General features: G+C 46.7%; 3 protein-coding genes and 3 pseudogenes across 3 annotated transcripts; all 6 read left to right on the forward strand.

The window, feature by feature from the left end:
• Nucleotides 1–28,760: 28,760 nt before the first annotated feature.
• On the forward strand, nucleotides 28,761–32,384 carry LOC109768700 (uncharacterized). The gene is made up of 4 exons (XM_040388344.1): nucleotides 28,761–28,836; nucleotides 28,963–30,114; nucleotides 31,122–31,204; nucleotides 31,568–32,384. Exons 1-4 carry the CDS (start codon nucleotides 28,761–28,763, stop codon nucleotides 31,595–31,597), a joined length of 1,341 nt encoding a protein of 446 aa, XP_040244278.1. The 3' UTR covers nucleotides 31,598–32,384.
• A 1,638-nt stretch (nucleotides 32,385–34,022) lies between these two features.
• On the forward strand, nucleotides 34,023–36,260 carry LOC109768699 (DEAD-box ATP-dependent RNA helicase 27-like; annotated as a pseudogene).
• An 8,312-nt stretch (nucleotides 36,261–44,572) lies between these two features.
• Nucleotides 44,573–47,417, forward strand: LOC109768698 (eukaryotic translation initiation factor 3 subunit A-like; annotated as a pseudogene).
• A 3,367-nt stretch (nucleotides 47,418–50,784) lies between these two features.
• On the forward strand, nucleotides 50,785–53,305 carry LOC109768696 (eukaryotic translation initiation factor 3 subunit A-like). The gene is made up of 4 exons (XM_073498806.1): nucleotides 50,785–50,836; nucleotides 51,020–51,411; nucleotides 51,508–51,765; nucleotides 51,875–53,305. The coding sequence occupies exons 1-4, from the start codon at nucleotides 50,785–50,787 to the stop codon at nucleotides 53,063–53,065; spliced, it is 1,893 nt and encodes a 630-aa protein (XP_073354907.1). The 3' UTR covers nucleotides 53,066–53,305.
• Nucleotides 53,306–53,975: 670 nt separating this feature from the next.
• Nucleotides 53,976–59,166, forward strand: LOC141022548 (eukaryotic translation initiation factor 3 subunit A-like; annotated as a pseudogene).
• Nucleotides 59,167–67,608: 8,442 nt separating this feature from the next.
• On the forward strand, nucleotides 67,609–69,086 carry LOC109768701 (uncharacterized). Its single transcript, XM_020327440.4, has one exon. The coding sequence runs from the start codon at nucleotides 67,709–67,711 to the stop codon at nucleotides 68,864–68,866; it is 1,158 nt and encodes a 385-aa protein (XP_020183029.1). The 5' UTR covers nucleotides 67,609–67,708; the 3' UTR covers nucleotides 68,867–69,086.
• The last annotated feature ends 2,579 nt before the right edge of the window (nucleotides 69,087–71,665 follow it).

A 71,665-nucleotide genomic window follows, 5' to 3' on the forward strand; every position in this document is an offset into this window, starting at 1 on the left:
CTATATTACGGCTCAACAGGCAACCCAAGTTTTCTATCTACCGTGGGCCTATCAAAGTGATCCAAATCTCAGTGGTTGGGATGTCGTTTATGAAGTGCCGCCACGTGTTAGACCACCTCCCCCCAATGAAGAGGATTATGAACCTCACATTAACCAAGACACATATGACGAAGGAGAATTCTTCCAAGAAACACGTCTTTCCAAAAAAATGTTTCAAGAACCGCTCTACTCCACCCCAGAACATTGAAGTAGACAACGATAGTGAATCTGACTTCACCCCTGAGCCGGAACAAGAAGAGCCGGAACGAGAAGAAGTTACTGCTGCAGAAGACCTGTCAATGCTTGAATGATTACGTAAAGGAGGCCTTCCACATGTCGATGCATTTATTGATGATGATGATGATGATGAGCACGTCACTGATAGTGATGATGATGATGCATTTGATGATCCTGGAGCATATATAGACGATTCAGAGTAATATTAGTAATGTGAGGTATTCGGTTTTTTATTCTGTTCATGATGATGATACACTTAAATAATATACATATTATTCATGTCAGGTATTCAAAATTTTTATGTTGTACTAATTCCATTTACTTTTTGTCATTGCAGGTGTTGACAGGATGGTGGGCAAGGGTCCAGAGCGCGCCGAGCCTCCTGGGAGCGCTACTTGGAGGGGTGGTTCCATTATTCCAGCCCAGCCCCTCCGGAGAGCGCTGCTAGACAGTATGCAGACAGCTGCGGCGGGCTCTTCTTCTTCGGCTGGGAGAGGTCGGGGGAGGACGAAGAAGGCTGCTAGAGGTGGACGTGGCAGCGGGAGAGGTAGGAAGGCTGCTACGCCTTCCTCGTCGCCACCCTTAGCTGATTCACTCGACCACAGGACTGCTCCGTCTGACGTGGACCCGTCTCGGACTCCGGTCCAGGAGCCTCCGGTCGCCGATCCTTCGCCCCACCAGACTCGGGTCGCCGATCCTTCTCCCCACGTGAGTCCGGTCCCAAAGTCTTCGTCCCAGAAGACTCCGGTCCTGGAGTCTTCGTCCCAGAAGACTCTGATCCCGGAGTCTTCTTCCCACAAGACTCTGGAGGCTAGTGGCCCTACTGATGCTAGCGAGGACACCTTTTCTGATGATAGCTACAGCAACGACGAGCTAGTTGAGAAGGGCAAGAAGGTCTAGAAACATGGATGTACAAAGCTCCCGCCCGTGCCGACGACCCCCAGCCAGAGGTGGTTGATTGCGCCTAATGGGTTGAAGTAAGTGCATTTACTATTTTTTAACCTTTTGCCTTCATGTTCCTTCAAATTAATATCTAATGCGTTGGCCTTGTCATACTGCAGGGGCTGGGTACACCCTCGTGGTGTCCACAGGCCCAACCAGGTCCTTGGTGTGGTTTGCCGGCGGCACTTCCCTGGGTGGGTCACGTTGCCCGGTGAGGGTCAGGTTCCACAGCTAGCACTGAGCTGGGAGCTGTACCCGGTTGCCTCGGCCCCGCTGGAGGAGATGGTCGCCGGTGTCTTGTGCGAGATGGTGGCCGACATTGTGTTCCGTTGGTTTAGGGTAATTTCTCCTTTACAGAATTAAAAATCAACACTACCTAGTGATTGTACTAATCAGTGTTGTCTTTTTTGATTGCAGACCTTCTACAGGGTTTCAGAGGGAGAGCAGGAGGCCGTGTCTATGGTTGTTGAAACCAAGTGCAAGCGCCTACTTCAGAACTTATGGCACGAGGCTCAGGTGCAGGCCGTTCGAGACTACTACGCCTCGAAGGGTATTAGGAGGGCCAAGAAGAAGTGTCGCAGAAAGTTTCTGAGTAAGGAGAAGTACATGCAGGTAATTACCTATTCTTAAGGCCTTGAACTTAGTTTTCTTGATTTGATTCGTAGGCGTAGCGCTGAAATTTCTCTTGACTAACTTAGGTGCCCCCGACATGGTGTGTGGGTAAGATGGATTGTTGGGAGGCGTTGGTGGATGTGTGGTGCTCTCCCCAATGGCTAGTCGAACACCATAGGGCCAAGGATAAGCGCGACCAAATGGAAGGTGTGCCACACCATCAAGGGAGCTCCAACTTGTTTGAGTATGGGGAGAACTGGGTATGTGGTTTGCTACATGATTCATGCAATTTCATTCTTCATGCTAGCATTTATCCCTTCCAAAATGACTTAATATGCTTAGTTAGTTAAAAAATGGCATAACTACCTTGGATAGTTCATTTATGACATAATTAGCTCTAAAATGACATAATAACCTTAGATAGCTCTATAAAATAACTAAATATGCTTTAGTTAGTTAAAAATGGCATAACCACCTAGGATAGCTAAATAATGACCTAAACTAATCTTAGCTAGTTCATTTATGACATATTTAGCTCTAAAATGACATAATAACCTTAGATAGCTCTATAAAATGACTTAATATGCTTCACTTAGTTAAAAATGGCATAACTACCTTCGATAGCTCAATAACGACCTAAACTAATCTTAGCTAGTTCATTCATGACATAATTAGCTCTAAAATGACATAATAACCTTAGATAGCTCTATAGAATGCCTAAATATGCTTTAGTTAGCTTAAAATGGCATAACTACCTTGGATAGCTCAATAATGACATAATTAGCATACTTTGGTCAAAATGGCATAATAATCTTGGTTACTTCCAAATGACCTAAACTTAGCTTATTTTCCTCGAAAATGACATAATAACCTTACTTAGCTCCAAAATGACCTATTTACATAGCAATATCATTCTTCATGCTAGCTTGAGCCCTTAACAAATATTTTGTTCCTCTCTCTCAGGCAGTCAGGCGCACCACAACAAGCCTGTGCCAAATCTGTTCGACCTCTATGGCATGGCCCATACTGCCCCGTACAAGAAGGCCAAGCCATTCACGGAGTCTGACCTAGATCATCCAGAGAGCTTCACCAACATCTCCTCCCACCACAAGCTCATGAAGTACAGAGACGAGGGGAAGGCGAGGAAAGGGGAGGACTTTAACCCGAGCCAGGATCCTTTTGATACAGAGCTGGTGATGATATCTGGTGGCGGGAGGTCCCATGGCTCCATAGCCATTGGTGATGGACTGATATGTTGTCCTAGGACTCTCCTGCAGATCAAGAAGCGCCAGAGTAGCTCTGATCCTGAGATAACGCCTCGTGCACAGCCCGCGGAGCTCGCCATGGCGGTTAGTTATACGGACTCTCTCACCTTTCCTCCATTACATTGTGTGTGCGTCCGTCGATGATTACAATGCTAACGAGGAGTGGTGTGTTGTAGGCCATGGTTGAGAAAGAGAGATTGAACACCCAGGCGCTTTTGGAGGAGGCAAAAAGGGAGGCGGTGGAGAGGGAGAGGGAGCTGGAGGAGAGGACGGCTAAGCTGTTGGAGGAGGAGAGGAACCGGAACGAGGCGTCCAACCGGGCCCTGTACGAGCTCATCGTGGTACGTTTCTCGTGCATATTAGCCCAATCATGCACGTAATGTTCGCATTACTAACTAATATGACTGACTCGTGAGAACCAAATGTGCAGACCATGTGCGAGAAAAACGGTCAGCCCCCTCCGCCGATGCCCCAGATTGCTCCGACGACCACGGTGAGTTTGATTTGAATGGTCATTAGTTACTAGTATTCACATTTCAGTTTGCATCATGCTAACGAGACATTATTGGAAATGATCTTTGGTGCAGCATGGCTGCCGACAAGCATCGACTAATCCTTCTGCATCTCGCAATGGTGGAACCCCGACCGGTCCTTCACCTCCGTCTGCCACTAGCGCTGCCCCGACCATTCCTACACCTCCGTGATGACGGTATTTTTCTTGTTATTTAGCCTGTTTAGTCCATTTTTGACATAATTTAGCCTATTTAGTCCACAAATGACATAATAAGATGAAGAAAATCAAGGAAGAGGAAGGAAAGAAGGAATAGGAAGAAAAGAAGAAGAAGAAGAAGAAGAAGAAGAAGAAGAAGTCTTATTCTTCTTCTTCTTCTTCTTTTCCTCCTCTTACTTGTTTTTATTCGTAAATGGCATAATAACCTTCCTAACCTCATAAATTTCATATACTTAGCTTGTTGTCCTCTAAAATGACACAATAAGCTTAGTTAGGTCAAAAATGGCATAATTAGCTAGGTTAGCTCAAAAATGACCAAATTTAGCTAGGTTAGCTCCAATATGATCCATTTAACCTATGTTAGCTCCAAAATGACCTATTTACCTAGCTTAGCTCTAAATTGACCTACATACTTAGCATTTTTACCTACCTTAGCCCAAAAATGGCATTTTTGCCTACATTAGTTAGAAAAGAAGAAGATAAATAATAGGAGAGGAGAGAAAAAAAGAGAAGATAAATTCTTCTTCTTCTTTTCCTCCTCTTCCTTTTCTTCTAGCTAGTCTTCTTCTTCTAACTTTCATCTTCCCAATTTGCAGATTTGCTTTACATGAGGAAGCTTGGATTCGTGGAGTGTACTATTCTTTTGGTGCTTCCTTGTTGTTTATGAAAACTTGTTTGGATATGTATGTCTATATGGATATGTTGTTGGAAACTTGTTTCTGGTTATGTATGTATATATGCATATGTTGGACTTTGTTGAACTATGTTGTTGGATATATATGTTGGATTTGATGAAATATGTTGTTGGACATGCTGTTATATATTGTTGGATATGTTGGATATGTATGCATGTATATCTGTGTGAAATCCTGTCAAATTAAATGGATTCAAATAAAAACAGGGGATATATAGCCTCTTTGCCGTCTGCTAGTGGACGGCAAAGAGGACACGTGGCAGTTACCAGTAGAAACTGGGAACACTGGCTGCCTATTTGGTCACTTTGCCGTCTGCCAGCGGACGACAAAGAGGTTTGAATCTTTGTCGTCTGCTAGCGGACGGCAAAGTGACCAAATAGGACTGGCAAACAGGGCCAGCTATGTCGATTCAAACCTCTTTGCCGTCAGCCGGCGGATGACATAGCTGGCCATGTGGCAGCTTCTCAGTGCTGGCCGAGCTGAGTTCTTTGCCGTTCGTCAGCAGACGGCAAAGAGCTTTGCCCCTTTGTCGTCCGCTGGCGGACGGCAAAGAGCGCCGTTAACCCCCTAACGGCTCTCACCCCACCCCACTGCTGTCCATGATCTTTGTCGTCTGCTGGCCTTGGACGGCGGATGGCACAATCCTTTGCCGTCCATTTCTAAGAAGCAGAAGGCAAAGAAGGCCTTTGCCGACACTCGTTCAGACGGACAATTTGCCGTCCGCTGGCTGACGGCAAAGGCTTTTGCCGTCCACCATGGCAGACGGCAAAGAAGCTGATTCCAGTAGTGTCATGGCAAAACTGGTTTAAGGGATGTTTGGAAGCACAAGTAGTATTTCTACTTGGTGCAAAGAATTTGGCTAGCATGAGAGGGAAAGGCAAGCTCAACATGTTGGATGATCCAAGACAATATAACGTTTCGGATATAGGAAAACGTAACCCATTAAGTTGTCTTCCTTGTCCAACATCAACTTTTTAGCATGTCATATTTTAATGAGTGCTCACAATTACAAAAGATGTCCAAGATAGTATATTCATATGTGAAATCTCTCTTCCTTCAATATTCTTTCATGAATTGTTCAAGTGACCAATTCTGCATTTGCTAACTTTCAATAAGTTTAATACCTATACTTATTATGTGTGAAGTCATTACTCCCCATGTTTTAAGCATATGAAACGTATAAAAATTCAGATTTATGATATTTTCAACTCATTCAACCATTTACTCATAGGATATACGTGAAGCACGTGAATAAATGACAAACTACTCCAAAAAGATATAAGTGAAGAACACTGAGTAGTCAAATATTAACTAGCCATGGGAGGATTCTTTTTCATTCAAGATTTCAGATCCAATGATTTTATTCAAACTTCAACTAAAATTTAAAATACGCTCCAAGCAAAACACATATCATGTGACGAATAAAAATATAGCTCTGAGTAAGGTATAACGATAGTTTAGAAGACGAAAGAGGGGATGCCTTCAAGGGCATCCCCAAGCTTAGGCGCTTGAGTCTTCCTTAAATATTACCTTTGGGTGCCTTGGGCATCCCCAAGCTTAGGGTCTTTCCACTTCTTATTCTCCTCATATCGATATCTCACCCAAAGCTTGAAAACTTCAATCACACAAAACTTAACGGAACTTCGTGACATAGGTTAGTATGATAAAGAGTAAACCATTCACTTTGTTACTGTCAAATACAAGGTTCATAATTGATCTCACACAATGCCTACTGTACCATATCATTCTACAATTTATACTGAAAAATATAAGCCACAGAAACTAGAAAACAAGCAAACTACGCAATGAAAACAGAATCTGTCAGAAACAGAACAGTCTGTAATGATATGAACAGAAACCATACTTCTGCTACCCCAAAAATTATGAAATAAATTGGTGGACGTGAGGAACTTTTCTATTAATCTTTTTCAAAAAGAATCAACTCAAAAGCCCGTGATTACTAAAGTCTAATCCCGTGACAGCTAATCCCGTGAGCGCAAAGTTTCTGTTTTTTACAGCAAGATCACATTAACTTTCACCCAAGTCTTCCCAATGGTCTTACTTGGCACATTATTGAAACAAAAGCTACAAAACGTGATTACTAAAGTAGCTTAATCATGTAAACACACAAAAACAGTAATGGTAAATATTGGGTTGTCTCCCAACAAGCGTTTTTCTTTAATGCATTTTAGTTAGGCATGATGATTTCGATGATACGCACATAAAAGGTAAGAATTGAAACATAAAGAGGGCATCATGAATAATATGACTAGCACATTTAAATCTAACCCACTTCCTATGCCTAGGAATTTTGTGAGCACATAATTTATAGGAACAAGAATCAACTAGCATAGGAAGGCAAAACAAGTATAACTTCAAAACTTTAAGCACATAGAGAGGAAACTTGATATTATTGCAACTCCTACAAGCATGTATTCCTCACTCATAATAATTTTCAGTAGCATCATGAATGAGTTCAACAATATAACCATCACATAAAGCATACTTTTTATGATCTACAAGCATAGAAATTTTACTACTCTCCACATAAGCAAATTCTTCTCATTTGGAATAGTGGGAGCAAACTCAACAAAATAACTGTCATGTGAGGCATAATCCAATTGAAAATTAAAATCATGATGACAAGTTTCATGGTTAACATTATTCTTTATAGCATACATGTCATCACAATAATCATCACAGATAGCAACTTTGTTCTCATAATCAATTGGAACCTCTTCCGAAATAGTGGAATCATTACTAACTAAAGTTGACACTCTTCCAAATCCACTTTCATAAATATCACACTAAGATTCAACACCCTCCAAAATAGTGGGATCACTAATTCCTAAAGTTGACACTCTTCCAACCCCACTTTAGATTATAGTATTATTCATACTCCAAAATATATAAGTGAAGTTCATGGAGAATTCTACAATTAATATAGACTAACCAATATCCAAGCTCAAAATATATAAGTGAAGCACACGAAGCATTCTATAAAACCATACTCAAAAGATTGAAGTGAAGCACAAAGAGCATTCTATAAGGTCATACTCAAAAGATATAAGTGAAGCACACGAATCATTCTATAAATCGATGAAGGGATATCTCATACTAGCATGGTTCTTAAAGGAAAAACAAAAACACAGAGGACACAAATCATGTGAACAAAACAAAAACCGAGGTATACCGATAATTATTGAAGAAGAAAGATTGGATGCCAACCGGGGCATCCCCAAGCTTAGATGCTTGAGTGTCCTTGAAATATTTACTTGGGCTGCCTTGGGCATCCCCAAGCTTTAACTCTTGCCTCTCTTTATTCTTCTCATATTAATAGCTCCTCGATCTTCGAACACTTCATCCACACAAAACTTTAACAAAAACTTTGTGAGATCCGTTAGTATAATAAAGCAAATCACTACCTTAAGGTACTGTTGCAAACTCATTCCAATTTCATATTAGCACTTTATCTACTGTATTCCAACTTCACCATGGTTCATACCCCCCGATACTACCCATAGATTCATCAAAATAAGCGAACAACACATAGAAAACTGAATCTGTCAAAAACAGGACAGTCTGTAGTAATCTGGAAGTTTAGTAAACTTCTGTAACTCCAACAAATTCTAAAAAATTATGACAATTTAAACAATTTGTACAGAAGTAATGTGCAAAAAGTTTCAGACCCATGTGACTTTCCAGTAAAAAAATGTAAATCCACGCGCTACAGCCAAAGTTTCTGTTTTTGTACTGCACAAAGTAAACAAGCAATCAAATCATCCTAAAACCAAAGCTTGGCACATTATTTTTATAATACAAGGGGATAATAATTTTCAGAGAAACTTCCATGAAATTTTTTACATTGTTTCCATGAGCATGAACACAAGTGTTCAAGGTCGACCCTCACTTCTCCAATGCATAACCTTCCAATCACTTCTCTTATTGAAAAACATTTTAGGCATGAGAGGCAAGTAATTTTTAATTTTTTTGTATGTTTCACCCACAACTAAACAGAAACAAAAAGTAAAAACAAAATCTACTTAGTGAAGAAAGCAAACAAGCACACACGAGAATATTAACCCTACGCTATTGCTCCCCGGCAACGGCGCCAGAAAAGGGCTTGATAATCCCCAAGTGCAGGGAATCATCGTAGCAATTCCTAAAGGTGGAAGTGATAAGTATGGAGTGTCGAACCCACAAGGAGCTAAAGGTAAGATCAATATTCTCTCAAGTCCTATCTGCCACTAATACGACTCTACGTACACCAAACATTTGCTTCCAACTAGAAACGAGAAATAAAACTACGTTGTGGGTATGAAGAGGATAACTTTCATGGTATCGGAGAGCTAAAACATAAAAGTAGGTGCTGTTATCATAAAGTTAGAATATATTACTAAATATTATAAATAGCGAGTGTGAAATAATGATGGGTCGGTGTGCGGAATTATCCTAGGAAATTGTTAACAAGACCGGTAGTCGTAATTGCAATTTCATATGAGGGAGAGGCATAAGCTAACATACTTTCTCTTCTTGGATCATATGCACTTATGATTGGAACTCTAGGAAGCATCCGCAGCTACTAAAGATCATTAAGATAAAACCCAACCATAGCATTAACATATCAAGTCCCCTTTATCCCATACGCAACAACCCCCTTACTCAGGTTTATGCTTCTGTCACTCAAGCAACCCACTATAAGCGAATCATGAACGTATTGCAACACCCTACAGTGGGAATCCCTCACGCTTGCGCGACACGGAGGGCACAATAGGACAACACCAAAATAAAACATACAACTCATACCAATCTAGATCATCAATCAACCCAAAGATAAAGGATATCTACTCAAAACATCATAGGATGGCAACACATCATTGGATCATAATATGTGTCATAAAGCCCCATGTTCAAGTAGGGATTACAGTGGGGTGCAGGAGAGTGGACCGCGTAAAAAAGATGAGGATGGTGATGTTGATGAAGACGATCACTTCGGCGATGATTCCCCTCCCGATGGCACTCCGGCGCCACCGAGAGAGAGAAGGAGAGGTTCTCCCCTTGTGCTTCCTCCTCCATGGCCTCCCCCCTAGATGGGGAGAGGATCTTCCTCTGGTCCTTGGCCTTCATGGCGATGATGGACCCTCCGGGATCTTCCTCCATGGCCTTCGGTGATGATGCCCCCCTCCGGCAGGGTGCCAGAGAGGGCCTAGATTGATTTCTTGTGGCTACAGAGGCTTGTGGCGGCAGAACATTTGATCTAGGTTATTTTCTGGAGGTTTGGGTATTTATAGAAGAGGTTGGCGTCGAGAACAAGTCAGGGGGCCCCATGGGAAGTCCACGAGGCACAGGGGCACGCCCTAGGGGGGTGGGCGCGCCCTCCACCCTCGTGGGGCCCACGGGCCTCCTCTTCGGTAACTCTTCATTCTAGTATTTTTTATATTTTCCAGAAAAATTCTCCATTGATTTTCATCGCATTCCGAGAACTTTTATTTTTGCACAAAAACAACACCACGGTAGTTCTGCTGAAAACAGCGTCAGTCTGAGTTAGTTCTAATCAAATCATACCAAAATCATATAAAATTATTCTAAACATGGCATGAATACTTCATAAATTATAGATACGTTGGAGACGTATCAGTGGATGACTACATCAACCGCGTTGAGCAGTTGCTTGCTGGAGACAAGTACAAGGTGGTCGGCATTGACCTCCAATACACCGCCGGCCGTCGCCTAATTGTGCATGCACCATCATGTCCTCATCTACCACTACTGCATGGCCATAGAGCCTTGTTACCGTTTCAACAGGTTTGTCAACAGCACCGACTACAAGTTCGCCATGGTGGAAACCACCAACGATGTAAAAGCACTCGGTGTTACGGGCTTGGCCTACAAGAACCTTGTCGAAATCCATGACCACTACAAGGTCTGGGGCAACACGAAGAAGGACTCCCTGGTCGAACTCGCCTCGGCCATCATCGACCCCTACTACAAAAAGATGAAGCAGGATGCCCAGAGAACAAGCCCCCTATCCTGGCACAGGGCCTGGATGCGGCAACTGGATGAACCTCACCTCAAGTTCACGGCCAAGAGCGTGTACACATGCTACGAGATGCACAGGCGGATCGTTGACATGACGAAGTGCCTCCTTACCCAAATCGACGAGCCCGGATCGAGCCACAAGCAGAGCAAGCGTCACAAGATGTAGATGATGATCAGATGATCGTTTATGCTAGTTAATCATGCATGTAATATATAGTTTAATTTATTGGTGTCTGGAAATTTCATGTGTGTAGTAGCCACCTATGTAATTATGCATGTAATAGTTTACTTTGGTGTGTGCAAATGCCATGGTTGTAGTAGCCACCTATGTAAGTGGATGTTTAATTTAGTTATGCAAGCATGTCCTTATAAGTGTGTGTGTGTGTGTGTGTGTGTGTGTGTGTGTGTGTGTATAGATGTTGTTGTTCTGTATGCAATCCCATCGCACAACACACACGTCTTGTTAACTTGAACCGTTTCTGTTCTCTTGTCTCAACGCAAATAGTTCATCCGAGTGAACTGCATGCCGTATATCGCACACACCTTCATCTGGCTGACCGTTTCTTTTGTGTTGCCTAATCACGAACAGTTCATCCGAGTGAACCGTATGTTGTACATCACACACACCTTCATCTGGCTGCCCGTTTCTTTTGTTCCTCCTCATCGAAAACGGTTAATTGAACTGAACCGTATGCCCTGAATCACACACGCAACTAAAATTTGAACCGTGTTTGATGCATCCTCCATCGCAAACGTTTTGCACCTTTTTGACGGTTTTTTTTACACCACCATTTGCGATTATGGCATCGCACACAGTTTCATTGAAGGGTCTCTAATCGTAGTGTCGCATTAGCAGCAACCTGCAGTAGTGAGTGCTAGTGATTTTAGTTGCAAAAATTAGATGGTGCTAGTGATTTTTAGCTGCATATTTTGACAAATCGCAGTGTTACAAGGTTGACAAATGGCAATGTTACTAGATAAACAAATGTTAATTTTTCCAGTTTGACAAATGGCAACATACCCAAAATGACAGATATGCAAATCTTACCCAATTGTTTGTATGTGGTTACACACGGGTCATGCAAAACAACCGTTTGCGTTGAAGGGATGCAGAAATCCTGCTCGGCACATTTTCCCTTGGCTTCCTGGGGAAGCTGTCGGTTTGCATACGGGTGTTCTAACTAAAATGTTTGCGATGAGTGTTTTACATTTAAAAACCATTGACCTTTTTTTAAAGTAAATCGTTTGACAAGTCTGTACATTAAGATAGAAAAATGCAAGTTCGTTCAAACCATATCTTTCATTCAGTCACACTGTGAATTTATATTCATATGATCGAGAATTCGAGATACGGTATTAAATCCCAAAAAACTATTTCCGGCGGCGGCGGAGGCGGCGTGCCGCGCCGTCATTGTCGTTGTCGTCCTCCGGGACGCCGTTGTTGAAGTCTTCAAGGCAGCACAAAATGTTCTTCACCTGTAAATCAAATATCATGTCGTCGCGCGATCAATGGGCGGGGCGCGGGAGGACGGCAACTGGCGCCGCTGAGAGGTAGCGGTCGACGGTAGCATCCCATGCCGCTGAGGGGGGGCGCGTGCGCAGGCACGGGCGCGGCCGGTGCAGCCAAACGCTCGGGGACCGGCGCCGCGGTGGGTGGAGGGGCGCGCACGGGCAGGGGCACGGGTGCGGCGGGTGCAGCCAAATGCACGGGGGCCGGTGCCACAGTGGGTGGAGGGGCGCGCACGGGCATGGGCACGGGCGCTGGCGCTTGCATGTACATGAGCTCGTGCGGGTCCGCGGAGACCTCGCTGACGCCCGCGGCTTCCAGCTCTGCGATAGTGCTCGGCGGCCAGTGAGGAAGTCCTGGGTTAAGGGGTCCTCGGGCGTCTGACCTGTTAGACATGGGCCGGACTGATGGGCTGTGAAGATACGAAGACCGAAGGCTTTCTCTCGTGTCCGGATGGGACTCTCCTTGGCGTGGAAGGCAAGCTTGGCGACCAAATATGAAGATTCCTTTCTCTGTAACCGACTTTCTGTAACCCTAGATCCCTCCGGTGTCTATATAAACCGGAGGGTCAGGCCCATAGGGCCGAAGACGGATAATCATAGTCGGACAGACTACACTTCTAGGGTTTTAGCCATTACGATCTCGTGGTAGATCAACTCTTGTAACACTCATATTCATCAAGATCAATCGAGCAGGAAGTAGGGTATTACCTCCATAGAGAGGGCCCGAACCTGGGTAAACACTATGTCCCCTGTCTCCTGTTACCATCGACCTTAGACGCACAGTTCGGGACTGTTGGAAATATGCCCTAGAGGCAATAATAAAATGGTTATTATTATATTTCCTTGATCATGATAATTGTCTATTGTTCATGCTATAATTGTGTTATCCGGAAATCGTAATACATGTGTGAACACATAGACCATAACATGTCCCTAGTGAGCCTCTAGTTGACTAGCTCGTTGATCAATAGATGGTTACGGTTTCCTAACCATGGACATTGGATGTCATTGCTAACGGGATCACATCATTAGGAGAATGATGTGATGGACAAGACCCAATCCTAAGCATAGCACTAGATCGTGTAGTTCGTTTGCTAAAACTTTTCTAATGTCAAATATCATTTCCTTAGACCATGAGATCGTGCAACTACCGGGTACCGTAGGAATGCTTTGGGAGTACCATACGTCACAACGTAACTGGGTGGCTATAAATGTGCACTACAGGTATCTCCGAAAGTGTCTGTTGGGTTGGCACGGATCGAGACTGGGATTTGTCACTCCGTATGACGGAGAGGTATCTCTGGACCACTCGGTAATGCATCATCATAATGAGCTCAGTATGTGACTAAGTAGTTAGTCACGGGATCATGCATTACGGAACGAGTAAAGCGACTTGCCGGTAACGAGATTGAACGAGGTATTGGGATACCGACGATCGAATCTCGGGCAAGTAACGTACCGATTGACAAAGGGAATTGTATACGGGATTGCTTGAATCCTCGACATCGTGGTTCATCTGATGAGATCATCGTGGAACATGTGGGAGCCAACATGGGTATCCAGATCCCGCTGTTGGTTATTGGCTAGAGAGCTGTCTCGGTCTGCATGATTCCCGAACCCGTAGGGTCTACACACTTAAGGTTCAATGACGCTAGGGTTATAAGGAAGATTTGTATGTGATTACCGAATGTTGTTCGGAGTCCCGAATGAGATCCCGGGCGTCACGAGGAGTTCCGGAATGGTCCGGAGATGAAGATTTATATATGGGAAGTCATCATACGGTCACCGGAAATATTCGGGGGTATACCGGTATTGTACCGGGACCACCGGAGGGGTTTCGGGGGTCCATCGGGAGGGTCCACCTGCCCCGGAGGGCCTTATGGGCTGTAGGTGGAAGGGAACCAGCCCCTAAGTGGGCTGGGCGCCATCCCCCCTAGGGCCCATGCGCCTAGGGTTGGGGGGGAACCCTAAAGGGGGCGCCCCCCTTGCTTGGGGGGCAAGCCCCCTCCCCCTTGGCCGCCGCCCCCCTCTAGATCTCATCTAGAGGGGCTGGCCCCCTTTCCCCTTCTCCCTATAAATAGAAGGGTGGAGGGAGGGCTGCAGGACCACATCCAAGGCGCAGCCCCTCCCCTCCCCAACACCTCTCCTCCTCCGAGTGAGCTTGGCGAAGCCCTGCCGGAGAACTGCCACTCCACCACCACCACGCCGTCGTGCTGCTGTTGGATCCCTCTTCCTCAACCTCTCCCTCCTCCTTGCTGGATCAAGGTGCGGGAGACATCACTGGGCTGCACGTGTGTTGAACGCGGAGGTGCCGTTGTTCGGCGCTAGGATCGGAATCCACCGTGATCTGAATCGCTACGAGTACGACTCCCTCATCCGCGTTCTTGCAATGCTTCCGTCTCGCGATCTTCAACGGTATGAAGATGCACTCCCCTCTCTCTCGTTGCTAGTTACTCCATAGATTGATCTTGGTGATGCGTAGAAATTTTTTAATTTCTGCAATGATCCCCAACAATGGCATCATGAGCTAGGTCTATGCGTAGTTTCTATGCACGAGTAGAACACAAGTTGTTGTGGGCGTCAATTTTGTCAATTTACTTGCCGTTACTAGTCTTATCTTGATTCGGCGGCATCATGGGATGAAGCGGCCCGGACCGACCTTACACGTACGCTTAAATGAGACAAGTTCCACCGACTGACATGCACTAGTTGCATAAGGTGGCTAGCGGGTGTCTGTCTCTCCCACTTTAGTCGGATCAGATTTGATGAAAAGGGTCCTTATGAAGGGTAAATAGAAATTGGCATATCACGTTGTGGTTTTGGCGTAGGTAAGAAACGTTCTTGCTAGAAACCTATAGCAGCCACGTAAAAATTTGCAACAACAATTAGAGGACGTCTAACTTGTTTTTGCAACATGTGTCATGTGATGTGATATGGCCAGAAGAATGTGATGAATGATATATGTGATGTATGAGATTGATCATGTTCTTGTAATAGGAATCACGACTTGCATGTCGATGAGTATGACAACCGGCAGGAGCCATAGGAGTTGTCTTAATTTATTTATGACCTGCGTGTCAACTGAAACTTCATGTAATTACTTTACTTTATTGCTAACCGTTAGCCATAGTAGTAGAAGTAATAGTTGGCGAGACAACTTCATGAAGACTCGATGATGGAGATCATGATGATGGAGATCATGGTGTCATGCCAGTGACGATGATGATCATGGCGCCCCGAAGATGGAGATCAAAAGGAGCAAAATGATATTGGCCATATCATGTCACTATTTGATTGCATGTGAGGTTTATCATGTTTTACATCTTATTTGCTTAGAACGACGGTAGCCTAAATAAGATGATCTCTCACTAAAATTTCAAGAATTGTGTTCCCCCTAACTGTGCACCATTGCTAAAGTCCGTTGTTCCGAAGCACCACGTGATGATCGGGTGTGATAGGTCCTAACGTTCACATACAACGGGTGTAAGCCAGATTTACACACGCAATACACTTAGGTTGACTTGACGAGCCTAGCATGTACAGAAATGGCCTCGGAACACGGAAGACCGAGGGTGGCCGGCGCCTCTAGCTGGACAGAGGTCGCCGATGGGATAGGTGCACCTACTTCTTTCGAAGGAGGCTTCCCGCCGGATTCCGGAGCCGTATAGGTCTCCAGGACTGTATTCGGCTGGGGGACGAACTGAATCTGGCCCCCATCGCCAGTCTCCATGGGGATTTGCTCCCCATGTGTCCGGCGGCCGAGGTTTCACCCTCTGTCGCCGCCCTGGTGGCCTCCTGCATCTCTCCCTGGCCTGGGATCCTGCGGGACAACACCTCGGTGTCATCCATGGCCCTGGGAGAGGAGGCCGCCGGAAGGGACCCATTGTCCATTACCTTCGGGTCCAGCGAATTCCTCGAAGATGAGGGTCGCTCGAGGTCGGAACGAGCCGAACTGCAATTATATGGGCGCATCCGGGTTTTTTAGTACTCACAATTCGGCCAGGGGCTTGTTTCGGGGGCGCGGTTCTGGGCTGTTGTCGATGTCCCACGCGGAGTTATCCGCGGGGGAGCCCTTCCCCCTCTTGGACGCCTCTGCCTCCAGATTTGTGGAGGCCGCCCTCTTCTTCCTTCCCCCCTCAGGGGGGAGTTGCTTTCTTCCTCCTCCTCGTCGTCGTCTTCGGTGATGGAGGAGTGAGTCTCGTTGTCTTCGGACGTCACGTCCGAAGTGCCCTTGCGGCGGGGGGCACTTCTTGCCCCCATTGGCCTTCTTCTCCGGCGCCTGGTAGGGCACCGGAACCAGCATCTTCGTCAGAAGCGGGATGGCTGGTTCCTCGGGCAGCGGAGACGGACACTTAATCCGCTCCGCCTTCTTTGTCCAGCCCTGGAAAAATAAATAGTGAGGTTTGGGTATCTTCTCTGAATAAGCAGGTAAAGGATACACCTTGAAATGCGAAAGACTTACCGCGCTGGTGGGATGGGCCAGGGCATGCCCACGGTCCTCGGTTGTCTCCGGCGGCGTCTCGTTGCCCTTGAAGAGCACCTTCTAGATATCTTCGTGCGTAGTTCCGAAGAACTGTAGCAAGGTTTGGTGCTCGGCCGGATTGAATTCCCATAAATGGCAGGTCCGGCTCTGGCATGGAAGGATCCGGCGAACTAGCATCACCTGGATCACATTGACGAGCTTGATATTCTTGTCCACCATGCTCTGGATGCGCGTTTGTAGCGCTGCCAGCTCGTCCGATGAAGACCAATTCAGGCCCTTCTCTAGCCAGGAGGTGAGCCGCATTGGGGCTCCGGATTTGAATTCAGGGCCGCGGCCCAGGTGGCGTCGCGGGGCTCTGTGATATAGAACCACAGTTTCTACCACTCTTTGACGGTCTCCACAAAGGTACCTTTGGGCCATGTGACATTGGGCATCTTGCTCACCATGGCCCCTCCGCACTCTGCATGTTGGCCATCCACCACCTTCGGCTTCACGTTGAAGATTTTAAGCCACAGTCCGAAGTGGGGTGGAATGCGGAGGAAGGCCTCGCACACGACAATGAATGCCGAGATGTTGAGGAAAGAGTTTGGGGCTAGATCATGGAAATCTAGCCCGTAATAGAACATGAGTCCGCGGATGAAAGGGTGGAGAGGAAACCCTAACCCGCGGACGAAGTGGGGGATTAACACCACCCTCTCATTGGGCTTCGGGGTGGGGACGATCTTCCCCTTGGCCGGAAGCCGGTGGGCGATTTCTTTCGCCAGGTACCCGGCCTCGCGAAGCTTGGTGATGTCCTTCTCCTTGACGGAGGAGGCCATCCACTTGCCTTGCGCTCTAGATCCGGACATGGTCGAGTGCTTTCTTGAGGCGGAAAAGATGAGGACTTGGGTGCTGGAGCTCGAGAATGGGAAGGCATAGAGAGAGATGGCATGGGTGAAGAAAATGAATCCTTATCTCCTTATAAGGGCAGTGAATATCAAGTGCCTCCCCACTCGCCTTAAAACTCGCATGTTCCCAAGGGCTGTGCAGACGGCACGGTTGGATTACCCACGCCCGTATTGATGAGAATCCTGTAATAAGGGGACAAGATCTCTGTTGCGACAAGACGTGCCAATAGAAACCGCATCTTGAAATGTGAAGCGGCAGGCAGAAAAACGGTTCGAAATAATAACCGGGCAGAGATGTGATGTCACGCTACAAAAAGTTGTCAGCAGATTGGACTCGTGAAATATTATACTCTCTATGGTTGTGTGTGGTACTTGTTTTGCAGAGGCGGACACGTTCGTTGCGTTCGAAGACCGTGTTGGAGTATTCGGAGAAGGAACCCGCCTTGCAATGCTGAAGACAATTTGCACGTCGGACTCATCGTCATTGAAGCCTGGTTCAGGGGCTACTGAGGGAGTCCTGGATTAAGGGGTCCTCGGGCGTCCGGACTATGTAACGTGGTCCGGACTGATGGGCTGTGAAGATACAAGACCGAAGACTCTCTCCCGTGTCCGGATGGGACTCTCCTTGGCGTGGAAGGCAAGCTTGGTGCCCGGATATGAAGATTCCTTTCTCTGTAACCAACTTTGTACAACCCTAGTCCCCTCCGGTGTCTATATAAACCGGAGGGCTTAGTCCATAGAGGCAATCATAATCATAATCATACAGGCTAGACTTCTAGGGTTTTAGCCATTCCGATCTCGTGGTAGATCAACTCTTGTAATACTCATATTCGTCAAGATCAATCAAGCAGGAAGTAGGGTATTACCTCCATAGAGAGGGCCCGAACCTGGGTAAACATTGTGTCCCCCGTATCCTGTTACCATCAACCTTGGACGCACAGTTCGGGACCCCCTACCCGAGATCCGCCAGTTTTGACACCGACACTCTCCCCCTCTCGTTGCTATGCATCTCCTAGATAGATCTTGCGTGAGCATAGAATTTTTTGGAATTGCATGCTACGTTTCCCAACAGTTGCTGCTCTCGAGGTGCCGGAGAACGGGGTGGAGCGTGCGGCCGGGGGCGCCCTACCATAGGCGGCACCCCTCACTATTCTTGGTGGCCCGCACCACCGGCACCCCGTTGGTGGAGGACAGCCGTTGCGCCTGCCAGTGCTGGAAGTACGCCGCCCACGCCTCGTGGTTGCCGGCGGCGTACTGCAGGAGTGCCCGCTGCTCCTCCGTCAGCAACGCCCACACGCGGTCGACCTCGTCGGCGAAGTAGTCGGGGTGCACAGCGACGTCAGGTAGCAGGGGGATGGGGACGCCACCGGCGCTGAGCTTCCACCGCCCTGGCGCGCGCATGTCGGGAGGTGCCGGGATGTTCGCCTCGAACATCAAGTGGGCTTCCCACTCGTGCAACGAGCGGCGGCCGAAACCATTGGCCGCCGCGCCATCACCGGGGAAACGCTCTCCCATCGTCGCGGCTTGGCCCGGGGAGAGAGGGGAGGAACGTCAGCGGCGGCTGCGCACGGGGAGAGAGAGGCAGAGCTCGGCGGCTGTGGGCGGTTTGTGGTCACAGGCGAGGGGGAGGTGTTGCTTTATAGCGGCCTAGGGGTGGGCACCGTGTGTACCCGTGGCGGGAGGGGGGCGTCGCCGCGCCGCCCGTGAGGAATCAATGGAAGGCTGACCGGCGGCAGCCTTGGCATTGATTCCCCGCAGGAAACCAAGGCGTGGTGAGGACGACGAGGGCGAGTGTCGCTGACTCGGCGGGCCCGCAGTTCTTTCACACCAAAATAGCTTGCCCTGGCGCCCTCGGGCGCCCCCCAGCGCGTCGGGTTTGGCCTGGGTCCGCCGACGCCAGTTTCGGCCCAAACCGGCGAAAAACAAGCTCCTGGGGCGCGACTGGGCTGATTTTTGGGGGCCGACGCTAAAAAATCGCCTGGGGGGCTGTTGGGGCGCGGCTGGAGATGCTCTAAACCCATATCCTCTTTTTTTCTTTTTTTAAGAGATAAAAACATACAAAAAATGTTCATAATACATGGTTACTTTTTACAACAAAAAATTATACATGGTAGTTTTTTTATCACACACAAATGGTCACATAGCATGGCAATTTGTAAGTCATGGAGCATGGCTTTTCTTCTTCTTCTTCAATTTATCATAATAAGCATGGAAATTGTAGGTTACAAAGCATGGCATGTTTTCTTCAATTTATCATAATAAGCATCACAATTATAGGTTATAAAGCATGGAATTTTTTTTGCAACATGGTAAAAAATTTATTTTTAAGGGAGCATGGCAAATGTATTTTTTTGAACATGGCAAATGAAGTTACGTAGCATGGCAAATGTTTCTTTCTGACATGGCATTTGTAGTATATATTGCATGTGCGGTGCCCCCGATACAAGCCGGGGACTCGCGGTAAGGATATCACAGCACAACTCTAAAATTAAAATAACACAAGCTTTATATTACAAGCCAGGGGCCACAAGGGCTCGAATACAACAGCTTGAGGTTCACAAGTCAGCGGAAACAATAGTATCTGAGTACAGACACAAATAAACATGATTGCCTTAAGAAGGCTAGCACAAATAACAACATCGATCAAAAAGGCGCATGCCTCGTGCCTGGGAACCTCCGGACTACTCCTGGTCGACAGGGATCTTCACATGGTAGTAGTCTCCTGGAATCTCCTGCTCCTGGACTCCATCGTCTGGTCACGGAAAACGGATGGGGGAAAAGAGGTGAAAGCAACCGTGAGTACTCATCCAAAGTACTCGCAAGACTTACACTCTACTACCCTAAATATGCATGAGTCTCAAAGGAATGGGGCTATATATGTGGACTGAACTACAGAAATGCCAGAGTAGAGGAAAGGACTAACCTATCGAAGGCTAGCAGCTTGTCGCATTCTTGCAGCAGTAGAAGAGTATAGCCATAGCTGTATACAATATCATATTTATAATGGTTATAATAATGATAATAGCATATCATAACCAGCCCCGAGATCCTTTCTCGACAACCCAGCGAGAAAGCAATCCCGGGAACAATTATAACAGTTATAGTATAGTAGTCTTATTCATAGTTTGTATTGGATCCGGATACAACACCAAGGGTCCTGTTACCGTGGACACAGCTATTCGAATAGATTTACTCCCTGCAGGGGTGCGCTACTGTTACCATATACGCTTGAATACCTCCGCTTGGCCACACTTTTCTGGGGAATGCCCGGTCGGAAGCATTCGACACGACGTAGTCCTACCTAGGCTCATCATAGAGGTCCATGTCAGTCAACTCCTAAGCGCTCGGGGGTCTTGGGCCATTGCCCCTCGCACTCCGTGTCATTGTGGGTAGTGTCAATCCAGGCAACTCTACATGGATGCCGATCAGACGCGGCCACAATGCTGAATTGGACGTCTTTCAGAGCTTTCGGGAGATTGTACGCCGCGGAGGAGCCCATACTCATTATCCCACATGGAGGTAATGCGTATAGGCAAGCAGCCAACTCAGATTCTGACACCCGATCCATTAGGCGTTTTATTATTATCTCGCGGAGATGACCGTTATCGTCGCTCCGACTGGGTAACTCACGGACAACAAAACAGGAGCCAGGCCCACCTCCCATAACAAGAGCAGGTAGTATCCGCTTGCCCTGTCGTCCCACCGCAACATATCTCGCGGGTACCCTTAGGGGCGGCCCGTCTCCTTACCTTATCTCGCGAGCGCTCTTGGAGTCACCCGACTTTCGTGATTCAAAGGGTAACTCTCGCGGACAACGATCAAGGTCCAGGCACACCGAACACCGGTAGTACCCTCCTACCCTGTCGCCCCGTCGCAATACCTCTTGTGGGCACCGTTGGGTCACCCGACTCCTTATCTTGTCTCGCGTAACGTTTGAAGTTACAGTAATGTAAATATCTCGTGTCACTCTCCTGAGTGATCATGGCCCGATAACTAAGCATAGCAGACGGACAAGGCATAGGGCCAACTGATGAATATTTATTACCAGGCAGCAGAGGATAAGTTAGGGTACAACAATAAGGGGCGACAAAAATAGGATATGCAGCAGAATAGGAATTATCGAACAACAGTAGCAGCAATGCCTAATGCAAGAATAAGGGAGATTGAATAGGCGATATTTGGAGGATAGAAGGGTTGCTTGCCTCGAAGCTCAACAGTAGGGGCCTGGTCGTCGACGTAGTAGTCGTATCCGGCAGCGTCGTCGGCGGTAGCCGCGGGGTCTACCCGAAGGAAGGGGGAGAAACAGTAAATATAATGCAAACATATGCAAACACAGATGCATGACATGCCGGTATCTAGGCTAAGGGAGTTTTGACGCAGTGCTAGGCACGTTGCTCGGAGCGTGAATCATCCGGAGACAATTTACCGGCTTCAGGTGTTTACCGGACAGGCAATCCGGAGGGGAAATGTCCCGTGTTCGGTATGTTACAGGGGGGTATACGGGTAGCGTATTCGTATTCATTGTATTTTTCTGAGCAACTTTGATGTATAAAATATTTTCGTCTGACTTACGGATTAAAAGATATGAATTTGTATAGTTTTAATCAATTTTTAGAATTTCTTTTATTAAACAATTGCAACATTATCCAAAACAGTGCTGTTGACTGGTCAACTTGACATGTGAGGCCTACATGTCATAGGCTGGGGCCTTTGACTTGGTCAACTGACCAGTAGGTCCCACATGTCATACACAGTGACAAAAATAAATCATTTTATTTATTTAATAGCACGTGGGCCCACATGTCATACACTACTTATTTATAATCTATTTTATTTAATTTAAATAGGCAGTGGGGCCCAGCTGTCATTGAGTCAGAGACAAGTAACCAGTTATTTAATTTAACTAATGGCTAAGGCCCACCTGTCATAATAACAGTGACTTAACTAACGGTTTAAGTTAACCAGGGGACAACTGTGCATAGGGGCCCACATGTATGTCTCAGTGGGGCAGCTTAATTAGTGATAATTAACATTCTGACGCGGGGGCCCTACATGTCAGCCACCCATGCCGTCGTCGGCGACGGCAGAGCTGGCCGGACTTGACTGTTCGCTCGTTTTCGAGCACCATTCGGGGCAGGGTTTCTTGCTACAGGTTCCTGGGAGTGAGCCGCTTCAAGTGGGGGTGGTGGTTTGTGCTGGGAGTGGACGGGGCATCGACGATGACGAGGTTTGGCAGCCGGCACAAAACTAGTTCGACGGTGACGTTGTTTTGGCGCGTTATTTCGGCCGTTCTTTCGTTCGTTCGGTTCCTGGGAGCGTGTGGAGTACAACGGCATGCTTGGCGGCCATGCGCGTGCTATGTGGCCATGGCACGGTCGACGGCCGCGGCGACGGAGCACGGCATCCATGGCGGTGAATGCTACGGCGAGAAGGAGACAGAGGAGAGGGTTGGCGACGGTGGCCGCACTAACAGTGATCCTGCAGGTGTGCTCAGACTGCGCAGGGGGAGGCTCGAGGCGGCGCGAATTCGTCGGCGATCGGCATTGGGTGCAGAAGGGGAACGGCGACCGTGTGCTCGCAGGAGGGGCTCCCGGCTCGATTCCTCTTACGTGCGGACGTAAACGATGACGACGGGGCTCGGGGAGGTCAGTGGCTACGCGGGTGCGCGGCCATGGCGACGGCGGCTACTGGACGAGTTGGGGACGACGATGGCGAGGTGAGGAAGGGGGGAAATGGATCTAGGGTTTGTCTACAGGCGCGTGGGGGCGTTCGTATCCCCGAGATTAATCTCCAGGGCACCGCGGATGAACGACACGACGGCAATCGGCGTCGAACACCATCTGACATGGCGACACGAGGGCTCGGGTGAGTAGCGCGAAGGGGAAGACCCCAGGTGGGCTGGGCTGGCTGGTGGGCTGCTACTGTGCACTTGCAGGACCAGGCTGGCGGGTTGGTTTCCTTTTTCTCCTTTTCTTTCTTTTTGTTCCACATTTCTTTTCTGTTTTTATATTGCTTGGCTATCACTTGATTTTTGCAAAAGGTGAAAGTAGTCCTATTATTTGTGTTGCACTTTACTGTAATGCTACAAAAAGTTTGAGCCTCAATAAAATTCATTTGTATTTTACTTAACTTTTAAATGACTAATTGGGGTTGTTTTGCTACTGTTTTTATTTATTTATGTTACTTAAACATTCACAAAATGTTGGTTGCTATTATACCATGGTCTAATGATTATTTTAAAGTTTTAGAATATTTTTACACAATTTTTGGTGCAACTTTATTTTCCACTTTTGTTTGAAATTTTTTTTTTTGGGTTGGAATTTGAATGAGCTATGATCAAGGGTGACTTGGCATTATCAACAGTTGATTACTGTTACATGACACAGGGGATGTTACAGCATGGCAAATGAAGTTATGTAGCATGGCAAATGTTTCTTTTCGGTGTGACAAATGAAGTTTATGCAGCAAGTCAAATGTATGTTGTAGGACATGGCAAATGAAGTTTTTGCAGCATGACAAATGAAGTTAGGTAGCATGGCGAATGTTTTTTATTCGACATGGCATTTGTAGCATATATAACATGGCAAATGAAGTTATGTCGCATGATAAATGTTTCTTTTCGACATGGCAAATGAAGTTTATGCAGCATGGCAAATGTATGTTTTAAAACATGGCAAACAAATTTTATGCGGCATGGAATATGACGTTACGTAGCATGAAAAATGTTTCTTTCTGACATGGCATTTGTACTATATATAGCATGGCAAATGTTTATTTTCGACATGGCAAATGAAGTTTATGCAGCATGGCAAATGTATGTTTTAAAACATGGCACACAAATTTTATGCGGCATGGCAAATGACGTTACGTAGCATGGCAAATGTTTCTTTCTGACATGGCATTTGTAGCATATATAGCATGGAAAATGAAGTTATGTCGCATGGTAAATGTTTCTTTTCGACATGGCAAATGAAGTTTATGCAGCATCTCAAATGTATGTTTTAAAACATGGCAAACAAATTGTATGCGGCATGGCAAATGACGTTACGTAGCATGGCAAATGTTTCTTTGTGACATGGCATTTGTAGTATATATAGCATGGCAAATGAAGTTATGTAGCATGGAAAATGTTTCTTTTCGACATGGCAAATGAAGTTTATGCAGCATGGCAAATGTATGTTTTAGAACATGGCAAATAAATTTTATGCGGCATGGAAAATGTATGTTTTAGGACATGGCAAATGTTTCGTTTTAACATGGCATTTGTAGTATATATAACATATCATTTTTTAGTCACGTAGCATGGTAAATATAGTTTTTGAACATGACATTTTGTAGTATATATAACATGACAAAATTGATTTTTTAGACATGGAAATTTCAGTTCATGCGGCATGGCAAATGTATTTTTTTTAGATATGACAATTGTTGGTCATGAAGCATATCATTTTTTTGGTACATGGCAATTGTCATACTAAGCATGGTAAGGTGTAGATCATGAATGGCAATTGATAGTTTTTTATTTTCAGATCACGACAATTGTTGATTATGGAGCATGTCACTTTTCTTTTCTTTGCCCACATGGCAATTGTCATACTAAGCATGGCAAGGTGTAGATCATGGGCGGCAATTTGATAGTTTACTTCTGCCATCAAATGAAAAAAGGGAAAATCATTCTAAATTATCATGTATCTAAAATTATTATTTTAAGAATTTAAGAATTTATTGTACATATTTTCGCTATATAAAAAAACTAAAAAATGAGGAGTTTGGGATTTGAACCTAGGTCTCCCTAGACCAAAGCAAATGGTCACAACCATTACACTAGCACTACATAGCTGTGATTAACTAGGATATAAGTGAAGAACGACGCACAGAAGACTGCACAAAATCGTTCGTTCACTCGGGTGCGACCTGCAGCTCCAGCTCGCTACGTTTGTTTTTAGGGAAAGGCTATCATGGCTAGCTTTATTAACTTAGTCAATTATTACATCATTCACAAGGTGGCTGATTAAGAAACCCGGGGGTTCATCAGACCAACTTCTATCGTACTTATTACAAAAACTGAATTTTGCTAGCTCATGAGCGACACAATTTGCATCACGAAAAATATGCTTAAAGATGACCTTTCCTACTAATGTAGCCGAGTCTATGCACTCCGCAAAAATCGTTGTTGCCGCATCCCACCATTTCTCTTGGCCTTGACAATAATTCACCATGTTCAGAGAATCGGACTCCGCTTCAACTCTGTTAAACCCCATCGCATTCACCATGTTTAAGCCATCTTAAATGGGCCAGGGGTCGCACTAAAGGCCTGGTGGAGCGAACCTTTTGAGTCGCTCGATCGATCGAGCTGGAGCGAACGATACGATCGTTCCACATGTCCACATCATTTTCTGTGTTTTTAAATATACAACAAATATGTAATACTCCCTATGTTCACTTTTAGATGTCATTCTAGCTCTGGGCATGGGAATTAAGGAGAGGTGAAAAAGGTAGGTGCACAGAATAAAAGGAGAGAGATATAGATAGAGATGGACAGTAAGAATGAAACACGGCTAAATGGGAGCTGGAGCAGCAGCTCAGCCAGCTACGCGACTGAGTCACGCCACGGTATCTGGCGTGAATCGTTCTTGAGTCACACCAAGCCGCCTGGCGCCACTCCGTCCGCCACGTCTCCAATGCATCTATTCAAATAACTGGATCCTCGGTAACGGACGCTTGGAGTTGTATCCCGATCGATACAATTAGAACTGGATACTTGAGATGAGATATGGATATGATGGCCCTGGGATTGCTTTCTCGCAGGGAGTCAAGAAAGGATCTCTGGGGCGATATTGATGATTACTACTACTACTACTACTAATACTACTACTACTACTACTTTATATTATGTTGTTCTGAACTCTTCTAAATGCTGCAAGGCCGCTGAAGATGCTAGTCTTCGATAGGACTAGGCCTTCTCTCTATTCTGGCATTTCTACAGTCCAGTCCACATGTACAGCCTTCCTTTGAGAATATTGCATTCTTAGAATAGATCTGATGTAAGTCTTGCTGAGTATTTTGGATGCATACTCACGGTTGCTTTGCTTCCTCTTTTTCCCATACCCGAATGATGCGACCAGACGACGGAGCCCCGGAGTCAGCTGCCCCCGTCGACGACTACTACTATGACCCCGAGGGTGGCTACTACTACGAGATAGCCGACGACCAAGAGTAGGTTCGGAGGGTCCCATGCAGGAGGCCTGCGCCTTTTCGATCATAGTCTTTGTTTTGTCCCGCCTTTTAAAGGCCTATCTGTTTTATCTTTTATATCTATACTCAGATATCTGATGCTTCCGCTGACGCTTGTAAGCAAGCTTATGTATTCGAGCCCTCGAGGCCCCTGGCATGTAATATAAAGCTTGTATGACTTTTATTTGTGTTTAGAGATGTGTTGTGATATCTTCCAGGGAGTCCTTATGCTTGATCGTGTGCATTTGCGTGTATGGTTAGTGCACGATTAAGTTGGAGGCGTCACATGTCGATCACTCAGAATGTTATGGAAGAGACCAAGTCTTCAATCACCAACCCGGCTTCAACTTCCATATGAACAAAAGCAACCACCATAATATCTTAGATCAGCTAGTAGACTTACTACTTCGTGCCATTTGTCCCTGGAAAAGAACTCATGTGTTTCAGCAATCTAAGAAGCATAATTTGTTCAAATTTCTGAGTTATCGTTGAGTCCAAAGATCTAATAATAGTACAAGATGTACTGTAATGGACTGGCTTGCTCAACACACACTTGAGGCCTCTTAAATTATGCATCTCTCCCACAATGTAAAATTAACCATAATATTAGAAGTAGTAGTTTTCAGAGGATCAAAACATGTGTCATATTTGTTTGTAGAAGACCATTTGAGCATACACATGCAAGTCTCGTGATAAAATTCAACCAAGAATGGAGGCACCTTTTCTGAAGTTTGTTACAGAGTGGTTTTGTTTCTAGCATACATCAATTGCTTTGTCAACTACTTTCCGGACTCCTCGCAAAAAAAAACTACTTTCCGGAAGAAGGGCATACTTGCAAGACAAATAAACACTGTCAAATATAAGTATGTTTTTTCTTGACTAAAAGATGTGAAATATAAAACAAGTGCCTCAGAAGTCCGAATTCATTCCCGCCACCCGAAGGTGTCATACTGCCACCCACCTCGCCTCCTCGTCATCTCATGCATGTGCGACCCACGACTCTATCCACCTTGCCGGTGGGCCCAAAGTACACAACCGAGAAGAAGAAAATTGCATTGGGGGGGGGGGGGGGGGGCTACACACGCCTGACAATGTAGCATGAAGACGTCGGCGATCATACCGAGTTGCAGCGGCGATATCGGGCTATGGGACGAGAGATATATAACGAAGGAGGAGGGGTGGATTGTGAAAAACCATAGGCACCGGATGAGGTTTTGGGTGGGTCCATAATGTCGAAGTCCTACACAACGAACGCCCTGACTCCCCTCGACCATTTTCGATTTGAAATCGGGATGGGGGATTTTGGACGTCTGAATCAATCGAGCGCAATAAGGGCATCTGCGTTGGAGGGCTAAAAATGTCCAAACCGACGAATCCGGACATATAAAAGAGAAATGAGCGTCTGCTAGAGATGCCCTAAGTAATTAGATACCGTAGATGTATTTTACTCAGATGATACAAATAATAAATTTGGAAAATACGAAACGGCTTCGGCGACCCAACTTGTCGGTGGTGCCAAAGTACACGGGCGAGTATAAGAAAATTGTAGAGGGGCGCTACGCATCCACGCCAATGTTGCACAAGGCGTTGGCGATCCAACCGAGTTGTGGTGAAGCCATCAAGCTATGGAGCGGAAGACAGATAACGGAGGAGAAGGGACGGGTTGTGAAAAATCATGACCACTGGATGGGGTTTTCGGTGGGTCCAAAATGTCGGAGTTCTACATGACGGACGTCCGGATCCCTACACACTCTGGATTTAAAACCGGACTGGAGGATTCTAGACGTCTGAACCAGTTGAGCCCAATATATACGATCTGGGTTGGAGGTTTAAAAATGTTGAGCCGACGTAAGAGATGCCCTGAGTATAGATACTGTAGATGTATTTTACTCAGATGATAGTACCAACAATAATTTTGGAAAATACCAAACAGCTTTGGATTCAAATTTACACGCCGACGCCTGGTCAAAAAGAAAAAGACCACCTGCAGCCGAGAGGCTAGATAGCCAATGCCCACGCAACCTCTACAGTCTACAGACGACAGGCGCTCCGGCACTACCGTCCAACCAACCACACCAACCCACCGCCATGTCACTCCAGCGCCTGCTAGGCTTCTCCGCCACCGTCTCCGGCCGCCTCCCCCTCCGCCGCTGCCTCTCCACCGCCGCCGCACCGCACCCACCATTGCCCTGCTCCCCCTCCACCGCCGCCTCCGCCTCGAACCCGTCGCGCCGCCACTCCCTTCCCGCCGCCGCCGCTTCGCACCCACCATGGGGCCGCCCCCTCTCCACCGCCGCCCCCAAGCACCCTCCATGGGCCATGATTGACTACAACTCCCTCGTCGACGAATCGTTGGCGGCGCCGGGCGCGTGCTTCGGCCCCGTCGAGCCTCCGCTCGTCTCCCGCATCACCGCCCCGGCGCACCTCCTCAACCCCAGGGAGCGCCCCGCCGCCGACAGCAGCGTCGTCCAACTCGCCACCGGCCACGTCAACGCCGCCAGCGGCGACGGCCACCTCCTCCTCACCTGCTACGACATCCTAGGGGAGGGTCCCCGCGAATCCTGGAACGGAAACGCCGACGTCGAGGCCGAGCGCCGCACCTGCAACCCTATCAGCGGCGAGGTGCTCCGCCTCCCGTACCCCGGCGGTCCCGCCGGGTCCAGGAAGAACCTGGGCCACCGCCACATGGGCCTCCTCACCCAAGTCGGCGGCGGTTGCGGGCACGGCCCCCCTGACAGGTTCGCCGTCGCCGACATCGTCAGCCAGCTGGACCGCATCGTCGATCGGTTCCTCCCGGAGGTAGGCAGGTGGGATCTGCTTCTTGGCGTACCATGCCAGCCGCCGCTTGCGTGGGAGATGGAGATGGACCAAGAGACGGTGGCCTTCGCTGGCCGCCTCTGGTGGGTCGACCTGACCTGCGGCGCCGTCTCCATGGACCCGTTCAGCAACCAGCCGGAACTCCGCTTCGTCCCGCTGCCGAATGGCACCTCGCTCACCTTCATTCTCATGGAACACAAAGACTCGAGCGCGGAGCATCTTGCCCAGTTCAGGCGGGAGGTGGCCAAGTACCGGCGCATCGGCGTCAGCGAGGGGAGGCTGCGCTTCCTTGACGCGTCCATTCACGACCCGTTCCTCCTCAGCTCCTATGTGCTCGACGACGAGGGCAGGAGCTGGACGCTGGAGCACCAGGTGGAGCTCAGGAAGGTCTTGGAGGATGGAGGCCACCCGTGGGAACAGGGGAAGAGGCCGCCGCAGATCGCCATCATCGACCCGCTCAACGCCGACATCATCTACATCACCGTCGGCGAGCAGAAGCACATCGTCGCCGTGGACATTTACCAGGAGAAGGTGATTGGGAGCTCTCCGCTTCAAAACCAATACCATTCGCTTGTACCATGCGTTCTTCCACCCTGGCTTGGATCAAGCCAGATCCCTACGGCAGGTAATGGATCACCTTCTTTGTTACGTTTCACTTTTGCAACATCTTCTTGGAGATGTTGTGCTGTTGTGGATAGCATTTCTTTGCAAGTGTCACAATAGTTGTCTACCTGTGCGGAATTCTTGATTTTCTGTTCTATGTTTCTGCTTGTTGTCACAATTGTTATCAGCAAAGTCATACTGTATCTAAACTGTGAAGATTTGATGTTTGGCTTATTGGCTCTTCTCTCTAGTAAGGAAGGAGATCTGAAATAAAATATTTAATCTCACTTCGACAAAAAAAATGTAAATCATGTTAATGGTATGGTAGTGGTAGCAACATATTTAGTTCCAAGTTAACTGATCCCTACGGCAGATAATCGATCACCTTCTTGTTATTGATCTGCTTACACCGTCTTACTGTATATTGAAACATCTCTTTTTGGTAGTATGTTCATAGAACAACATATATATATATATATATATATATATATATATATATATATATATATATATATATATATATATATATATATATATATATATATATGTTATTTCAATCATGCTGTGAGTGGAGCCTTCCATATTCGGGCAAGTAGCAGCAGTCCCTTTCGTGACTTGCTGCAAGTGAGGAGGACCATCTAGTGTAAAAGCAGATTACTATGGTTATTTGTTGTTTGTGAATTTCTAATCTGCAGTGTTCTGCATTATATATTCATGAATCCATCTCTCATTAATTGATCTGAAATTATTGATTGACAATGTACATTGTATTTAAAGACAGACATTCTCTAGAGAAATTGAGCTTCTTGAATATTTTGATGTTGCTGTATGGTGTGTGGTCTAGACATATGCCATCCGTACCGTTTCTGCAGTTTGTTAATAAAGAAATAATCAGTCTAAGGCAGCACACCAATGCTTCTTTTTGCTAACTATGTTCAACAGAACAGAGTTGCAGCTTAGGCACTGGTAATGCATGTTATTTATCCCTTTGCCCACTTAAAGTCAGATTGGTCTTTCCTCTCAATGTAGGAACTGTCTCCATGCCTTCAGAATGGCCGCTAGGCTATAATCAGCGTCGTCCTAGCAACGATTCTTCTGAGAAAGTACTGAAGGTATTTCTTATCAGAGTGGATTTTCTTTTTCAATGCTATATTTTGTGAAGAAGAATCAGTGGCCCAATTCCTACTATTTCCTCATAGTGAATAAGTGTATAGCTACTTAGTTAGACATGTTTAAGTAATTAGAAGGGTGCAAGGGTGGGCATGGTAACCATAGTGCAGCTAAAGTGATTGTTAAGAATGTTTTTTTCCGTAAAATTTACCCATAGTTTTATGAATTAATGGCGACAGATTAAGTAGATCAATAAGGTTTCTCCACAAATCCTAATTACCATGGTGTATATGAGATCACTTCTAACATTGTTTAATAGATACTTCTGATATAACACAAGAGGCTAACATTGAACCATTGTACAGGTTGCAGACAGAAGGTTGGTGCTTTCTTGAAGGATGTGGAAGAATCATCTAAAGGTTTGCTCATTTTACCAGTTTTAGATTTAATTCAAGTGTGCTCATTGTTTAGTTGTGTTCTGCTGCAAAGGCAAGTGAGGCCACATACCATGTTCACACTAGAAGCTGAGAAACTCTGATAAAAACAGAGCAGAGATGGATTCTTATTAATCCTTTTGGTGAACGCAAATTAGAATTTTTTTACTTTACGCATGTTGAATACTCGTTACCTTCTTTAAAATTATAGTTCTTGTAGTTTAAATTTTTTAGTTGAAAGCTGGAAGGCACTCCCAGAAACCTTACCACTACTTTTCTTTGGTTGAGAGTGTTTGATTATTGTTGTTGACTATGATTTTTGTTCATTGTGTACTGCAACCCTCGTATATTTACGAAGCTGTTGTTTTACAATTGATTGATGTTACTCGCAAATGCTTTTGAAATGGATGCAGTTTAGTCTATTAGGCATAGACCCGTCGAGTAGGCTGCAGGTCTGGTTCGAGCCATTGTTACACTCCAAATGCCACCAGTGTCTAGTTGGCTACTCAAATAGGGCTGTGTTTTGTCAACTTAACCTCGAAATAAATTGATTCAGGAAATGAACCTTTGAACCTTTTGGAGTGGCCTAGTAGCATTGGAGATCTCATGTTCCTTTTGTACCCATTTCTAAGACCTCTCGATCTGCTGTTATCCACTTGAAAATTCAGGTAAAGGTGAGTAAAGCAAGAGAAGAAATCTTCGAGTGCCCAAGGATTGAATTCTTTCATTCACATATTATACCACCTAGAAAAGCAAAAAGAAAAAAAATCACTTAGAGCAACTCTAGCAGAGTCACCATATTGGCAACCTCCATAACGCGTATGGAGCGCACTCCATATTATTATGGAGGCTGGCAAGGCAAAGCGCAAACTTGTAGTCGCCATATTGGCAGCCTCCCATATTTTTTCTTTTCTTTTCTTCGTTTTTTGGGTTGCATCAACTCAATAGTCACACACTCAATTCGAGGGATTAAAAAAATCTAATGTGTGCAAACATGCATTACGAAGTTCCTACATAGGGGGAAAAGTCGATGAGCGTCATTTTCATATCATAGGTTAAAAAATTGTCGATTTTGAGCGACTCTAGCATGATTTTGAGCCCACCATGTCGATGGTGAGTGCTATGCATGGTGCACATGCATATGTGGCGAGTCGACTTGTCCTCTAGGCGCGGCAGTGTGATGGTCCGATGACCTTGTCTTCGTACCATTCCTGCCAGCGGTCGTCGATGTCGGGGACGGCTTTATCAAGGGGGCCAAGGCTCGATATCACGTGGTTCATCTTGGTGAATGTCACCATCTCCATGTTAAATTTGCGCCATCTAAGGCGGTAGGGAGAGCTGCGTGGGTGGGGCCTCTCCTGCCCATACGGGATCTGCACGCGGTGCTCGATATCCCAAACAATGGTGTGTGTTCTGGGATCTCAATCCAGCCACTCATTGAGGGCGGGATCCTCCGGTGCGCCATGATGATCCCACTCCTCAGTAATGAGGGCGGTCGTGTCATGCGCTTCCTCATCTAGGATCTACTCCTCCTCCGAGAGTAGCACCCAATCTGGCCCCGGGGGAAGCAACTTGGCGAGGACCGGGGGAGGGCAGGAGTGGAGGCTTTGGGCGGCAAGGAAGGAAGTGCAGGTTGTGGGCGGCAAGGAAGGAAGTGAAGGTTGTGGGCGGCAGAGATATGAGCTAGGCCGGACACACTGATGGGTTTTTATAGCCGCGTGTGGCGGGTGACTGAAAAAAGTGGCGGCAAATGTGGCGGAGCAGTTCCCTCCACGGCCACTAATTGACCCACTTTCGGTGCCATGGGCATCTGTGCCATTGGCAGGGAAAGGAGATGGGCCGCACGGGAGGGTGAGGAGGGAGGTGAAACTTCCCTCCCGCGTGAGCAGTTGGCGGATGGAGTGCCCTCCAAACCAATGCCCTAGAACATCCAAAATGGAGGCGCGCGGGCTCAATTTGGAGAGCCATCCATAACCTATGGCGATCCGGGGCATACAAGCGGTTATTATCCTGATTAGGCCGATATGACCACTCTGCTAGAGTTGCTCTTATATATTTGAAACATCTTGGAATATTCATTCAGAACTACGGATTTGTTAAACGTCAATTGCCGTGAAGTCATGGGGAGTCGACGATAGAGGAAGGGGAAGACGGTGCCAGCGGAATCGGGCAACGTAAAAAAAATCACGCAAGTGCGGTTTAGCGAGGTTTAGTCAGTCCTTTTGAGAATATATATCTTTTTTTTTGAATGATTTGAACATTGCTCACCACGCCTGCTGTGCGGTATGTATATCATTTATTTGTCTGGCTAGATGATCCTCCCCCCTCTATTGTACCTCTGATGGTGATTGGTGAAGCAGAATAAAGAGGTACTTTTGAGTTTTTTTTTTAAAGGAGTCCCAGCCCAACCCGGTGAAGATGGATTGCTCTATCGCTAATCTGATGTTTCGTAACCCCTTTTCCTTTTTCTTTTCTTTGAGAAAATTGTAACCTATTTGGAGTCCTAGCTAAACCGAGGCGCCGCCGCCGCCGTTCTCATCATCCTGTGCCCGATCCTAAGACTCGAAGCAAGGCATCTGCCGGCGCCGCCATGTACCTGAGCCCATGTAACCTCTCGTCTGAGCCGTCGGAGAACCCCGTCGCTCTGCCGGAGTCGATCCACCACGCTGTCTGCGATGAGGAGGAAGGTATCCAGGGGATAGAGGAGGGGAGGAGGGAAGAGGAAGAGATGGAGGAGATCGGGAAGGTGGGGAAGCGTAAGCGGAAGGAGGAGAAGGGGAAGAAGGAGAAGAAAAGGCACAAGGGCAAGGCAGGCGGGATTCTGACAAACAAGCTCTTCTCAGAGCTCGCCATCTCTGAGCTCACTGCCAAGGCCGTCAGAGAGATGAACTACACCCACCTCACCCAGATTCAAGCCAGATCAATACCGCACCTGATGCTAGGGAGCGATGTGCTGGGCTCAGCCAGGACTGGCTCAGGGAAGACGCTTGCTTTCCTTATACCCGCGGTCGAACTGCTACACAAGGCGCGCTTCGCACCGAGGAATGGTACCGGAGTTGTTGCGGTTTGCCCGACAAGGGAGCTCGCTATGCAGACGCACAATGTCGCCAAGGAGCTAATGAAGTATCACTCGCAAACTCTTGGATATGTGATTGGTGGCACTAACATGAGAAGCGAGGCCACCCAGCTCGTCGAAGGGGTCAATCTGTTAGTCGCGACGCCGGGTAGGCTTTTGGACCATCTAAGAAGTACCAGTGGTTTCAATTACAAAGGGCTACAATGCCTTATAATCGATGAAGCTGATCACATACTTGAGCAGAATTTTGAGGAGGACATGAAACAAATATTCAAACGCCTCCCTCGGGACAGGCAAACTGTTCTCTTTTCTGCCACACAGACTAAAAGGGTTGAAGATTTTGCAAATCTTACGTTTGGGAAAAATGAGGAAAGGCAACGAAAGCTTGTTTATGTTGGAGTTGATGATTCTGAATTTAAGCCTACCGTTGAGGGCTTGCAGCAGGGCTACTGTGTCATCCCAAGCGAGGAAAGGTTTCTGGTCCTGTATGCTTTCCTGAGAAAGATGCAGCTGAAGCAGAAGGTGAAGGTCATGGTGTTCTTTTCATCGTGTAGCTCAGTCAAATTCCACGCAGAATTGCTGAATTTCCTTGGGATAGAGTGTTACGATATCCATGGGCAACTGAAGCAGCAGAAACGCACCACTACATTCTTCCGATTTTCCAAGGAGGAAAAGGGCATCTTGTTATGCACTAACGTGGCAGCACGTGGGCTTGATATTCCTGATGTGGACTACATTGTGCAATTCGATCCTCCAGATGACCCAAAGGACTACATTCACAAGAGTCGGTCGTACTGCCCGAGGTGATAAAGGCAAAGGACGTGCATTGTTGTTCTTACTACCAGAAGAAATGAAGTTGCTCATTTACCTACGGGCGTCCAATATTTCTCTGACTGAACATACGTTCAGTGGAAAACATGTGCCAAAACTGCAACCTCAACTTGAGAAGATTGTTGCTGAGAATTACTTCCTAAAGCAGTCAGCGAAGGAAGCATACAGGTCCTACCTTTTGGCATACAACTCACACTCTATGAAGGACATTTTTGGTGTCCATCAACTTGATCTCAAGAAAGTTGCGGCATCTTTCTGTTTTAGTAGCCCTCCTAAAGTGAATCTGAACCTGGAGAGTAGTGCATCGAAACACCGAAAGATGAAGAAAGTGGACGGTGGAAAGAGGCATGGAATTAGCCCTTCAAACCGAAGGAGAGGCGGCGATGATCGAAGGCAGTTTGCAAGATTCTAGGAAAGATGTATCAAGGGGTTTAAGATCAGATGCTGGAAGCCACCATCTTTGATTCTTCTTTTTTGGTAGATCATTAAATATGATGTTTGGATGTGATTTATGTTCGGTAGTTTCAGAAAAATCGAGACTGATTAGTTTGGATTCTTAAAACAAGCATAGTTATCACAATTTTGTGGTACATTGGTGTCTGTTTTATGAATTGTGTTGCAACGGGCTCTGCTCAATAGATGATATCACGACTCTAAAATTGAATCTGTACAATGACATGTTAGGTTGATCTCTCCCGTGTGGGCCCAACCGCCCACCGGGCCCCTGATCCGCGCCCTGATCGGGGGCGCCTAACCGCAATATGGTTGACGGGCCCCTATCACGCAGCGCTACATAAAGAGGTGGGGGCCAGCGGCACGCAGTACGAGGTTCACCGCGTTGCCAGGCTCCCCGCCGAAAACCCCGACCCGATCTAGGTCTAGCGCTGGCAGTGACGGGAAGCTCCGCCGCCGCCACTGCACACACATCGCCGCCACCACCACCTCGCCCACTCTCCGCCATCGCCGTGCACCCCAGCACCACAATGGCCTCCGGCTCGAGTTCATCAACTGCTGGAGAAGGTAAGTTCACCGGATTTAATCCTACCCTACACGATCCCATGGATCTATCAATGGTATCAGACAGGTTGGGTATAGGATTTTTTTTCCGGTTGAAATAGATCACAAAGAAAAAAGTTTCCCTCCACAAAGAACCCTAGAAGGGCAGCGAAAAGCAAACAAAAAAATCCCAAAAGTTGACTGGAGTAGGGCCTCGGGCCTCGCCGGCAAAGAGCGCCGCCGCAAGGCCGCGCCGTTCCTCTCGATCCCCACACGCATCGGCAAGCCGAGGTGCGGGGAAGAAGAACACAGCCTCCCCAAGGGGGAAAAAGGGCACCACCACCGCACCGCTTGACGGCGGCGCGCTCTCCCATGGGAGCTCGCGCACACCGGCAAGGGGGACAGAGGGGGCACCGCCGCTTCACGTCGTCGTTGTCCTCGGTGTCACAGAGAGGAGACGCGGGTGGTGGAGAACAGAAAAAGAAGGGAAGGGGAAAAGGGACAGCTCGGCTCGTGCGGCGCGGTGGCTAGACGCCGTCGCCGGCGGTCGGTGAGGCCTTTTTTCCGCTGGCTGGCATGGCCATGAGAGCAGAGGAGGGGCTCGCATCGTGGGCTCTCTCTGCAACAGAGAAGAGAAAGGAAAGAAAGGGGGAAGGGAAAGAGCGCCGTGGCATGGCACGGTGGCAGTCGTCGCCGTCGCCGGCGGCCAGGCGCGGCTCGAAGGCCCGGCGAACGGGACAGAGCCAGCGGCAAAGGAGAGGAGCGAGCGGCGCGGGGGAGGAGAGAAATGACCGAGGGTTTCGGTCGATCCCCTCGCTCCCTCGATTTTGATTGAGCGGATCTCGCGCTGGACCGTCGGATTGAATCCGACGGCCAGGAGCCAAACCCTAGCTGGCCACGGGCCCTCTGGGCCATAAGTGGCAGGAGGCCGGCTGCGGCAAGGCCGCCACGTGCGCTGGGCCGAGCCCAGCAGCTGCGGGCGCCTCCGCGTGGCTGGGTCGCGCTGAGCCAAGGGCGGCTGGGCTTCGGTAGGCCGGGCTAGCTGCATTTTTCTCCGCTGCAGCTAATTCTGTTTATTCAGAGAATAGAAAATTTCAGAAAAAGAAAATTTTATGTATTTTATAAAGTAAAAGTTTCTGTAGAACTAAAAAAGTTCATGATTTTTTATTCGGTCATAGAAAAGTTTCTGTAAAAAGTAAAAAGTTCGTGAATTTTTATTCATGTTTTTCCTCTGCGTAAATAATTAATGCTCTTTTACAAAGAAAATAAAAGTTTAAATAGAATTATTTTTAAGAGCATGTTAAAGTGATTTTAAAACGAATATGATTATGTTATTTTTATGACCAACGTTGTTAATACCATGATCATGTTTTATTATTGAAATTTAAAGGTGCATTTATTTCTAATTTTTTGCCCAACGGTAATATAGATTTAATTGCATAGACAATTATATGTTTAATTTGACCAACGTTAGATTAATGCATATGATTGTTATATTGATGTCACTTAAATTGTGATTTCAGGAGGCTTTCACTTGATGAGTTGCCTAAAAGATGTTCCGACACTCAGAGGTGACAATCACACTGAGTGGAGGAAGAAAGTTGAACTGGCATTTGTCTGTGCTGATCTGACTGGGTTCTGGATGAACCACAGCCGGTTAGACCTACAGAACCAGTAAGAGAGGCCACTGATGATGATGCTGCGTGGACTAAAAAGAGGGGGGATTATGCTCCTTTGGAGATGTCCTACATCATAGAAAACCAAAAGTGGGTCAATGCAAACAAAAAGTGCATGGCCTTTATAAAGAATACAATTGAGAGCGCCATTGTGGGCTCCATTGCAGAGTGCACTTCCGCAAGGGAGTTGCTTTCAAAGATAAAGAGCCAGTTCACTGGCTCTTCAAAGATATATGCTACCCAGGTGTTAGAACAACTGGTGACAGAACGCTACACAGGTGGTAGTCATGGAATAAGAGAGCACATCCTCAGGATGAGCAATATGGCAGCAAAGCTCAAGCCCATGGATGCGGATCTGGAGATCAAACCAGCGCTCCTGGTCCACCTTGTCATGGCTTCACTGCCGAAGGAGTTTGAAGCTTTTGTTGTGAACTACAATATGTCACCTGGAACATGGGACATTGAAAAGACAATAGCAATGTGTGTCCAAGAAGAGGACAGACTCAAAGCCTCACATGGTGGTACACTCAACTATGTGCAAGGTCACAAGAGAAAGAATTACAATCAAAACAACAAAAGTTCTCCTTCAAAGCCACAAGGAAAAGCTTCCTATCAGCATCAGCGTCAGCAACAACCTTTCTCAGTGGACAAAGACACTTGTCTCCACTGTAAGAAGACCGGGCATTACAAGAAAGACTGTCCTGATTGGCTAAAGTCAATCATGGCAAAAAGAGGTAACAATATAGTTTCATTTGTAAATGAATCCCTGTATGCACAGTTTTCAAAATCCACTTGGTGGATTGACTCAGGAGCAACTGTTCATGTTGCAAATTCTTTGCAGGGATTACATTCGACGCGGACTACGCTAAGAAGCGAAAGACGCATTGAAGTGGCGAACGGAGTTGAAGCAGAAGTTGAAGCTGTCGGTGATATCTCCTTGGAGTTAGCTGATGGATTCAATCTTCTACTTAGAGATGTTTTATTTGTTCCATCATGTCATAGAAACTTAATAAGTGTTTCTTGTTTGGACAAAGATAATTATGAATGTTATTTTGGACATGGCAAGTGTGCCATTTGGTTAAATAATGCTTATGTGGGTGATGCTTTACTACATGATGAGCTTTATTTGTTATCACTTCGTGAAAAAGTTTATTCCGTTTGCAATGTGAAAGAACATGTTTCCGCGTCGAATAAAGAACAAAAGAAAAGAAAAAGAACATTCGACTCATCGAAATTATGGCACTGTCGCTTGGGCCATATTTCGAAGGGGAGAATAGAAAGATTAGTCAAAAGTGAAATTCTTCCTCCGTTAGAATTTTCAGACTTAGAACAATGCATAGATTGCGTTAAAGGAAAGTACGTAAAACAAATCAAAAAAGGTGCAATCCATAGCACATGCACACTAGAAATCATTCACACTGATATTTGTGGACCATTTCCGGTGAAAAGTGTGGATGGATATGACTCGTTCATAACATTCACATATGATTACTCTCGCTATGGTTATATTTATCCAATCAAAGAAAGATCGGAAGCGTTGGATAAATTTAAAATATTCAAAGATGAAGTTGAAAATCAGCACGATAAAAGAATAAAGATACTAAGGTCCGACCGTGGGGGAGAGTACTACGGTCGACACACTCCATATGGCCAAGTCCCTGGACCTTTTGCGAAGTTCTTGCAGGAGACTGGCATAGTAGCCCAGTATTCAATGCCGGGCGAGCCTCAGCAAAATGGAGTAGCTGAAAGGCGCAACCGCACCCTTATGGATATGGTGCGCAGCATGATGAGTTATTCCAACTTGCCATTGGGATTATGGATGGAGGCGCTCAAAACCGCCATTCACATTCTCAATAGAGTACCAAGCAAGTCGGTGCCCAAAACACCGTACGAGCTATGGACAGGAAGGATGCCCTCCCTACAACACTTCAGCGTGTGGGGGTGCCCTGCTGAGGCCAAAATGTTTAATCCAAACATTGCAAAGTTAGATCCCAAAACAGTAAGTTGCCACTTCATTGGCTATCCAGACAGATCAAAAGGTTTTCGTTTCTACTGCCCTGACAGATATACACAGTTTGTAGAAACGAGACATGCAGTCTTCTTAGAGGACGAAATGATCAGGGGGAGCTTGGTAGCTCGGAAAATTGATCTTGAGGAGAAGAGGGTGCATGCACCTAATCCGATGATTCATGAGCCATTTTTCTCACTACCAGTTGCAACTCCACCCATGACAGCTATGGGGGAAGATCCGGAACCTGTCCGTCAGGAGCCGACTGAACCCGTTGTTGAGCATGAAAGGGAGGTGCAACAGCAAATTTTAGAAGAAGTGCCAGAAGTTGAGGCACAAAATGTGCCAGAAACTGAGGCCCTTAGAAGGTCTACAAGACCAAGAAAGTCAGCTATTTCTACTGACTTTAAAGTTTATAACACAGAAATGGTTCATATGGAAAAAGATCCCACCTCATATGAAGAAGCCATGAGAAGCCCTCATTCATTGAAGTGGATGAGGGCAATGGAAGACGAGATGAAATCGATGAGTTCCAAAGATGTTTGGGACTTAGAGGAAATTCCCAAAGGAGCCAAAACAGTAGGCTGTAAATGGGTCTACAAAATTAAGTATGAATCTAAAGTGAATATAGAAAAGTATAAAGCACGACTCGTGGCAAAAGGATTTACACAAAGAGAAGGGATAGATTACAATGAGACATTTTCTCCAGTCTCATGTAAGGATTCCTTCAGAATCATAATGGCATTAGTTGCTCATTTTGATTTAGAGTTACATCAAATGGATGTTAAGACGGCATTTCTGAATGGTGATTTAAAAGAAAAGGTCTACATGAAACAACCCAAGGGTTTTATCATGGAAGGCAAGGAAAATATGGGATGCTGCCTGAAGAAATCCATTTATGGATTAAGACAAGCCTCTTGGCAGTGCTATCTAAAGTTTAATCAAACGATTAAAAGTTTTGGATTTAAAGAAAATATTGAGGATAATTGCATTTATGCAATGTTTAAAAATGGGAAATATATTTTCCTAATCTTGTATGTGGATGATATCCTGCTTGCTAGTAGTGATGTTAGTCTACTACAAGAAACAAAGAAATACTTATCCTCAAATTTTGACATAACAGATCTTGGTGAAGCATCATATGTTTTGGGCATAGAAATTCACCGAGATAGGAACAATGGAGTCTTAGGACTATCTCAGAAAGCATATTTAGAAAAGGTTCTTAAAAAGTATAATATGCATGCGAGTAAAGCCACACCTGCTCCAATAGTCAAGGGCGATAGTTTTCGGAAATTCCAATGTCCCAAGAACCAGTATGAGATCGATCAAATGAAAGCAGTACCATATGCTTCGGCAGTTGGCAGCTTACAGTATGCACAAGTGTGCACTCGCCCTGACTTAGCTTTTATCACCGGGGTACTCGGTAGATATCAAGAGAATCCAGGCCTAGAGCACTGGAAGATGGTAAAGAAAGCATTGCGTTATGCGCAAGGCACGAAGGACTACATGCTAATATACAGGAGAAGTGATTCCCTAGAGATAAAAGGGTATTCAGACGCAGATTTTTTTTCGGTTTCTTATTTCACGAGCGTTCACCGAACCGTTCGTTTTAACGAACGCGTTCATCGGTTTTTCTCTGTTAACGAACGTCCGTTATTTAACCGTTTGTCCGTTTTTCTTTTTCGTCGGATTTTCTCGTTATTTTCTCGGATTCGATTTCCGATCGAATTTTCGAATCTGTTTAACTTTTCGCTCGTTTATCGGAATCAGGTGATTCAAGCGCCTAGAGTTTCGTCTCGAAATTCTCTTTCCGTTTAACCTACTCAAACAAGTTTTTGCTACAGTAAAATTTGACCTAGATCCAGATTAGTAAACGAAGTTTCTTTCTTTCGCCGTTTGACTTTCGTTGCTTCTTTCGAGTTGATTCTTTTTGCAAACCGGAGTTCTTAATTTGAACTTTCTGGTTGGATCTTTTATTCGATTTTTACCTGTGCATTAGATGAGTACTGATTGTATGCTTGTTTGTTTGCGATAGAATACCCGGAGTGTGCCGCTTGTTACTTCGACTCGCTAGGTTTTGCGGATCATCAGCAAGGCAAGTAACACTTTGATCATACCCCGTTCATACCCAGTTTTTATTGCATTAGATCTATTCCCTCAAACATTGCATGATTAGGATCTAATTAAACTGTGGGTTTTGGGAAGTAGTTGAGGTAGTACCTATTACCTGATCTTTATCAAACCCTTGGGAGTTACTTCTACGTTGCTTTTATTATTGCCATGCTATGCTCGTAGACGTGGATTGGGTTTGAGTGATATTCATGACAGATGTGAGATGTTTATAATGGTTCAACCTAAGGTGGCAACTAAAACTCACATCTGGGTGGATTGAGACACCTGGAGAACCCAGTGTTGTCTGTTTGTATAAGGTCCGCCACCCAGGTTCAAAGGGATCATGAGATTATTCATGCTAGAAACTTCCGTGTGCAGCCACAAGCTATTATGGTCTCTAGCATAGCTGACTAGGTTACAGGATCTCTTGAAGAGGTGGACTAGCAGATGTAGGGGAAAGTAGGTGTACCGGTCCATCCAGAGTAAAGAGTGATTGTTTCGAAAGACCGTGTCTCGGTCATCCGTTTCTCAAACAACATGCAGTGCGAGAATCAAGCGGAGGCGATCGAGTCTTGTGGGGAAAAGTGCACAAACCTCTGCAGAGTGTACAAACTGATCATGATTAGCCGTGTCCCCGGTTACGGACAACTTGAGTATCTAGTATCTGGATTATCATTTGAATCTCATCACCGTGATACTTTAATTAATACTGTTGGGTTAATGATGTTACTTAATTGGGATTGAGTTGGAGGTACCTTCTCAATGTTTCAACCACCATGATAGTTAAATAAAATTTATTCCTTTGATGTAGGATAAAATTGGCTTTTCGCAAAACTGTAACCATAGAGCCTTTCCACCAGCCATATATGCATATAGTATAGCCTTATCATTGTTCATTGCTCTCTATGTGTTACTTTGCCAGCATATTCTATGTGCTGACCCGTTTTCGGGCTGCAACGTTTCATGTTGCAGACTTTTCAGACGACGAGTAAGGTGCCTTAGGTCGTGGTCTTATACTCAGTGATGCCGCTGGAGTTGATGGACTCACTTATCTTCCAAGTCTTCCGCTGTTATCGTTATTAGATGGCCTTAAGCCATGTTTATACTTAATCTCTTCGGAGATTTTCGATGTAATAAGTGTGTGATTGCTACTCTGTTATAAATCCTCCATTTGTACTGTGCGTGTCAGCATTACTGATCCAGGGATGACACTGGTGCACAGCAGCACAGGCCATTTGAGGTCTGGTCGCTACATCAAATTAATTTAAAGAAGGAAAAAAACAAAAAAAGAAATGAGGAAAAAAAGCAGAAGACGAAATGCAAAAAAGAAAAAGAAAAAAAAAGAGGCGTCACGCGCTGCGGGCCGGCCCACTTAACGCGCACTGGGTGGGTAGGGGAAGGTGCCTGACAAAAAAGGTTGGGGAAATATGTGGCACCTGGGGATCGAACCCTGGTGTCCAAGGTAGAATAGAGAGGCTTTAGCCACTGCGCTGTCTGCATGCATCTTTTATATATTCAGCATCATCATTTTAAATATCTGAGAGCGGCGGCGAATTTGGTGGAACCGAATCGTTTTCTAACTTACGGGTGGCATTGATGGGTAAATTTTGTCAACTAATGGGGTAAATTAAATGACGTACCACCAGAAACAATAGGTGCTTTATTAGTATTGTAATTGTAAATTGGTTGGGCTAAGTCTGCAACATAAGCCCTACGCTCAAGAGTTTGCAACATAACCCATGTTGCAAGCCCGTTGGGTGAGTCTGCGTGGGGCTTGGGCGCGTGGGAGGGAGTTACGCCGTGAGTGGTCGGATCAAGCGGCCGCGGAGGCGATCAACGCCGTGTATCAGGGTGAGGGTGTTTTCAAGAAAACAAAACGATGCACCCAAACTTGGCCGTGGGTTTTGCTCAAACCGCCTCCTGTTTCCAGCCAAAGTACGCCGTGCAGTTGTCGATCGCCAGCACCGCCTCTGGACCGGACCGGGACTAGAAGAGACACGACGCGATACCAGCCGCTCGTTCTCCCATCGGACGGTCCACAGGGGCCCGATCACCCGCGAAACGAACGGAGACGTGGCAGCGACAAATTCCTCCAATACTCCCGCACCTTATTTGTCTCTCCACCCCATCGCGGTTCGCACCCCACGCAACCCTACGCCTCGCCGCCGCCGCCTCCCGCGCCCAAGCTTCCGCCGCCCTCCGTCTCCGGCGATCCCCCCCCTCCCCGCGCGCCAACCATGTCGACGATCTTCGCGAGGCCCGAGAGCGCCCTGAAGAGGGTGGAGGAGCTGATCCACGTCGGGCAGAAGCAGGCGGCGCTGGAGGCGCTGCACGACCTCATCACGTCGAGAAGATGCCGGTCATGGCAGAAGCCTCTCGAGCAGGCCATGATGAGGTACGTGGAGCTGTGCGTGGATCTGAGGAAGGGCAGGTTCGCCAAGGACGGCCTCATCCAGTACTCCAGAATCGTCTGCCAGCAGCAGCTCAACAACGTGTCGTCTCTGGAGGAGGTCGTCAAACACTTCATGCAGCTGTCCAGCAAGAAGGCCGAGGAAGCCGCCATGGATCACCAGGCACAGGCTCCGGATGTCCATGACCTGGAAGCACCGGAGGACCTGATGCTCAGCTACGTTAGCGGGAAGGACCGGTCTGACTCTGACACCCCGTGGCTCAAGTTCCTGTGGGAGACGTACAGGACGGTGCTGGAGGTGCTGAGGAACAACTCCAAGCTCGAAGCGCTGTATGCCATGGCTGCGCACAAGGCCTTTCAGTTCTGCAAGCAGTATAAGAGATCCACCGAGTTCCGTCGGCTGTGTGAGATGGTCAGAAACCATCTTGCAAATCTGAACAGATCATATCGAGATCGTCCTGATCTGACCGCCCCTGAGAGCTGTCAGCTGTACCTTGACACCAGGGTTGAGCAACTGAAGGTTGCTGCAGAGCTTTCGCTTTCCCAGAAAGCCTTCCGATCCGTCGAGGACATCCATGGCTTGATGAGCATGGTTCAGAGGACTCCAAAACCATCCGTCCTGGCCGTGTATTACGCCAAGCTGACTGAGATATTCTGGACATCTGAGAGTCACTACTTGTACCATGCATATGCATGGCTGGAGCTCTTCAACTTGCACAGGAGTCACAATAAGAATTTAACTCAGAAGGATCTGCAGTTACTAGCGTCTTCTGCTTTGCTCGCCGCACTTTCTGTTACACCATATTATGACCATGAGTCTGGTCTATCTCATCTGGAGCTTGAAAACGAAAAGGAGCGCAGCTCGCGTATGGCCAACCTTCTCAATTTCTCCTTTGACTCCAAGCGTGAGAACAGAGAACAGGTTTGCCTTCCAACTGTTCCCAGTTTAAGATAATTTTGCATAATAGTATAATTATGTATTTATTTTTGTTAAATCTTGTACGTCTTCACTTTTCAGGTTTCAAGAGCATCTCTTCTTTCTGAGTTGGCTGCCAGCGGTGTGGTTTCATGTGCTTCCCAGGAAGTGCAAGATCTATACAACCTTATGGAGCATGAGTTCCTTCCTCTGGATCTAGCATTAAAAGTGCAACCTCTGCTTTCCAAGATTTCTACCGTCGGAGGAAAGCTTTCAGCTGCGCCTTCTGTTCCGGAGATTCAGTTATCGCAGTACCAACCTGCATTGGAGAAGCTTACTACACTGAGGGTGCTGCAGCAGGTCCTATGCTATGACCCACCAGCGATAATATATGCACTTTTCTTTGTTGCGAATATGTATTCACTTTATCATAAAACATGTTTCTCAACTCTCTTTTAATCCTTTTCAGGCATCTCGTGTTTTCCAGTCCATGAGAATTGATACACTCTCTAGAATGATCCCCTTCTTTGATTTCAATGTCGTGGAGAAGATCGCTGTTGATGCCGTCAAGCACAATTTTGTTGCTATGAAAGTTGACCATTTGTCTGGAGCTGTTCGTTTCAGCAACACAGAGATAGAATCTGATGTGTTTGGTGCTAGTCACCTTATTGGTGTCCTCGCTGATTCCCTAAACAAAGCTGTGCATAAGCCATCCGAAGTCGGTGAAGACTCGATTAGTCTTGCTGGAGTGGTGGAGAAAGAACATCAAAGGCTTCTCGCAAGGAAATCAATCATTGAAAAACGTAAAGAAGACTATGAGCGTCAGATATTGGAAAAGGAAAAGGCAGAGGAGGCAAGGAGATTGAGCATTCAGAAGAAATCCGCAGACGAAGAAAGGGAGAGGCTTTTGAAGGAACGGAGGCTCAGGGAGCAGCAGAGGATCCGTCAGGAAATAGAGGACAGAGCGCAGAGAGAAATAGGAAAAACAGAACAAAAAGTAACAAAACAAGGCGCCATGGAGCTTGTATCGCGTTACCTAGCTTATAAAATGTCGCGTCAGGGGATGGAGAAGAAGCTGGAGAAGCTAGCAAAGAGAATGGATCACTTGGAGAGGGCAAGACGGCAGGAGGAAGCGCCACTGATCGAGGAGGCCTTCCGAAAACGCGTCGAGGAAGAGAAGCTCCTCCACGAGCAGGAGCAGCTGAGAGAGACTGAGCTCAGCGATCAACACCACGCGGGTGACTTGCTGGAGAAGAAGAGGCTCTCTCGATTGTTGGACCATAAGAATGCTTTCCAGGAAAGAGTTGTCCAAGGCCGAGAAGCCGAGTTTCAGCCTGACGAAAGAGAGGGAGGAAAGGATCAACCAGTTGATCTCGTCAAGAAAACGTGAACGGGAGACTGCTCGGAAACTGACGTATTATCTGAAGATGGAGGAACGGCGGATCCAAAGGGCACGTGAGGAAGAGGAACAGCGGATCCAAAGGGCGCGCGAGGAAGAGGAACAGCGGATCCAAAGGGCGCGTGAGGAAGAGGAGCAACGTGAAGAGGAAGAGAGGAAGAGGAGGGGAGAAGCTCCTCCTGCAAGCAGTAATCAACCCTGGCGTCGTAGATCAGGGCCACCGGCAAACTCTTCTTCGTCCGGCAGCTGGAGGCACTGAAGCTGCCTGCTGCCCTGAAAGTTTAGAAGCATGGACTTGTTCTAGCTAGGCTCTCCTTTGCAACTTTGCACCATTAATTTCGAGGTCACGTTTGATCTTTTGAATCACACTACTTCATACTACTTACATTACAGTCTATGCTGTTAGTATTAATTATGTGAGTAAAACCAAAGATTTGCATGTGTGAGTTTTGCTGTCGAATGGAGATTCGAGATATCTGAGTTCGGCGTTGGTCATCAACTCTAGAGATGGATGCAGTCAACGGCGGAGCTACGTTGTGAGCTGAGGGGGCCGGGGCCCCCCCAGCCCAAACAATTTTCATACTACTATACGTACTACTGGCCCCTGCAGACAGTTCGGCGGCTTAGACTTGTTAGAGTTAACCACGATGTGCTATTCCAGTCCGGCACGGTTTGGAATCAATCACCAACTAGGTTAGGTGTAGCTAGACTTGGACTAATATAAATAAACAATGTAATCTACCCCTTGTAATTGTAACCCAGATCAAAGCAATAAAAAAAGGAAATCGTTTGTTTTAAATCGGCTGATGTTTGGCTCGCGTAAACCGCGTAGCGAGCCGTCCGATCAAAGCCGATCGTGCGGCGCCGGTCTCAGGCGCGTGCGCTACCTCTCCCAATAGACGCGTAGCATGCGGGGCCACTCACCACTGTCCATCCGAGCCTTATCCTCTCCCTTCCTCGTCTTCTTCATCGTTCCCCATCCCCTCTTTCTCATTATTCACAGGCTTGACGGGGAAGAAAAGGGCTCGACCCAATGGCTGACCACCGTTGCTTCCAACCATGGGGGCCGGTGCGCATCCCGCCACAAACACCAACCGCTGCTGCAAGCCAAAGCACGATGGGCGTAGTTGCCGCAGGCGGGGGAAAGTTACGTGCCGACGATCTGCAACGATGCCGCTGCGTGTGCTTCAAGCGGGCTGCGGGTGCCGCAGCGAGGGGCTTGTCGATGCTGAGTCGTCAGGGCCACCGGTGCTGCATTGCAGCGCCCGGGTGGTCGCTGGTGTTGCTAAGGCGCGTCGCCGGGGTCGCCGGTGTTGGTATGCCGCGTCGCTAGGGAAGCCGATGTTTCTACGTAGCGTCGCCGGGGCTCCGATGCAGCGTCGTCGGGGTTGCCGGTGTTTGCATTGGAGCGCCGCCCAGGCTGCATTGCAGCGCCACCGGGTCGTTGAAGCTGTGATGGGGATGGAACGGACTCCGCCGGGGCTGCAATGAAACTTCCCCGGGGTTGCATTGAAGCTTTCGCCGGAGCTACAATGAAGCTTCGCCGGAGGCGTCGCGCTCGGTGTTGCCACGGAGCAGCCCCTGTTGGCTCCTGGTGCTGCAATGCAGAAGTCGCCGGTGGCTCCGTCCGCCGCAGCACTGGTGGTGTTGCAACGCAGCACGGCGGTGGCGGCCGCCGGATTTGAGGGAGATGCTCTGGCTCGTGTCTCGGCTAGCGCACATGCAGCAGCAGGGCCTCCTTGCCGCAGCGGAGGACATTGCCGTCTTCAGAGGAGATGCATGGGTGTCGAACTGAACGAGCTCAGAGGAGAAGAAGACACGAGCTGCCTTGCTGAGATTGAACGGCCATCAACAGTTGATCGGACGGCTATTGAGGCGGATGATTTTCGTAGAAAATCAACTGGCTGATTTGCAGCAGCCGCCATAAAAAAATCTCAGGAACGACACGCTCCTGTTGCTATAACCCATCGAGTCTTCTGTGGTCGCGTGCGCGTGTCTTGGTTGCGTCGTATACGAGCGTCCGGCGGCGGAATACATCAAGCAGCTAGCCAGGCTAGCTACCTTTGTTCGTCTGTTCACCAAGATCAATCAACTTGCTTGGACAGCTAGTTTGTACGTGGACGCGCGTGTATCTCGGCCAACGGTCGACTAATCGTGTTGTACAAGTACATCGGAAATTACTCGACGTACGGGGTCTGTGCCAACAAGACTTAGGCTCGTCTTCACGCACAATGTACCAACGAACGAGCCCTCTTCACTCACCAGCTCGGCTACCAGCCGATGACGCCGCAATGGCCAGCCTCGAGCCCTCGACGCCGCCCGGACTTTGTTGAGGATACGGCGAGGAGGTTAGGAAGAGCTCTGCGTTTGGAACGGTGGCGACGACATTATAAAGTGTTTTCTTTTTTTGTGTGTGTGATAGCGCTACAATTTTCTCTCCCGGTTGGTCAGTGGTTGATTGAATTGGAGGATACATATTATAAATTGTTCTCTCAGTAGCAGTGCTTTCTTTGCAATTACTCTAAGTGCGCTTGCTCACTATAGCTTTTTTTGTCTTTTGGCACCCCCAGACATTTTTGTCTAGCTCCGCCACTGGATGCAGTAATGTGGAAACGAGTTAGAAGAGCTGCTAGCTGTGGTTAATTCCGAATTATAAGATGCTCTAACTTTTATGTGAATCAGATGTATGTAGCTGCGTCTTAGTGTGTTTGCCGGTTCATTTCAGTCGGTATATATAGTAGTACATATCGAAATATCCAAAACATCTTAAGCGTGCAGCTGTCGTTGTGTGTGGTCACCTCTTCAAATTGAAATCACAGGGGGAGCGAGTAGATCATTTGTATCGATATTGAGATAGGAACGTGTGTACAAAAGGCCGGTAAAATTGACACCACCAAATGGAGTTTTTTCTTTCCTTTTTTGGGATACAATTGCATTCCGTCACTAGTATGGTCGGAAATAGCCTCCCTGTTACCAATACTGACCGTGTGGTGTATTGTGGCTAAATGGATCAACTGTACAGATGAGTACGGTATATTTTTCTAAATTGAATAAAATGTTACTAGTGGCATACATCTTTTAACTGCATATCACTAGTACTTGACGAAGCCAGTGGCGACTAGACAGAATCACACCCGCTAGTAGTTGCATGTCTAGTTATCAGTGGCGCGATACTATTGACTTGTATCATGCGCGTAAGTTTTCTCGCACGTCGCAAGCAAGTTTTTTTGTACTAGCGATCACATGAAATTCATATAGTATCGAAAATCATTAGAATATGATGAAAAGTATGATGTAGTGTTAGATATTATACAAGAATAAATTAAACATGTAATATTTAGATAACATAGTATTTCTCTATGAGAAACTGTTTGTGGGGGCGGTGGCCCCCATGGCTCCTGCGGTACATCATCTGCCATGGGGAACACCCAACTATGGGGCTAGGGTAGAGGAGTCCGCGACGGACATGCAACATTGGGTGGGGCAGCCCATGGCCACAACCAAATGGGACAAGGATAGCTCTCGTACCTATTCAACATAAGTTTCAATCAAATTTATATATTTTAGATTTTACTATTCTTGGATCCTCGATTTCGGGTAACTATTCAACATAAGTTTCAATCAAATTTATATATTTTAGATTTTACTATTCTTGGATCCTCGATTTCGGCTAACTGAAATACTTATACCCATATACTTTCCTCACCAAGCCGAGAAAATCGACATGTGGGTCATCGAGTATTTTGGGAAGATCAATTATGCGGGCAGGCAGAGAGGTATATCCATTTTGTATTGCCTGAAACCAGGGCGGAGCTACAGGGTGGACTGGGTGGGACACGGCCCACACTGAGTTTTTGGGTTGGCCTGCATATCATAGGAAATTTGGAGATGAGCCGTAGGAAAAAAAAGCACATCAACAACCCACTAACGCACAAGGAGCCACCGAGCCACCCATGCAGAGCTTTCGCTTTCCCAGGAAGCCTTCCGATCCGTCGAGGACATCCATGGCTTGATGAGCATGGTTCAGAGGACTCCAAAACCATCCGTCCTGGCCGTGTATTACGCCAAGCTGACTGAGATATTCTGGACATCTGAGAGTCACTACTTGTACCATGCATATGCATGGCTGGAGCTCTTCAACTTGCACAGGAGTCACAATAAGAATTTAACTCAGAAGGATCTGCAGTTACTAGCGTCTTCTGCTTTGCTCGCCGCACTTTCTGTTACACCATATTATGACCATGAGTCTGGTCTATCTCATCTGGAGCTTGAAAACGAAAAGGAGCGCAGCTCGCGTATGGCCAACCTTCTCAATTTCTCCTTTGACTCCAAGCGTGAGAACAGAGAACAGGTTTGCCTTCCAACTGTTCCCAGTTTAAGATAATTTTGCATAATAGTATAATTATGTATTTATTTTTGTTAAATCTTGTACGTCTTCACTTTTCAGGTTTCAAGAGCATCTCTTCTTTCTGAGTTGGCTGCCAGCGGTGTGGTTTCATGTGCTTCCCAGGAAGTGCAAGATCTATACAACCTTATGGAGCATGAGTTCCTTCCTCTGGATCTAGCATTAAAAGTGCAACCTCTGCTTTCCAAGATTTCTACCGTCGGAGGAAAGCTTTCAGCTGCGCCTTCTGTTCCGGAGATTCAGTTATCGCAGTACCAACCTGCATTGGAGAAGCTTACTACACTGAGGGTGCTGCAGCAGGTCCTATGCTATGACCCACCAGCGATAATATATGCACTTTTCTTTGTTGCGAATATGTATTCACTTTATCATAAAACATGTTTCTCAACTCTCTTTTAATCCTTTTCAGGCATCTCGTGTTTTCCAGTCCATGAGAATTGATACACTCTCTAGAATGATCCCCTTCTTTGATTTCAATGTCGTGGAGAAGATCGCTGTTGATGCCGTCAAGCACAATTTTGTTGCTATGAAAGTTGACCATTTGTCTGGAGCTGTTCGTTTCAGCAACACAGAGATAGAATCTGATGTGTTTGGTGCTAGTCACCTTATTGGTGTCCTCGCTGATTCCCTAAACAAAGCTGTGCATAAGCCATCCGAAGTCGGTGAAGACTCGATTAGTCTTGCTGGAGTGGTGGAGAAAGAACATCAAAGGCTTCTCGCAAGGAAATCAATCATTGAAAAACGTAAAGAAGACTATGAGCGTCAGATATTGGAAAAGGAAAAGGCAGAGGAGGCAAGGAGATTGAGCATTCAGAAGAAATCCGCAGACGAAGAAAGGGAGAGGCTTTTGAAGGAACGGAGGCTCAGGGAGCAGCAGAGGATCCGTCAGGAAATAGAGGACAGAGCGCAGAGAGAAATAGGAAAAACAGAACAAAAAGTAACAAAACAAGGCGCCATGGAGCTTGTATCGCGTTACCTAGCTTATAAAATGTCGCGTCAGGGGATGGAGAAGAAGCTGGAGAAGCTAGCAAGGAGAATGGATCACTTGGAGAGGGCAAGACGGCAGGAGGAAGCGCCACTGATCGAGGAGGCCTTCCGAAAACGCGTCGAGGAAGAGAAGCTCCTCCACGAGCAGGAGCAGCTGAGAGAGACTGAGCTCAGCGATCAACGCCACGCGGGTGACTTGCTGGAGAAGAAGAGGCTCTCTCGATTGTTGGACCATAAGAATGCTTTCCAGGAAAGAGTTGTCCAAGGCCGAGAAGCCGAGTTTCTTAGCCTGACGAAAGAGAGGGAGGAAAGGATCAACCAGTTGATCTCGTCAAGAAAACGTGAACGGGAGACTGCTCGGAAACTGACGTATTATCTGAAGATGGAGGAACGGCGGATCCAAAGGGCACGTGAGGAAGAGGAACAGCGGATCCAAAGGGCGCGCGAGGAAGAGGAACAGCGGATCCAAAGGGCGCGTGAGGAAGAGGAGCAACGTGAAGAGGAAGAGAGGAAGAGGAGGGGAGAAGCTCCTCCTGCAAGCAGTAATCAACCCTGGCGTCGTAGATCAGGGCCACCGGCAAACTCTTCTTCGTCCGGCAGCTGGAGGCACTGAAGCTGCCTGCTGCCCTGAAAGTTTAGAAGCATGGACTTGTTCTAGCTAGGCTCTCCTTTGCAACTTTGCACCATTAATTTCGAGGTCACGTTTGATCTTTTGAATCACACTACTTCATACTACTTACATTACAGTCTATGCTGTTAGTATTAATTATGTGAGTAAAACCAAAGATTTGCATGTGTGAGTTTTGCTGTCGAATGGAGATTCGAGATATCTGAGTTCGGCGTTGGTCATCAACTCTAGAGATGGATGCAGTCAACGGCGGAGCTACGTTGTGAGCTGAGGGGGCCGGGGCCCCCCAGCCCAAAAAATTTTCATACTACTATACGTACTACTGGCCCCTGCAGACAGTTCGGCGGCTTAGACTTGTTAGAGTTAACCACGATGTGCTATTCCAGTCCGGCACGGTTTGGAATCAATCACCAACTAGGTTAGGTGTAGCTAGACTTGGACTAATATAAATAAACAATGTAATCTACCCCTTGTAATTGTAACCCAGATCAAAGCAATAAAAAAAGGAAATCGTTTGTTTTAAATCGGCTGATGTTTGGCTCGCGTAAACCGCGTCGCGAGCCGTCCGATCAAAGCCGATCGTGCGGCGCCGGTCTCAGGCGCGTGCGCTACCTCTCCCAATAGACGCGTAGCATGCGGGGCCGCTCACCACTGTCCATCCGAGCCTTATCCTCTCCCTTCCTCGTCTTCTTCATCGTTCCCCATCCCCTCTTTCTCATTATTCACAGGCTTGACGGGGAAGAAAAGGGCTCGACCCAATGGCTGACCACCGTTGCTTCCAACCATGGGGGCCGGTGCGCATCCCGCCACAAACACCAACCGCTGCTGCAAGCCAAAGCACGATGGGCGTAGTTGCCGCAGGCGGGGGAAAGTTACGTGCCGACGATCTGCAACGATGCCGCTGCGTGTGCTTCAAGCGGGCTGCGGGTGCCGCAGCGAGGGGCTTGTCGATGCTGAGTCGTCAGGGCCACCGGTGCTGCATTGCAGCGCCCAGGTGGTCGCTGGTGTTGCTAAGGCGCGTCGCCGGGGTCGCCGGTGTTGGTATGCCGCGTCGCTAGGGAAGCCGATGTTTCTACGTAGCGTCGCCGGGGCTCCGATGCAGCGTCGTCGGGGTTGCCGGTGTTTGCATTGGAGCGCCGCCCGGGCTGCATTGCAGCGCCACCGGGTCGTTGAAGCTGTGATGGGGATGGAACGGACTCCGCCGGGGCTGCAATGAAACTTCCCCGGGGTTGCATTGAAGCTTTCGCCGGAGCTACAATGAAGCTTCGCCGGAGGCGTCGCGCTCGGTGTTGCCACGGAGCAGCCCCTGTTGGCTCCTGGTGCTGCAATGCAGAAGTCGCCGGTGGCTCCGTCCGCCGCAGCACTGGTGGTGTTGCAACGCAGCACGGCGGTGGCGGCCGCCGGATTTGAGGGAGATGCTCTGGCTCGTGTCTCGGCTAGCGCACATGCAGCAGCAGGGCTTCCTTGCCGCAGCGGAGGACATTGCCGTCTTCAGAGGAGATGCATGGGTGTCGAACTGAACGAGCTCAGAGGAGAAGAAGACACGAGCTGCCTTGCTGAGATTGAACGGCCATCAACAGTTGATCGGACGGCTATTGAGGCGGATGATTTTCGTAGAAAATCAACTGGCTGATATGTAGCAGCCGCCATAAAAAAAATCTCAGGAACGACACGCTCCTGTTGCTATAACCCATCGAGTCTTCTGTGGTCGCGTGCGCGTGTCTTGGTTGCGTCGTATACGAGCGTCCGGCGGCGGAATACATCAAGCAGCTAGCCAGGCTAGCTACCTTTGTTCGTCTGTTCACCAAGATCAATCAACTTGCTTGGACAGCTAGTTTGTACGTGGACGCGCGTGTATCTCGGCCAACGGTCGACTAATCGTGTTGTACAAGTACATCGGAAATTACTCGACGTACGGGGTCTGTGCCAACAAGACTTAGGCTCGTCTTCACGCACAATGTACCAACGAACGAGCCCTCTTCACTCACCAGCTCGGCTACCAGCCGATGACGCCGCAATGGCCAGCCTCGAGCCCTCGACGCCGCCCGGACTTTGTTGAGGATACGGCGAGGAGGTTAGGAAGAGCTCTGCGTTTGAAACGGTGGCGACGACATTATAAAGTGTTTTCTTTTTTTGTGTGTGTGATAGCGCTATAATTTTCTCTCCCGGTTGGTCAGTGGTTGATTGAATTGGAGGATACATATTATAAATTGTTCTCTCCGTAGCAGTGCTTTCTTTGCAATTACTCTAAGTGCGCTTGCTCACTATAGATTTTTTTTGTCTTTTGGCACCCCCAGACATTTTTGTCTAGCTCCGCCACTGGATGCAGTAATGTGGAAACGAGTCAGAAGAGCTGCTAGCTGTGGTTAATTCCGAATTATAAGATGCTCTAACTTTTATGTGAATCAGATGTATGTAGCTGCGTCTTAGTGTGTTTGCCGGTTCATTTCAGTCGGTATATATAGTAGTACATATCGAAATATCCAAAACATCTTAAGCGTGCAGCTGTCGTTGTGTGTGGTCACCTCTTCAAATTGAAATCACAGGGGGAGCGAGTAGATCATTTGTATCGATATTGAGATAGGAACGTGTGTACAAAAGGCCGGTAAAATTGACACCACCAAATGGAGTTTTTTCTTTCCTTTTTTGGGATACAATTGCATTCCGTCACTAGTATGGTCGGAAATAGCCTCCCTGTTACCAATACTGACCGTGTGGTGTATTGTGGCTAAATGGATCAACTGTACAGATGAGTACGGTATATTTTTCTAAATTGAATAAAATGTTACTAGTGGCATACATCTTTTAACTGCATATCACTAGTACTTGACGAAGCCAGTGGCGACTAGACAGAATCACACCCGCTAGTAGTTGCATGTCTAGTTATCAGTGGCGCGATACTATTGACGTGTATCATGCGCGTAAGTTTTCTCGCACGTCGCAAGCAAGTTTTTTTGTACTAGCGATCACATGAAATTCATATAGTATCGAAAATCATTAGAATATGATGAAAAGTATGATGTAGTGTTAGATATTATACAAGAATAAATTAAACATGTAATATTTAGATAACATAGTATTTCTCTATGAGAAACTGTTTGTGGGGGCGGTGGCCCCCATGGCTCCTGCGGTACATCATCTGCCATGGGGAACACCCAACTATGGGGCTAGGGTAGAGGAGTCCGCGACGGACATGCAACATTGGGTGGGCAGCCCATGGCCACAACCAAATGGGACAAGGATAGCTCTCGTACCTATTCAACATAAGTTTCAATCAAATTTATATATTTTAGATTTTACTATTCTTGGATCCTCGATTTCGGGTAACTATTCAACATAAGTTTCAATCAAATTTATATATTTTAGATTTTACTATTCTTGGATCCTCGATTTCGGCTAACTGAAATACTTATACCCATATACTTTCCTCACCAAGCCGAGAAAATCGACATGTGGGTCATCGAGTATTTTGGGAAGATCAATTATGCGGGCAGGCAGAGAGGTATATCCATTTTGTATTGCCTGAAACCAGGGCGGAGCTACAGGGTGGACTGGGTGGGACGCGGCCCACACTGAGTTTTTGGGTTGGCCTGCATATCATAGGAAATTTGGAGATGAGCCGTAGGAAAAAAAAGCACATCAACAACCCACTAACGCACAAGGAGCCACCGAGCCACCCATGCAGAGCTTTCGCTTTCCCAGGAAGCCTTCCGATCCGTCGAGGACATCCATGGCTTGATGAGCATGGTTCAGAGGACTCCAAAACCATCCGTCCTGGCCGTGTATTACGCCAAGCTGACTGAGATATTCTGGACATCTGAGAGTCACTACTTGTACCATGCATATGCATGGCTGGAGCTCTTCAACTTGCACAGGAGTCACAATAAGAATTTAACTCAGAAGGATCTGCAGTTACTAGCGTCTTCTGCTTTGCTCGCCGCACTTTCTGTTACACCATATTATGACCATGAGTCTGGTCTATCTCATCTGGAGCTTGAAAACGAAAAGGAGCGCAGCTCGCGTATGGCCAACCTTCTCAATTTCTCCTTTGACTCCAAGCGTGAGAACAGAGAACAGGTTTGCCTTCCAACTGTTCCCAGTTTAAGATAATTTTGCATAATAGTATAATTATGTATTTATTTTTGTTAAATCTTGTACGTCTTCACTTTTCAGGTTTCAAGAGCATCTCTTCTTTCTGAGTTGGCTGCCAGCGGTGTGGTTTCATGTGCTTCCCAGGAAGTGCAAGATCTATACAACCTTATGGAGCATGAGTTCCTTCCTCTGGATCTAGCATTAAAAGTGCAACCTCTGCTTTCCAAGATTTCTACCGTCGGAGGAAAGCTTTCAGCTGCGCCTTCTGTTCCGGAGATTCAGTTATCGCAGTACCAACCTGCATTGGAGAAGCTTACTACACTGAGGGTGCTACAGCAGGTCCTATGCTATGACCCACCAGCGATAATATATGCACTTTTCTTTGTTGCGAATATGTATTCACTTTATCATAAAACATGTTTCTCAACTCTCTTTTAATCCTTTTCAGGCATCTCGTGTTTTCCAGTCCATGAGAATTGATACACTCTCTAGAATGATCCCCTTCTTTGATTTCAATGTCGTGGAGAAGATCGCTGTTGATGCCGTCAAGCACAATTTTGTTGCTATGAAAGTTGACCATTTGTCTGGAGCTGTTCGTTTCAGCAACACAGAGATAGAATCTGATGTGTTTGGTGCTAGTCACCTTATTGGTGTCCTCGCTGATTCCCTAAACAAAGCTGTGCATAAGCCATCCGAAGTCGGTGAAGACTCGATTAGTCTTGCTGGAGTGGTGGAGAAAGAACATCAAAGGCTTCTCGCAAGGAAATCAATCATTGAAAAACGTAAAGAAGACTATGAGCGTCAGATATTGGAAAAGGAAAAGGCAGAGGAGGCAAGGAGATTGAGCATTCAGAAGAAATCCGCAGACGAAGAAAGGGAGAGGCTTTTGAAGGAACGGAGGCTCAGGGAGCAGCAGAGGATCCGTCAGGAAATAGAGGACAGAGCGCAGAGAGAAATAGGAAAAACAGAACAAAAAGTAACAAAACAAGGCGCCATGGAGCTTGTATCGCGTTACCTAGCTTATAAAATGTCGCGTCAGGGGATGGAGAAGAAGCTGGAGAAGCTAGCAAAGAGAATGGATCACTTGGAGAGGGCAAGACGGCAGGAGGAAGCGCCACTGATCGAGGAGGCCTTCCGAAAACGCGTCGAGGAAGAGAAGCTCCTCCACGAGCAGGAGCAGCTGAGAGAGACTGAGCTCAGCGATCAACGCCACGCGGGTGACTTGCTGGAGAAGAAGAGGCTCTCTCGATTGTTGGACCATAAGAATGCTTTCCAGGAAAGAGTTGTCCAAGGCCGAGAAGCCGAGTTTCAGCCTGACGAAAGAGAGGGAGGAAAGGATCAACCAGTTGATCTCGTCAAGAAAACGTGAACGGGAGACTGCTCGGAAACTGACGTATTATCTGAAGATGGAGGAACGGCGGATCCAAAGGGCACGTGAGGAAGAGGAACAGCGGATCCAAAGGGCGCGCGAGGAAGAGGAACAGCGGATCCAAAGGGCGCGTGAGGAAGAGGAGCAACGTGAAGAGGAAGAGAGGAAGAGGAGGGGAGAAGCTCCTCCTGCAAGCAGTAATCAACCCTGGCGTCGTAGATCAGGGCCACCGGCAAACTCTTCTTCGTCCGGCAGCTGGAGGCACTGAAGCTGCCTGCTGCCCTGAAAGTTTAGAAGCATGGACTTGTTCTAGCTAGGCTCTCCTTTGCAACTTTGCACCATTAATTTCGAGGTCACGTTTGATCTTTTGAATCACACTACTTCATACTACTTACATTACAGTCTATGCTGTTAGTATTAATTATGTGAGTAAAACCAAAGATTTGCATGTGTGAGTTTTGCTGTCGAATGGAGATTCGAGATATCTGAGTTCGGCGTTGGTCATCAACTCTAGAGATGGATGCAGTCAACGGCGGAGCTACGTTGTGAGCTGAGGGGGCCGGGGCCCCCCCCAGCCCAAACAATTTTCATACTACTATACGTACTACTGGCCCCTGCAGACAGTTCGGCGGCTTAGACTTGTTAGAGTTAACCACGATGTGCTATTCCAGTCCGGCACGGTTTGGAATCAATCACCAACTAGGTTAGGTGTAGCTAGACTTGGACTAATATAAATAAACAATGTAATCTACCCCTTGTAATTGTAACCCAGATCAAAGCAATAAAAAAAGGAAATCGTTTGTTTTAAATCGGCTGATGTTTGGCTCGCGTAAACCGCGTAGCGAGCCGTCCGATCAAAGCCGATCGTGCGGCGCCGGTCTCAGGCGCGTGCGCTACCTCTCCCAATAGACGCGTAGCATGCGGGGCCACTCACCACTGTCCATCCGAGCCTTATCCTCTCCCTTCCTCGTCTTCTTCATCGTTCCCCATCCCCTCTTTCTCATTATTCACAGGCTTGACGGGGAAGAAAAGGGCTCGACCCAATGGCTGACCACCGTTGCTTCCAACCATGGGGGCCGGTGCGCATCCCGCCACAAACACCAACCGCTGCTGCAAGCCAAAGCACGATGGGCGTAGTTGCCGCAGGCGGGGGAAAGTTACGTGCCGACGATCTGCAACGATGCCGCTGCGTGTGCTTCAAGCGGGCTGCGGGTGCCGCAGCGAGGGGCTTGTCGATGCTGAGTCGTCAGGGCCACCGGTGCTGCATTGCAGCGCCCGGGTGGTCGCTGGTGTTGCTAAGGCGCGTCGCCGGGGTCGCCGGTGTTGGTATGCCGCGTCGCTAGGGAAGCCGATGTTTCTACGTAGCGTCGCCGGGGCTCCGATGCAGCGTCGTCGGGGTTGCCGGTGTTTGCATTGGAGCGCCGCCCGGGCTGCATTGCAGCGCCACCGGGTCGTTGAAGCTGTGATGGGGATGGAACGGACTCCGCCGGGGCTGCAATGAAACTTCCCCGGGGTTGCATTGAAGCTTTCGCCGGAGCTACAATGAAGCTTCGCCGGAGGCGTCGCGCTCGGTGTTGCCACGGAGCAGCCCCTGTTGGCTCCTGGTGCTGCAATGCAGAAGTCGCCGGTGGCTCCGTCCGCCGCAGCACTGGTGGTGTTGCAACGCAGCACGGCGGTGGCGGCCGCCGGATTTGAGGGAGATGCTCTGGCTCATGTCTCGGCTAGCGCACATGCAGCAGCAGGGCCTCCTTGCCGCAGCGGAGGACATTGCCGTCTTCAGAGGAGATGCATGGGTGTCGAACTGAACGAGCTCAGAGGAGAAGAAGACACGAGCTGCCTTGCTGAGATTGAACGGCCATCAACAGTTGATCGGACGGCTATTGAGGCGGATGATTTTCGTAGAAAATCAACTGGCTGATTTGCAGCAGCCGCCATAAAAAAATCTCAGGAACGACACGCTCCTGTTGCTATAACCCATCGAGTCTTCTGTGGTCGCGTGCGCGTGTCTTGGTTGCGTCGTATACGAGCGTCCGGCGGCGGAATACATCAAGCAGCTAGCCAGGCTAGCTACCTTTGTTCGTCTGTTCACCAAGATCAATCAACTTGCTTGGACAGCTAGTTTGTACGTGGACGCGCGTGTATCTCGGCCAACGGTCGACTAATCGTGTTGTACAAGTACATCGGAAATTACTCGACGTACGGGGTCTGTGCCAACAAGACTTAGGCTCGTCTTCACGCACAATGTACCAACGAACGAGCCCTCTTCACTCACCAGCTCGGCTACCAGCCGATGACGCCGCAATGGCCAGCCTCGAGCCCTCGACGCCGCCCGGACTTTGTTGAGGATACGGCGAGGAGGTTAGGAAGAGCTCTGCGTTTGGAACGGTGGCGACGACATTATAAAGTGTTTTCTTTTTTTGTGTGTGTGATAGCGCTACAATTTTCTCTCCCGGTTGGTCAGTGGTTGATTGAATTGGAGGATACATATTATAAATTGTTCTCTCAGTAGCAGTGCTTTCTTTGCAATTACTCTAAGTGCGCTTGCTCACTATAGATTTTTTTTGTCTTTTGGCACCCCCAGACATTTTTGTCTAGCTCCGCCACTGGATGCAGTAATGTGGAAACGAGTCAGAAGAGCTGCTAGCTGTGGTTAATTCCGAATTATAAGATGCTCTAACTTTTATGTGAATCAGATGTATGTAGCTGCGTCTTAGTGTGTTTGCTGGTTCATTTCAGTCGGTATATATAGTAGTACATATCGAAATATCCAAAACATCTTAAGCGTGCAGCTGTCGTTGTGTGTGGTCACCTCTTCAAATTGAAATCACAGGGGGAGCGAGTAGATCATTTGTATCGATATTGAGATAGGAACGTGTGTACAAAAGGCCGGTAAAATTGACACCACCAAATGGAGTTTTTTCTTTCCTTTTTTGGGATACAATTGCATTCCGTCACTAGTATGGTGGGAAATAGCCTCCCTGTTACCAATACTGACCGTGTGGTGTATTGTGGCTAAATGGATCAACTGTACAGATGAGTACGGTATATTTTTCTAAATTGAATAAAATGTTACTAGTGGCATACATCTTTTAACTGCATATCACTAGTACTTGACGAAGCCAGTGGCGACTAGACAGAATCACACCCGCTAGTAGTTGCATGTCTAGTTATCAGTGGCGCGATACTATTGACTTGTATCATGCGCGTAAGTTTTCTCGCACGTCGCAAGCAAGTTTTTTTGTACTAGCGATCACATGAAATTCATATAGTATCGAAAATCATTAGAATATGATGAAAAGTATGATGTAGTGTTAGATATTATACAAGAATAAATTAAACATGTAATATTTAGATAACATAGTATTTCTCTATGAGAAACTGTTTGTGGGGGCGGTGGCCCCCATGGCTCCTGCGGTACATCATCTGCCATGGGGAACACCCAACTATGGGGCTAGGGTAGAGGAGTCCGCGACGGACATGCAACATTGGGTGGGGCAGCCCATGGCCACAACCAAATGGGACAAGGATAGCTCTCGTACCTATTCAACATAAGTTTCAATCAAATTTATATATTTTAGATTTTACTATTCTTGGATCCTCGATTTCGGGTAACTATTCAACATAAGTTTCAATCAAATTTATATATTTTAGATTTTACTATTCTTGGATCCTCGATTTCGGCTAACTGAAATACTTATACCCATATACTTTCCTCACCAAGCCGAGAAAATCGACATGTGGGTCATCGAGTATTTTGGGAAGATCAATTATGCGGGCAGGCAGAGAGGTATATCCATTTTGTATTGCCTGAAACCAGGGCGGAGCTACAGGGTGGACTGGGTGGGACGCGGCCCACACTGAGTTTTTGGGTTGGCCTGCATATCATAGGAAATTTGGAGATGAGCCGTAGGAAAAAAAAAGCACATCAACAACCCACTAACGCACAAGGAGCCACCGAGCCACCCATGCGGCCGTGCCTCTTGCTTCGCCGAGCCGGTTCCCCTCTGATCTTGTCCTCTACGTGTTCCGCCGCCACGCCTGCCTCGCCGAGTCGATGTTGCCAGCCCGTCCCGGCTCCCACCAGTGCCAGGGCTACCGACCAGTCCGGCACTCCCCGCGGCCGAACAGGCGCCGGGCACCACCGCGCCAATCTAGTGCGGCACCAGTCTTAGGTTTGCCCTTCTTGCTACGGGTATATGTCCGATGTTAATCCCTGTGGAGAATCTATCTATGTAGGCTTCTAGAGATAAACTACTATTATTAGTCGTACTTGTGTAAATCGATGGATGGATGATGGACCGATGGTTAGTGTGTAGTTGTGGTTCTAAGAGAATGTTTCTTTGGTGCTGCTTTTGTGGTTTTTCCTGATCGATTTGAATATTAATGAAGCATCTCTGCTAATTAGATGTTAACTATGTAATGCTCTGGCAGTGCTTGATGGATATATGAAAGTCGTATTTTCTGGATCGTGCTATTTATCTAGTTCTGTTGTTCAGCGCCATTCCAAATCAATTGTCTGAAAGCAGTCAACAACTGAATCAAATATGCCTATATGGAGGGTTAATATTTAGGTGCAGGTTGCGGCAATACATTTCGAGGTTGATATTTATGTGCTAGAGTAGTTTTGAGGTGCATGGTATGATGATACAAATTCCAAGAATGCCTTCTTGTTGAAGAGCAAACTCAAGAGTCAGTGTCTATGTCGAACACACACTTGATGCTTGTCATTCTCGGATACACATATGATTTGTCTGTTGTTTGGAAAGACATTCTTACTACAATGGCACTAACAAGATATTTATGTAGACTTCTTTTATGTAAAACAACAAAACTGAGACTTAATTGAGTATATTTGTAACACCATATTAGACCATACTGATCTATTTATAAGTGGTATTGACAAACTAATCAAAATGTTCACATGTTATATTTGTTGCCAATTTTTGTTAGGTGGACCACGCTGTTTTGAAATCCTAGATCCGCCACTGCCTAAAACACTTGTAGATGTTTATAATTTTTTTATAATAGCTATGTGATGGTATGCATGAGTTGATTATGTTGTTCTATTGTTTAGACTCTATATATCTATCAGCTACAAGTGAAGTGTGCCTAGAGCAAAGCGAGGCTGTACCAAGAGTTTGTTTTTCTACTGAACTTTTATATTTAAAACTTACTTTAATCATAATTAGTATTAATGATTATAATTTTTGTTAATTAGATGCCATGTTTAACTACAAAACATTGTTGCTATAAATTAATTATAGTGTTCCTTGTTATAGAACCGTCATCGAAAGTTCTATCTCTGCTAAATTTAAAACTATATGAAGTAAAAGAGTTATCTTTAAATTAAAATTTGACAACTTATATAGTGCATATATGTATATTTTATGTATGTATGTGTGTGTTTGTGTGTACAATTAGTATCGTTAAATATCACAGTAGAGATCTCTAAAATATATATTGTAAGAAATATATTAATAATGGCTTCTAGTGTATTATTAGATAGTTATATTTATAGAAACTTCTAGCGGATAACATAAACCATTGGCAGGTGTGTCTTTGCAAGTTGGGATAAGTGATAAGTTGACAACGTGTGCATGCTCTGTACATGGTATTGAAATAGTGTTTCTTATAGTCGTTAGCATGAACACAAAAAATGGCACTGATTATTCTCTTGTCTACATATGATTTGACCATTTGGTATGCTCATTTGTAACACAGTTAGTTTGATCTCGTGTATATAAGATCTATTGTCAATTTCTCACGTAAAAAGAAGTTATTCACAAAAGTAAACATACAAATCTAACTAACATATATTTGGTACAAGAACAATATCAATTGGAGAGAGACTAGTAGCCCAAGTAAACTCACTCTAGTCAGTCAGATTGGCTTATTCATATGTGGTACACAATATTGGTCTGTGGTATGGACTTCCCTCTAAACATAATCTGCAATAGAAGGGATATAAGCACATACATAGCGGCGGAAAAAGAATCATTCACATCGGAAGCCATGTCGTCGAAGAGGTCATCGGCATGGAGAAAGTAGTTATTATTGGGGAAAAGTCGTGTGCAACCACATTGGAGAAGAATCGAGCAGTCACGCGAGAGCGCACCCTGCCCAAAAACATGAAAACTCTTCTCTCATACAAGATCACAAGAGGCGGGGTTTTGAAGGTTTGTGCTCTACTTATAGCGGTGCATGTCGTGAAGCGGAGTGGGAAAGACAGAGACAACATAAAGGTCTTGAATCGGGAGGCAGGCGCATGGGTGTGGTGTCGAATGGCCGATCCACTATGAAGAAAATTTCATCTACCACTAGCGAAAAAAGTTTCAACATCGTTCTCACTTGATACAAATAAGACACCGCATACACATGGCATAGGTCCTAGCTTAGCTCGCTCACAAAAAACAATGCACAAGGGTTCGTTCGAGGAGGAGGCATGCATGTATGTGTTCTCTTCTAAAACTTTTAGAGGTGAGTAAAGGAACCAACCTTATATTTTGGCTCAACACACCCTTCACATCCGGGCCGGATTAAACTTTTCACGCTTCCTTTTCATGCATGAATGGGCTACATGTGCCTCTGGAGTTTTTCTAGAAAATATTGGAAATAGTGACTGGGCTCTCAATCATTCCAAAACAACCCTCTCTTAGGTGCTCCTCTTCCACTAGAGCTATGTATCACGTACTACGAAGCATACTCGTGGCTCGCCTTTGGCGCGGGCGCTACTGGGCCCACCCAGTAATCTAGCAGGGGGCGTATTTTTCTCTTTATGTGTGGTTTCTTTATCAGGTTTTCACTATTTGTAGTGTTTTTTATTTTCATTGTGTTTTTTTCTTCGGTTTTCATCGAGTTTTTTGGGGTTTCTTTGGTTTCTTTTTTTCTTTAATATGTGTCTACATTTTTTGTAGACATTGTACATTTTTCATATACACGAAGAACATTTCTGTACACTTTTATCATTTTTCAAATACATATTTATTTAAATATATGTTTTGATGTCCACGTTTTCATACTCTATAGATCAAACATTTTATTTATGAAGAAAAACAAAATAATTTAGTTCAGAAACATTTTTATATTGTATAAACATTTGTTTATAATGTCACAAACATGTTTTTGAAATGCATGTACATTTTTATAAATGTTATGTCAATTTTTGAATGGTGCAAAATATTTTTAGTCTTAAACGGACATCTTTTTTTCACATTGCACAACATTTAAAAAAATGGCACGCACAATTTTTTGAAAATGCGCGAATGTTTTTGAACTGTCACATACATCTTTTTTGTACTGTACAATTCTTTCTAAAAGTTGAGTCAACATTTCTTTTACACTGCCTGAACATCTTTTAAATGCGTGATGAACACTTCAAAAAATTAAATTAATATTTTTAAATATATATGTTTAGTATTTTTTAAATATAAATAAAAAGAAAAAAAATGTATGTGCCTCCTCATGCCGTCAAGCTGCTGAATGGCTACTGGGTCGGCCCACTAACCGGCTCCCTGTAGGTGAGGGGAGCTACAGTTTCGCACGAGCGAGACATAGCCGTGCCCTCCTCTTGCACCCACTTTTTTGCGGGGGCCACCTCTTGCATCCTCCGGCACTTTGATTTGATTCCTGATATATGGCCTCTCTGGATATGATGTGAGCAGATCTAAGAAAGAAGAGGATGGCCAATCCAGCATAAGGTTTATTCCAAAAAGAAAATAAGAAAGAACAAGGTCATGTTTCTCTCTTGTGCACACAATCGAACTTGTGCCCTGCCCATCTGTTGATGTTATTATTTGTGCTACTGTAAACATGATACGTACATGATGGAATCATGGAAGCAAGGTGTTATTGTTTCTTCTTTTGTTGTTGTGCTATTTTTGTTGTAAATCAGTTGAGTTACCATGACTGCCATGCCGCTTCGAGTAAATGTGTCATTTTATGCGAAAAACGATGATTAGTTTTGTATACATTGCTTTACTGGTCAGTGAATAGTGATTCTGTACATAGGTGCTCCGAGACTTCTCTGAATTTTATCTTGGTATTTCTTACCTTTGATCTCCCCTTCAGTCTGAACATTCCATTCTATGGAGGAGAATAACATGATTCAGCAACAATTTTGGAGGCCAAAGCCAGAGTACATTTGTGTCAGGAGGATCACATTTTGGATCTAGAAAACTGAAACTAAGAATGATCAATTGTAGCACTGGATTTAATTAATTCCTGGTTATGATCGATGTAGTATCAGATTAGAGCTCCTGCAACCGACCGTTCAATCTTACGATTAGAAGAAGGCTTGCATCATCAACCTGGGCCTGCATATCTAGCTGCTGTTAGCGTGTCCCTTTCATCGTACTACATGCATGCTTAGCGATGCCACTTCACTAATTATATTCCAAGTAACAGCATTTATGGGGATTCTCTATGGCTAATTATTTCCTCTTTAGATGCACCTGTGGGAACATTCTTCCAGACTTCGCCACAGCTACCTACAGAGCATCCCTGCTAACAACCAACCAACTGTTCAGCTATTCTCCAAGCATCATCACTACCGTTCTAAAAAAAAAATCATCACTACCAAAAAAATGGTACTCCATATAAGATCATTTAGATAGAGGGAGTACTTTGAAAAACTTGCTAAGCAGTTAAATCCCGGCTGAATCACTAAGTTAAAATCCGGCTGAATCATCTAGTCTAGTTTAAGAGAACACACCAGCCGACCACCCTGACCCAAACAACTACAGTTCTTCTCCACCAGAGCAACGCGCTCAGAAATTTCATGGCTACAGATACACTAATCACCGTGAACATCCAGGTGAATTGCATGCAGCCGTGGATCCATGTACTACAGGGCAAACATGTGAATGCGTCCTCTTCCTATCCATGATCCATCTGCCAGTCTGTCCCCAGCAGACCCAATTTACTCCTCCCATCACCACCCCAACCACCCAGCTGCGAGCTCCTTCATTGCGCCACCGCCGGCCATGCATGCCTACCTCCCCCACCACGACCTTCCTCTGTCCTCTCGCGTCACATGGCCAGTCCAGTGCACAGCTGACCATCCATTCAATGCTACGCAGCTTTCCAGCAGCTATATAACACGCCGGCCGGCTGCAGACATTGGAGAACCAAGCTTCTTCTTCAGTAAGCTCGTAGCCAGCCAGCCAGCCATGGGGAGGGGGAACGGAGTGATGGGGAGCAAGGCAGTGGCGCTGGCGCTGCTGCTCTGCCTGAGCAGCGCGGCGGTGGGCGCGTGGGCCAGGCCCGTCGCTAACAAGGGGAAGCACGTCGCCGACGAGAAGTTCCTGTTGCTGAAGAAGCACTTCGGCAAGGGACTTGGAGGTGGTCTTGGGAAGGGTGGTGGGCTCGGTGGAGGTGGCGGATACGGTGGTGGAGGAGGGCTTGGTGGCGGTGGCGGCTACGGTGGTGGTGGAGGACTAGGTGGTGGCGCTGGCCATGGTGTCGGTGGAGGTCTTGGTGGTGGGTTTGGCAAAGGAGGAGGGCTTGGCGGCGGGTTTGGCAAGGGTGGTGGACTCGGCGGGGGTATTGGTAAAGGTGGTGGTCTTGGTGGTGGAATAGGCCATGGCATTGGTGGTGGTATCGGCAAAGGTGGCGGTCTTGGTGGTGGTATTGGCAAAGGTGGAGGCCTTGGCGATGGATTTGGCAAGGGTGGTGGACTTGGTGGAGGCATTGGTAAGGGTGGTGGACTTGGTGGTGGAATCGGCCATGGCATTGGCGGTGGTTTTGGTAAAGGTGGAGGTCTTGGCGGTGGCATCGGCAAAGGTGGAGGACTCGGTGGTGGATTTGGTAAGGGTGGAGGTCTTGGCGGTGGTATCGGCAAAGGTGGAGGACTCGGTGGTGGATTTGGTAAGGGTGGAGGTCTTGGCGGCGGCATCGGCAAAGGTGGAGGACTTGGTGGTGGATTTGGTAAGGGTGGAGGTCTTGGCGGCGGCATCGGCAAAGGTGGCGGTCTTGGTGGTGGATTTGGTAAGGGCGGAGGTCTTGGCGGCGGCATCGGCAAAGGTGGAGGTCTTGGCGGCGGCATCGGCAACGGAGGAGGACTCGGTGGTGGTACCGGTGGCGAGTATGGCAATGGTGGTGGTCTCGGAGGTGGCATCGGCCATGGGTTCGGTGGTGGCATCGGAAATGGCGGTGGTCTCGGCGGTGGCTTTGGCAAAGGTGGTGGACTAGGCGGCGGCGGAGGCGGCGGAGGTGGTGGTGGTGGTGGCGGCGGCGGCGGCGGTTTTGGCGAAGGCTTTGGCAAGGGAGGCGGGTTCGGTTTCGGGATCGGCAAAGGTGGCGGTGGCGGCATCGGCGGCGGCCACTGATGTTGTAGTATGTACGTTTGGCTCAGCTCTGTTCTGCGGAGCGCCGTTGGTCATCATAGTATTCTGTCGATGTGAGCAGTACGTGTGATGAAAGAGATTTTCCCTTGTAGAAACTCACTACTAGCATTTTCTTGTGTCTCGTTCTGTTCTCTGTGGGAGAGATATTCTCGCGCATGTACGTTGGTGATGGTAATATATGAGTATCTTGTATTCCTTGGTCCATGCCAGTGTTTGCTCCAGTGATTTGAAATTTAAATTAGGTACAAGTAAATAAGAAGTGTTCAAACTTCAGAAGCTACCTGCTAGTGTTGAAAGTTCAGGATGCTCAGAACAGAGCAAGCATAGCAAAGCAGAGGAAGGATAGGAAGGAACGACATGCAGCAATGCAAAAGCTTTCGGCAGCTGCTCAACCGGCTGACGGCCTGAAATCTTTGCTCGCTCAGTGTCCAGACTCCAGAGCTCCAGATTATGTGTAGTTTGCAACTTTTTTTTTTGAAAGGGGATTCCCCGGCCTCTGCATCAGGTAGATGCATACGGCCACTTAGATAAATAAAATAGGTTCAACAATGTCGAAAAGTCGTAAAAGAAACTACGTCGAGCTCACAAAGACCTCGTCATGAAAACACAAAAAAAGGCCATATAGCCACAACCGGCTGGCAGAAAAATAGGTATGGAAACTAATTGCCTATCCTATTACATGACCGCCATCCAAACCGGTTGAATATATCCCGCGCTACCATCTCCCACCGGACAGATCCAGTAACCAAACGCTCCCTGGCCTCCGTCGGAGTGAGTAGGGACCACATACGGATCAACGCCGTAGCACGGAATACAACCTGCAAAAAATGAATAGTAGTTATTCTGTTAAAAGCCAAATCATTTCTGCAGTTCCAAATTGCCCATAACAACGCACAAACTCCTACACGAATGTGTCTAGCTGTACCGGACTCTATCCCATCCAGCCACGTTCCAAATAACGACCCGACCGAACTCGGAGGAGTAATGTTAAAAGCAATTTGCACTGAGCGCCACAAAATTCTTGCCAACGGGCACTCAAAGAATAGATGCTTAATGGTTTCATCCCGATCACAGAAACTACACCTAGTAGATCCTGTCCAATTGCGCTTAACCAAGTTGTCCTTTGTTAGAATGACCTGTTTATGGACAAACCACATAAATACTTTGATTTTCAAAAGAACTTTGACTTTCTAAACATGTTTGGAGTTAGGAATGACACTCGAGTTAATAACATCGATGTACATCGATTTAACGGTAAAATGTCCAGACCTAGTAAGCTTCCAACACAACTGATCGGGCTGATGTTGTAGCTGAACCTCCATCAGTCTACGCACCAGATGAAGCCAAGCTTCTCATCTATTACCAACAAGCACCCTCCTAAACTGAATATTAAGGGGGGTGGCCTGCATAATCGTTGCCACAAGCGCATCACGTTTATGCACAATACGATACAGAGTTGGGTACTGTAATGCCAAAGGAGTCTCACCAAGTCAGGTGTCCTCCCAGAAGCGAGTATCGTTACCATCGCCGACTATAAACTTTGTTCGATTAAAGAAGGCTGTCTTAACTCTCATAAGCCCAGAAGCGAGTATCGTTACATGTGTAGTTTGCACCTAAGAGTGGTCAACATGTAAACAGTGCTTAATCACTGTAAACCAAACTTGGGCACATGTTCTTCGGTATAAGTCTGGTTTACATTAACTTTACTAAACACGACCCGGTTTGGTTTACTAAATACGACCCGAGGTGATTATATGGTTACGGTTCGCCTATAGCTAACACTAAAAAAAGCTAATACGTGGAACTCACTTGACTTGTCAAACCGTCCACATGACGAATAATGCTACCTCTAGTCCGTATGGGTCCCACTTGCCAGTGGCCAATGAACACACGTACGCACACCTTACCCTTACGAGCACCTACAAAAGACTGAGCCGACATATTATCTTGAGATTGATGAAGTGGTCACATACACCTTCGTAGTCAATATGAATGTCTCCTCTCACTGAACGCAAATCGCCAGAAGGCCTGAAACAAATATAGGAAAATGAGAGCATCAATGTCAAGTCTAAGACTTCAACTTCGATGGGTTGGGATACCACTTTCACCTAACCATTCAACAACAGGTTGGTTCACAGGAAATACAATTTTACACCGGTGAGGAAAGACATATTATATATACTCCCGACACTAATTATTACTAGTAGATTGCTCCTGCGTTGCTACGGGCGACAACACATATACTTTAGGAAGCATTTCTGGTCTGAACTCTTAATTCAATTATGCCCCTCAATCTAGTCTGTTACACCCATTGCTTTTTTTAAATGTACTCTTTTGTTATTTTGGGTGTTGGTATATCATGAAGAAAATTTCGAGCTATAAAATAAAATTCACAAATTAGACATGCATGACCTTGTTATGAAGAATGATTTCTTACATTACTTTTGGAACATGTGCTGACACACATATCCATTTAAAAAAGAACAATATTTCTATTAACAAAAATTTGAGAGTTTGTACAACTCGTGAATGTGTGTGGCTAACATGTAATTGTGAAAGAAAGAAAAGGTTTATAGGAAGCTCGGTTTCTGCTCTCAGGGTGGTGGCGGCTGGGTTGATCCATCTATACTCGTTCGGTTGTCCCCTGCAGCAATCGTCCAATGATGTAAATAATGCATGGATAGGAAGATGATGGTACGAGGGACATCGATCATGTGAAGACTCTTCCCCGCAATTGCCTCTCGACCGGACCGACCCTGATGCAAGCTACTTGGGCACCTC

Source organism: Aegilops tauschii, chromosome 5 (assembly GCF_002575655.3).
Source record: "Aegilops tauschii subsp. strangulata cultivar AL8/78 chromosome 5, Aet v6.0, whole genome shotgun sequence".
NCBI lineage: Eukaryota > Viridiplantae > Streptophyta > Magnoliopsida > Poales > Poaceae > Aegilops > Aegilops tauschii.

Excerpts from the sequence above, each read along its gene's own strand:
- LOC109768700 (XM_040388344.1), top strand. The coding sequence starts at position 28,761 with ATGTCACTCCAGCGCCTGCTAGGCTTCTCCGCCACCGTCTCCGGCCGC. Across the intron at positions 28,837-28,962 it reads CCGCCGCTGCCTCTCCACCG|CCGCCGCCCCCAAGCACCCT; the intron begins CCGCCGCACCGC and ends GCCCCCTCTCCA. Across the intron at positions 31,205-31,567 it reads CTTCTGAGAAAGTACTGAAG|GTTGCAGACAGAAGGTTGGT; the intron begins GTATTTCTTATC and ends ACCATTGTACAG.
- LOC109768696 (XM_073498806.1), top strand. The coding sequence starts at position 50,785 with ATGTGGGTCATCGAGTATTTTGGGAAGATCAATTATGCGGGCAGGCAG. Across the intron at positions 50,837-51,019 it reads TTATGCGGGCAGGCAGAGAG|AGCTTTCGCTTTCCCAGGAA; the intron begins GTATATCCATTT and ends CCACCCATGCAG. Across the intron at positions 51,412-51,507 it reads AGCGTGAGAACAGAGAACAG|GTTTCAAGAGCATCTCTTCT; the intron begins GTTTGCCTTCCA and ends TTCACTTTTCAG.
- LOC109768701 (XM_020327440.4), top strand. The coding sequence starts at position 67,709 with ATGGGGAGGGGGAACGGAGTGATGGGGAGCAAGGCAGTGGCGCTGGCG.